Source organism: Micrasema longulum, unplaced genomic scaffold (genome assembly GCF_059751315.1).
Source record: "Micrasema longulum isolate JH-2025_06_02 unplaced genomic scaffold, ASM5975131v1 h1tg003238l, whole genome shotgun sequence".
NCBI classification, from domain to species: domain Eukaryota; kingdom Metazoa; phylum Arthropoda; class Insecta; order Trichoptera; family Brachycentridae; genus Micrasema; species Micrasema longulum.
In genome coordinates, this window is record NW_028280323.1 from 1 (window position 1) to 52,217 (window position 52,217).

A 52,217-nucleotide genomic window follows, 5' to 3' on the forward strand; every position below is an offset into this window, starting at 1 on the left:
TCTGAACATATTATACAGTTTTATAGTGAGAAGATCTTTAAATATAATTATGTATCCCCGTACTGCGGGCCAACTGTTTGTGACACCTGATTTTTATAATCCGAATCATTTCTATTAAACTTATATGTTATTCTTATTTATATATTATGTAGGTGCATATAATATGCATTTGTGTGTTCGTTTTGAATCAACGTTTCTCGTATTGTCAAACCTTATTTTATTGTTGTCATTATTTCGTATTTACTGCATTTTGTGGTTACCTACTGTATTGTATAGGACTCGTCGCACATTATTCATTCGATGTGTATCAGTTAAATTTAAAAAATAAAATGAATTTAACATACTTAAAAAAAAAAACAATTTACATCATTTCGTCATTTGAATTTTAACAAAAAGGTTTCTAACTTTTTACTAAGCTCTTTATTGTACCATTTTCAATACAATTTACAAGTTTTAAGCAAATATATTATTTTCATACTTACGCACCCATACACCCATACCTCTCCCTCTTTCATTCTCACACGCACATGTATCCTCTCCCTCATTCATTCACGCATACACACATTCACATACACATGAATACAAACGTCACACAAATACAATTACTAAACTTCTTTTCTTATATATTATGTGTCATTATATTTACAGTGGATTTTTTTAATTGGCTTTAGTATTGTTAAGATTTTTCTAATTATTTTGTTTATGTAATAGCTGTAAAAATCCCAAATAAAATGAAATAAAATAAAATAAAATAAAATAAAATATCCCAAAATTTATGTACCTTTCAACCTAGTCGAATGAGAAATAATAAGCCATAGTTTTAATGTCTTGTGAAGATGGCGGTATAATTGTTGGTAGTGGATATTGTAGTTGTTTTGTTAATATTTTACATAGTTTAAAGAGACAAAGTGATACAATATATGTCAACGATACCGTAATTGAGCCAAACAAAGCGAGAAGAAAGCAAAAATATAACGAGTGATAAATTACAATGTAAAAAGGAAAAAAAAAAACAAATATACTTCGGGTTAATTTAACTGACAATCATTAATTTCCAACTTTAGCTGAAATACGAGTTTTTAAATATTAGGTTTTTTTAAACTATTTTTTTCTCTAATTTTTCTATCTCTAAATGGATGCGCTTGTAGTAATTTTAGATTGCATGCTTTAAAAAAATGAGTTGATAGGGAGTCAAACATTTTATTTTATGTACGAAGCAAGTACCTAATTGATTGTTTACTGTTAAATCATATAATTTTAGGATTCCGAAAAATCCTGAGTGGATTAAAGAAAATTACAGGAAAGCGTGGGACGAACCCGTTGGACCAAGGCCCGATCTTTATGAAGAGTGGATGAAATGTAAAGATTTAAATCCTGAATCGGAAACTAAAAATATAGATTCAACTGAAAAAGCCGAAATACCAAAGACAACAGACGTGTAATGTAATGTTTCATTTCATATTCCCATTATATGTTATTTATATAATTAATAAAAGATTTGCTTGAACATGTAAGCATTGTTTTCTTATTTTGATTTGTGTTATTTGCCATTTCTAAAGATGATGTTTGTCCACATTAATCACCTAACAGTTTACTAGTTTCGAAGATGTTGGGAAAGCGATGAAACTGGTCACTGGTTATTTCAACTATGTAGATTTATCACTTATCTTTCATTCTATTATAAATTCAGTATTATTTTACTGTTCACTTTAATACGAGCCGTTAGACTGGTCACCTTGCCTTAGTGTACTTAAAATTATTTTATTTGGTTTGATATGGGTAATAAAATAACATTATCGTCTGTTATATTTATTTATTTATTAATTTTATTTTATTTTATTCAGAAAACATACAGTCATACAAAATAAGTATTAAACACAACAATTTTTTTTAACATAAAAAGACCAATTAAGTTTTCATAAATTGAAAAGATATAAACATTAAATGTGACAACAAAATAAAAAATAAATAAGAATTTTAAGTGGAAAAAGAATAATTGTTGACATTTGCGTTTTCCATGGAGGTAATAAATTAAAATAAATAAAAATACCGAATGTACACTCCGAGCCATCCACGCACACACATGAACGCACATATAAAACATGTACATTACATGCGGCACATATACATGGCATAAACCACTCAAGATGCATATTCAGCAACTATCCCAAATAATCGACCCCATGAAGAAATTTTCTGTACAAATGCAACGGGCAGTTAAAAATGTCTACATCAATACTGAGTCCATTATATATGTAGGTAAAGTGGTAAGTTCTGCATTCAAAAATCCAGTACAGGAAGAATAACATATGGCAGTCATCTCAATCAATATTTCAAGTCCACCCTGTCAGAAATCGAACCCAGGACATTAAGAATGGTAGACAGAACATTATACCTAATTATAAAAAATATATCACGAGATATTCATGATATTGTAATCATTCATAATTTGCCAGTTGTATATTTATAATATATGTACTAACCTACGTATTTAAACATACGGGATCTGGTCATAAATTACCTAGATACGCGGAGTATTTATGTAACAGTCAAATTTGTAACAAAAAAATATGACTCCTGCTTTGTACGTCAATCGTTATTGCATTGTGCTCAGTCGATTAATAAACATTAAAATCACTATACTGGCAAACCTTATGACAAAATGTGACACATTTAGCATACTCGTACGAATTATGACAGTAGAAATGGATAAAAGAAAATCATTTTTGCTTTCCGCATAGTGTTTTGAATATAACTTGGTCGCATTGTATCGCATATCTAACCACAAACTAACACTATAGCGCAAAAACGGATGCGATTCTTTTGTATCAAGAGACAAATAAATTAATAAAAGTGTGTATGTGTAATCTCTGACGAATCTGACTCAGTATGACAAGAACGCGTATTACAACATTTATTCGGCGAATGATTTTCTACGAAACAAATTGGCCATTCGCACTTGTTATTCGATTCATTGGGCCGAGTGTAGTCACGGAAACCCTTCTCGATCTTGAGCCAAAGACAATCTGTCTACGAAGTTAAGAGTTGTGTTTATGTCGTTATTATGATATTGGTGTTAAATATACAAAAGTGTCATTTGATGTTGTTGGCAACAAGAAAGCGTCAATAGCGCGAAATCTCTTTTGTTAAAGTGATATTCAGACAATGAGTTTTCGGGTTGTTTTGAGAAGAGTTTGATCGTGAAATAATGCGTTGTTTCTTCGTGTTTTGGATATTTATTATTGATATTTGATCCAGGTGTAAGATGACACCTGATTGGAGGTCGTCTTATGGCTGGGGAACGTATGATGAAGACGGCTGGGATGCGAGATATTATTTCTCATATTACACTACACTTGGAAGCAGAAATAATACCCTTGTAGCCTTGGAAGCTACGTTTTTATTACTTGTGCTATTATTTTCTCTAATAGCAAATGTAGCTATCATTGTTATTATACTGAGGTATGCATTTATTTATTTTACATCTATTTTAGTTTTGATTTATTTTATTAAGGAACAATGACAGCCAACTGGACGTACGTACACTTGTACGTACGATATTAAAATAGGTTATGTGATATTTTATTTTTTTCCGTTCACCATATCATCATACCTCGATGGTGCAGACGGCACTGCAAAAGTAAACTCAATGCAACGTACATCGATCATCTTTTACATGGATGTAGGTGGTCAGTCTTATGATTCAGGTGCCAGTCCAGGAACTATAAATATTCGGGAGTAAAAACACATTTTTAATAAATATTTCATTCCAATTATGCTGGGAGTCGAACCCGAGATCTCTTGCATAGTAGGCATACGCGCTGACAATTAAACCACGAGGCGGACTAATTTATAATGCGCGGTCAAATACCGTAAATTACGGTATTTTACCGCGCCTTTTGGTAAAATTACGTAATTTTACATCTATAGGTAGAAGTTAATAAATAGAAAGTAGATAGCTGCTAAACTGCCGATATGTACAGAAAAATAGGTCCCTATTATCCGCAGAAACCGTATTCAGCAAGCGAATTGCCTGATAAATGGGTGGATTCTGACTTGCATTCGTAAGCAGTGCATAAGATATCGCTCTAGTATAATTATTGGGAACATACAAACTGATGTATAAATACATATAAACATTTTCATTTCAATATATATAAATTTATTTCAACAGAGAGGGAAAAAGTTTTTGAGATGGGAATATGGAAGTCTAGGCATTTACAGGGCTTATGACCTGTCATCGGCTGGTTTAAGTGGCCACTTTACACACTGTGTAACATTCACCATTCTGCTCATGTTTGAACATCCACATTTCCTCAACTCTTCCATCTGTTGACTTTTGTGAAGTAAAAGAGCTGAAACCTGATGTGATAAAGGTTTCAAATAAATTTAAATACGAACAACTCCCTAGGGAGGAAATCCAGCCTGTCTGCAAGCATTTGGACATAATCAAACATTGTTAATATATATACTTCAATCTGTTACATACATCAAGGCACCAGAATATTTTTTTTCTAAAGTTTCTTGACTTGTCAACATGCAATAATTATATTTGTAAATTTTTCCTAAATAGAAAGCTTCTTTCTGTACCAACCAGTTGTTAATTACCAATTATAACAGTGTTGAGTAATAACTTGTCATTATATCGTTACTAATTATGAGTGTAAGTAGGTACATGTCTCAAAATTTATTAGCAATATGTACAAATTTAATATCTCGGCATTTTATAAATTTTGTGAGTTTACGATATGCGAATATAATACAAAGTTTGAACATCGTTAGCGGGTGTGACTACCTTGCTGAGGTCAAGTTCGATTCCGGACAAGGTCGACATGAAACAAGTATTTCAAAAGTGTTTTATCACTTCAATAATTATGTGTTGCCATATATTTTATCATAAATACAAGTAACAAGCTAACGTTATTTGAGCGCCGAATGTTTAAATCAAAAAAATTAATTTTAAAATGCCCATTTTCGAGTGGTACATCACAGTACCTTCATCAAACAATTGGTTAAGCTATGTTGCATTTGATGTATTGATGCCTCATGGACCATTAGATTCAGCTATGGGTGTGAAGATCATTATTTTTATTTTGTTACAGTCCATTCAAGTATTTAATAAACCTCACTCATGTATGCGTAACAAAAAGTTTTATGAAAATTATTAATGTAAGTGCCTACACATACAAAAATTGTATGTTTACTTGATTCACCGACAGGCACTGACACGTTAACATACGTTTATTTATAGTATATTCCCGACACATGCGGACTGAAGGTGTATGGTATGTTGTAATGTTTGAAAATGAAGGCAGTTTGAATAATATTCCGATGTCTGAGTCTGTTTTTATTCTCGCATTTGTTTATATTTTATTTCAATTTAATATATTTGTATTTTATTTTATTGTATTATTTTGTATTTTATCTTTAAACTAGGGATTTTGAGATGTCTGACGATTGTCAATTGTATAAAGTAGTGTCCATCAACCCATGTTTGTTTCTAGATTCTTATGGCGTAATGGTCAGTACGATTGCCTTCCATGCCACAGGTCTCGAGTTCAATTTCCGACATAGTAGATACATAATATTCATTTCGAAATGCGTTTTTACATTTATTTGACAATAAATTGTAGTCTGCGTTGTGCATATTATAAGGTAGAACAATATTTTGAGTTTGTCTAAATATTTGTAGACAAAATACTGGATTTCACCATCTAGGGAGTCATTTGGATTAACAAATTACGACATGAATGGAGAAGATTTATGAAAATTAAATAATAATAATAACAATTATGGATAACTTATATAGCGCCATTTTCGTAATATAATACCTCAAGGGCGCTTTACAAAGTGATTATATAAAGATATTAATTTAATTTTAGCTTTTTAATTTAAGAAATATAATGTACTTTATCACCACATGCTAAGAATTTATTCAAATGATTTGGAGAACAAGTGGGTTTTAAGTTTCTCCTGAAACATCACTTCACTCTCACAGTTTCGGACCTCTGCTGAGAGAGCATTCCATGCCGTAGGGTCTGCGACCGCAAATGCGCGTTCGCCAAATTTAGTGCGCTGTTTGCGTAGAGGTATAATAACTTTTACTTTCGGCGTTGATGTAGCTGATCTAAGCGTAAGAGTGATATGACTTAACTTAGAGATTCCGATAAATATGGAGGTCTAGGCATTTACAGGGCTTATGACCTGTTTTAAGTGGCCATTTTACACACTGCGTCATATTTACCTTTTCAATGACAGGTCGTGAGCTCTGTAAAGACCTAGAATTCCATATTCCCTTTTCTAAAATGTTATCCATCCCCGTTGTAATTTGTTAATTATAAGGTAGAAGTTAATAAATAGAAAGTAGATAGCTGCTGAACTGCCGATATGTACAGAAAAATAGGTAAAGGCAGCAAGCAAATTGCCCCATTAATGGGTGAATTCTGACTTGGATTCGTTGCGTCTAGGTGCGTAAAACAGTGCATGAGATCTCAATATAGTATATTATTGGGAACATACTATCTAATCTCTTTTAGTACATTAGGATTATATATATACTTACTTGAAATGTTATTTGGAAAGTTTTATAGTCCCGCGTCTGGCATCTGAAGCGTAAGACTGATCATATTGAGGGGAATGATGATGATGAATGTATCGATGACGTATATATTTTTTATATAATTCTTTGACTCACAGACAATAATATGCAATATTATTCAGATTCGATTTCTAAGAAAACTATTGATGATGCGCTAAAATCCCACACAGCATTGACACCATTTGGTACAGCTTACCTAAAATGACTGTGTTTTTATACAAGAATCACAAAGCTTTATACTACAGGATGATGTCTATCAACACGCTATAGCCACAAAAAACAAGTGGCTGCAATGATTTCAAAGAAAGTAATACTGTGATACATGTTAATAATTGAGCACATTCAAATAGTGATTCATTAAAATTTGAAAAAAAATAGATTAATATTAAATGTCATAGTTATTGTCTAAATGTGTTATACTCGTATGACACAAAAACACGTTTTTCCCTATTTAAAATGTAGCTTTTACCAGCAGCTTTGCTCGCGAGATATAAGGGAAAATTAACTAGGTAATAATTAGTTATTTTCGTTTAGCTACAAAAAAATACCCCGATGGAATGATATATTTTTTTGGGATACAAATTACCCTGCATCGTTTTCCGGTCCTCCAACTATCGCTATTAAAAAAATACGACTCCTTTATTCTATGGCGACGTAGTATAGTTATTATGTTCACAAATCCAAAATCCTTCTGCAAAATAGATAAAGATAGACACAAAAGCAAATGCTGAGAAGTTGCTGGTTGGCCCACTAAAGAACATCCCTCCCGATCCTAACACTGAAAGAGAAAATTGAAGTTTCCCAAATGCAAAAAATCCACTTAAAGAAAAATAAACCTTTTACATAATAAGCAAGGTAAATTATAAATGCAACACTCGTCCAAAAAATTAACATATTTTAAGAATGTCAATTTTAGATATTTAAAGAATCAATTTTAAATCAATTCCTTTTGACAACCCACCTTACCGCCTACTGATTTTTTAAATAATATTGCTCATTTTTGCTTTGTTTCTTATGTTTTAAGTATTTTTTAAATTTCAAGGTGAAAATTAAGTAGCGTATTTTACTTCTCAGCTCTCTGGCTATCCTTATGCACAAAATTAAGTCGATTGGTCGCTGCGTTACGATGTGAAGGAAACACAGACAAAAAAACAAACAGGCTTTTGCAATTAAACTATTAGTATATAATATGTCCTCAAGTTCATACATCAGCGTGCATTCCAACCAATCTTCTATCATGTAAATTTTTCTGTTTTTTGACATATTTAATTCCGTGACCATAAAGTCGATCATTATTTGTTTACTAATTTGTTTGATCAACTCTAATTGTTAAATTATAGGCATAGTAAATAGTCCCTGGACTGGCATATGAAGCGTAATACTGATCACCTTACCTTCATGTACTAAAAAATGAACGAATACACTTTGCTAAGTGCAATTACAGTGACGTATGTACCGATTAGAAATGATGAGCGACACAGGCATAGTCAATACATAATTTACAATGTGTTGAGTTTGTTCAAACTTTTTCCACAAACAACTGGATTTAACCCCCTAGGGCAGTGGTCGGCAAACCGCGGCTCGCGAGCCGCATGCGGCTCTTTAGCTTCTTGTGCGCGGCTCGCTCAGCACATGTTTCACTTTTCTTTCGATTTATTTCGTCTATGGATCCTAAAGAAGAACTTCTAGAACTATTGATATTCGGATTATTGAGGATATAACACATTTAACTCGATAAAATTGTTTCAATTTCACCATATGGAGCTAGACAATTTTTTTTTTTTTGTAGTTGCAAATTATTTGTACCTTGCTTTTGTTATGTGCAAGGTTTTATCGAATATATTTATCTTTAAATTATTTTCCGTTGACTTCAACATTTTTCACCGTAGACTTATAATAATAAAAATAAAGCAGAATCAGAATAAACAAAATAATTCTAGAAATATTACACTAACAAATAATAAAAAATCGTAAAAGTTGGACACAAAGAAACAAAAGAAGCTAGTTACCACCATCGAATAACTTAGCCTGCTTGATCGTCCCTGTAATGAATCGAACAGTCTCTCTTCGTGTATCATTACAGTTCAGGAGCTCCGCTAGGTTATTAGTCGCAGCAATCCGAGTGTTTATTTTGCATTCAAGCTCCTACCTCGGCCTATCAAACATTGGACAGTATATAAAAAGATGTTCCACAGTCTGCTCAGTGATGCCATCACATGGACAGCAACTATCGTCTCGCAGCCCAAAGAAGCTAGACAATAAGATTTCAAAAATAATGTTTCATTCTCAAGTAGGACTGAGTCAGCTAATTTTCACAAGGTTCAAAATCTCGCAACTCGGCGTACCATGTTGGATATGAGCTTTCTATACAAAATTGTTAATAACGTAATTGATAGCCCAGAAATTGTTAGAGGCATTTCATATCGAGTCCCTGTCCGTAGAACTCGTCAATCTGTACTCTTCGACATTCCTAACTCAATGACTAATTATCTAAAAAATAGCACTCTACGAAGAATACAGATTACCTATAATGACAGGTTTAGTGACATCGACATACTACATTGTAAATACCATACTTTTATCAGATCAGTTAAAGACATTTTAAATTTATCTCCTGCTTGACTTTTAACTTTTAATTTGATTTTTAATTTTATCTTTCAATTTTAACTTTTTAATTTTAATTCTTAATTTTAACTTTTGATTTAAATTTTTAACTTAATTTTAATTTAAACTTTTTATTTTAATTTTAACTTTTACTTTTAATTTTAAACATTTGATTTTAACTCTTAATTTATACTTACTTACATCTACTACCTGCATCGAATAATTTATTGTTGGTTGTGATTTTTTACAATTAAATTTAAATGTTCATGGAAGCAGAGAGAGAAGGAGGAAAGTAGAGTAGCTATACAATTTCTTCTCCTTTTTATGAACTTTTTATGCAATATTTATATTTTTACTTTTTTAGAATTGAATTATTTTTCCCCTCTCCTCCTGCATTCATTAGTGTGAAATCTGTAATTGGTCTTACTTTTTTTAATTGTTTTTTTTGTACCTTGTTTTATATAAAGACTGTATGATTTCATCAATAAATAAATAAATAAATAAATGCATGACTAAAGTGAGAAAGGTTTTATTTATATTTTCAAAGTAAAAATTAATAACGAGATACTTGTTTATATTAATCATAACGCGCTTTGTCCAAAGACATTTCCGGAAGAAATTTTCGATGTTCTAGATTTTGTGATCAAGATTTTCAACACGATTAAAGCCAAAGCTCTTTAATATAATAATAAAAATAATAGAGTTTTTGTCCAATAAAATACTGATATTATTACATAGAACATAAATTTTGTCTCGATAAAATATCAAATAATAGTTTGTCATCGGGTGCTCAGACATTAGTTTTAATTAAGATTAAAATAAAAGGAAAAGAGTACAGTCATAATGTTGTACACGCAAAAAATAATGAACATACATTATTTTTTTAAAGATGCTTTAGTATTAAGAATAGGATTAAGAAGATAGACTAAAAAATAATATATATTTATATAAATGAAATAACAAAATAAATAAAAAATTTCAATTTTATATCTAAAAAACCACAATTTAAAATTAAAAGTACCTGTTTAAATAAAAATCTTAAATTTGTTAATTAAATAAGAAAGAATCAAAAGAAAATATTAAAAATAAAAAATGTTTTTAATGAGGGATAAAAATAGAGTAAAAATGGGGTTTCTTAAAATAATGTTTTACATGAATAATAAATCAGTATAGAAACATTATGTCTACTTATATTGGCAATTTAATGAATTTGTACTTGAAATAGAGAGTAAATATGGAGATCTTTTCTGCATAACAAGATGTGTAAGGTTTCAAGAAAAAACTATTTAAAACGAAAGAAATTTGGCTCTCAAAACGAATCTTAACTGTCGTACTTTTGATCTATGGCTGTTTTGACTAATCAGTTTGCCGACCAATGCCCCAGGGAGTTATTAAGATTAACAAAAGACCTGTCATTGGCTAATAATGGTCATAAATCCTGTAAATGCCTAGACTGCCAAATTTCCTTCTCTTAAGTTTTCTCTATATTTGTTGTTATATATTAAATATACTACTATTTGCAAGATTGCTAAAAGGATTGTATTTATTTGTGAATATAAATCAAGTTGTTAAAATATTGTGGTCACTATTAAGTAAAATGTGTAAACATAAATGCGTAAACTCAGATTGCTGTTTTTCTTGTAAAAATTTCATATTTTATATTTTAATACCCTACCTTTCAATTTATATAAATGTGGGCATCCTGTTTTTTAACTTAATAGGTTAATTTATGTAAACTTTATCTTTCTCACAAAATATATATGTACGGCAAATTTTGCCTCCGTTCAAATTAATATAATATTTCTGGCCTTACTTAAAAACCTGATATAACGTTACGCCTAGGCATAGGGTAATGCCTAAGCGTAGCTTTATACTAAGTTTATGAGTAAGGCCTGATAAGTTTTATAAAATATCTACCTAAACGTCAACATTAAGGTAAAATGGAAACTCTCAGCTTAACATTGTTTTATAAAAATGCAACCTAAAGTGATTACGGCGTTAAATTGCACGCTTCCGTTATAGTATTATATAATAGATAGACCTATGATCCCCGGCATTATGAAATATTTTAATTACTTACAATGATAATTACCTGTTTCCAATTTTACTTGATAAAAGGCACGATTAGGGAGATTTGCTATTTTTAAAACACGACATCAAAACTGTGTGAAATTTATTTCGTTTCATTCGATGACATATAATTAAATAGACAGGTAACAAGCGCGTTATGGATGGCATTTCAATTCATAGGTAGTTCCCTTCCTTGCGTCTCTTTTTTACATAAATATTTTACCAGACTTGCATTCTAGGAGAATGCCTATACTACAAAAACTGGGAGAATACCAATTATCAGCAAATAAAAAAGTTTTTATTTAAATGTTTCGAAACAACATGCGTTTTTTATGGATCCTAATCAGATTATTTCCTTTAATTTCTACCCATTAATTTTTTTTTACCGGATGTTAAGGAATGCACTAAAATGTTAACTCAGATTTATTATATTCTTAAAGCCGTATTCCTACCAGTGTACTCCTGTTAGTAAGAAGAGCTTCGGTTTTGTACCGCTAGGCGTAGTTTGACATTAAAAACAAATAATGTTTATTATATTTGAATATTGATTATTTGAATGTTTGTTAATCACTTATAAACCTTCTCACGCTTTTACGACTCAAGCAGGAATTTTGGTTTCGATTCTAATCGTCAAGCTCACGTCACACTCGGCTGGCGACCAAAACACGACGAAATACGCGTTAAGAATCACTGAGTGTTTGGGCATCAGTCAAGTGTTATCATTTTTGAAGGCTCAGGGCGCATCTATGCGTATTAATGGGTCGATGCTTGTAAGTATATCGTGATTTGCTCTCTTTTTTTGAATGGCCGAGGGCAACAAAATATCTACCAAAACTAAAATGCCTTTAATAAGGAAATAACCTTTTCATCAGGTTTTATAAGCATTTTAAAAGTATTATATAACGAAAATATTATTGCAGTGATATTTTCTTATCGGAAAAATATATGTATAAATAAGATTTCATTTAAAAAATCGTGTTGATCGGTTGTTAAGTAAACCTATTAAATTATAATTAGTGAGCAGCCCATTAAAATCTTTTATGACCATTGCTTATGTGTGCGTAACATAAAGTTTTCATAGGAAAGGACCACACTAAATTTATGCTGAAATTAAAAATATGAATCTATCGACCTCAATTTTTTATTTTAAAAAGTAATTTTCAAATATTTCATTTAATTTTTTTAAAAACTTTTATATTACAATATTATATGTGAAGGTATTTTATTTGGGTTAGCAACTCAAAACGTTATTTTATTTTTACTTAACAGTCTTTTCACTACCTTTTTTTTAATTGTTTTTTTTTATATTTTTTATTTATAACTCATGTAACACAAAGTATTTTACAAGTATAATACGTTGAATTACATTCCCAGGAGTTATAAAAACTCCATTCGGGTCATAAATAATATTAACATTTAGAAAATAACACATATTGAGAACAACAAAGAAACAAAGCAAGTTTAGCACCTTTATAACTAAATACAGCACATATGCATTTATATGCATATTAAACATACATATATGCATTTTTAAATGTTGTATTATGTAACCTTTAATTTGTTAATAACATTTCGATTGTGGTTTATTTAACGTGTAATCCCAATTATTTATTGTGTATGCAGACTGCAGACAATTGGTAGAATTTCATCTTAAATTTGGTAATGTATCCAAAATAAAACACGTTTATTGGATTTTCATTATACTTTTTTTTTATATACATGAGCGTATTAAAGAGCGTATGAGCGTATGCGTTTGAAAATGACCTAACAAGATGAAACGCGTCACAATATACGCTCTTGTATATTAAAAAAAAAAGTTGAATTAAAATCAAATAAACATGTTTTATTTTGGATATATGTAATGTTATCCCACGCCAAGCACAAGAGGATGTCATTTTTTTGGTGTGGTGTTTCGTCACTTTTTTTTTTCATTTAAACTTTTCGCCTTATTGAAAAATGTATCTGTTAATAAAAAAAATAAAATAAAAATAAAACTTGTAAGTGCGCATACTTACACATACAAAAATGGTACGTTTTCTTGGTTCCAACTACTTTAGTTTACTGGGTAAGGCCAAGAAACATTAGAAGGCCCTCGAACAGTAGGTATGGTATTGAAAACGTGGTTTGTACCCGTGGTAAAGTGGCAGACCCTGGGTTAATGATATGAGGTTCGCTTTTAACTATGTTATTCCACAACTACGTTATTTGCTAGTTCGTAGCACAAATTTCCTCCATCTTATTGTTATTATTAAAAATAACTTCAAAAAGTAATTTTCGAAATATTTCTCAAGGGCCCTTCCCACAAGATAATTTTGTGTAGTCACTTATTACGACTACTTATCCATAATGTGATCCATACAGTAGGTATGCTTATATATAGCACCCCCAAATAATAGAAATAAATAACATTTTCTTAATGGATTCATCATTAAAACAGTTATTACTATTCGAATAACGTAGAAAATTATTGCTTTTACTGTACTCTTTTTTTTTCTACATTTATTTAATAAAATAAATTAGATAAATAGATTAAATAAAATAATTAAACAACTTTTTGAGACTTTTTTACGGGTGAATAGAATGTGGAAGTTAATAGTAAATGATCTTTAGTTCGTATTTAGCTAGCTTCGTATTTAGTTGTATTTAGTCGTAAATATCAAAACCCGTTTCTGTTCATCCCACCTGACTGAAAATTGTTCGAAATCGGAAAATCGATACTGAAAATCGAAAAAAAAAACAATTTCACAACACTATTACTATTAACCCTACACTGCCCAATGCAGACGATCTGCTACACACCGATAATCAGAATATAAAAGTGATTTTAAACATTTTCATCACTCGGTGACTAGAGTATTATATTATATACTGGCCTTTCAAAAATAAAAAATCACCACCAAAGTAAAATAATTGTTCCATAAAATTTGAAATATAAAGTCAGTTGCAAGTGTTCTGTCTGAAAAAATTGTGATTTCTTTGTATTTTAAGATTTGAAGCTATAGTTTCCTGGATTTAATAAATATTAATGTACCAATACGTAGAACTAGACAAAATAATATATATTATTGTCACTCTTCTCAAACTAACTATCTTTGTCACTCACAAATACCGCGTATACACAGACTAGGAAACAAATGTACCTCATATCGACATTTTTAACTCGAGTCTCTGTGAATTCAAATCATCTCTTTATAAATATTTTTTGATGTTCTATACTAACGATTAACGAATTATTTGCAAAAGCTACTTATGCTAATGATCTGGTGTTAATTCATTATACATTTTTCATATATTTTGTATGCTGACATATATACATTAGAGTTGGCCGATGATGTACGAAGTTTTTTTTTTTTTTACCGAAATGCAAAAAAAATACTCTCCGCGGAACTGATTCCGTTGAGCGCCTGTCTTAAATTGACGAAAACAATGGCACATTAAAACAATGCTACCCATTTATTACAAAACAAAGTGCAACTCGCGCCCTTGGATGATTATAAAATAAGATTTAATGCAGATTATATAATTTAATTAGACTGATTTTCTTACTTAAATACGAAATGACAGTCGGTTTAGGGCAAAAAATTGACTTTTTCGAAAACTTCAAGCTCTGGTCGAGGGCTAAAAGTAGTATCAAATATTTTTTTATATATTTTTTGCATCCCGAGTAATCCAAAAGGCAACTTTTTAGGCCCCTTTCATTTCAAAATTTGGAAAAAAAATATTGGCCCACCCTAATATACATGTATATATAAATATATATTTATATTTCTTGTTATTTTTATTATTCTTTTTGTACCCATATTTTATTATTGTTTTAAAGTTCTTAATTTTTATGTATCTAACTAACTCATTATATTGTCATATTTTATATTGTAAAAAACACATATGCCAGATAATAAATAAATACATTTATGAATAAATATTTTTTTCCCCAACTTTCAGCATGAGATAAAAATATTATTACAGAAAATGACATTTCTTATTTTCTATGTATACTTGTGTTTTTAAAACTTTTATGCCCGACGAAGCATATTGTATACCTACCTAAAGTATAAAAATAAAACGGTTTTTTTTTAAATCATTATTTTTCACAGTCTATACGTAAGTACATTAAAAAAAACATACGCAATTATATATTTTGAGTTATAATAGTAAAAATTAGGCTGTGAAGGGTTAATTGTAAACTGTCAAAAGTGCCTTTGCAAGCCGTCACTGGTATAGTTGAAAAATACCCGAAAATTGCGATGCAAATTATATATATATTTTTAATGTTTATTGTTGAAATATCAGACGCTTAAGAATGTTTTGTTAGTACGTAATGTACTATTTAAACAAGATATGTACTGTAGTAGCTGTCCATCGCAAATCTCTGTCGTAAATAAATGAGGTGTGATAAGAGTCAAGTCAATATTGAATTAAATAAAGTAAACCTTGAATTACATTCAGTAATTTTGTAATTACTTTTATCAAAAAACGTTTTTAGTTAAACCCAGTCCTGAAAAACGTCTCTTGATAAATTGAGACGGGTTGTGATCCCGTGGGTAGTGTCGCGGACTCCGGATCAGGAGGTTCGAGGTTCGGATCCCTTGCACACAACTTGTTTCTAACGTGTATTTTTACGACTTAAAGGAAATGACTCACAAATTAAGATTTTTATGAAAATCATCTTTATGATGGGTCTTTGCGCAAAAGTTTCTTTCAAATAAATACTTTAAACTAAGATTTTTTCAAATTGTATTCTGGGATATCAAAATGATTATGGGAGCATTGACATATTACTGTACATAGACATGCCCTGAGCCCTAAACAATTATGACACTTGACTCATTCCCAAACGCTCACTTATGCCTAACTCGTATTTAGTAATAACTATTTGACCAGGGCTGGTATTCTGATCGGTCTAGCGCGCTCTGTTAACGTGTATTTAGTACGTAAATACGCGTTGAAAATGTGTTCTCTATGAGCGCTACTGCGTTCAGAATACCACCACAGGCGTGACGTTTAAAATCGAAATCAAAATGCCTGCTTGTGTCATGAAAGCATATAAAAATCTTTTGGATAAACATTGCAAAAAGAATTGTGTAACTTTCCATTGGTAAATATTTGTTCACGAGTGATTAACAAAGCTAAAAACAACAATCTCTCAAATGTAAATAGAATTTTATATAAACGTCAAACTACGCCTAGCGGCGCAATTGCCAAGCTCTTCTTAGTTACAGGGATGCACTGATAGGAATATTTTTTTAAAAATATAATAAAGTGAGCTGATATTATTTTTGCATTCCTGAAAATCCAGTGAAAAGGAATAAATTCGAGGAAATTATAAGGAATTTAAGGAAAGAATCTGATTGGGATCCACCAAAAACTAATGTTGGTTGTTAATATTAAAATACAAACTTTTTATTTAAAATTAGCATCCTCTGATTTTTGGTATAGTCCTTAAAATAAAGCTTTATTAGAATGATAGTTGTTAGCAAAAGTGACGACATAACTTTGTAGTAACGTCTAAGAAGTGATTTACATTGACACACGAAAAATTATTCATATCTGGCATATTCATTATTTTTTAAATACAATGCTTGACATATAAATCAACATAATTATATAAAATCAGCTTTAAAACTAAGATGAACCTAATTATTAACGTAATTTTGCAAAAATGTTAGAGATTGACAAATTGATCAATGTATATCGATAAAAAAACAATTTACTTATAAAAAAGTATGAAATATTTTATTTTTAAGTGAATAATTGTTGTAAACACACTATAAAAGGCTTGTTTTATATCAATGTTCAGAAACAGAGTTTCATGTTTGAATGAAAAAACTTATAAAATCGATTTAATCGGTACATGATCAGTGATCAGTAGGTACTTTCCCATCACTAGTCATATTAGTTTGGCAGCTGTCATTTTAATCAAGGTTCCACTTTAAGGATTATAGTATGTGCATGCTCGTTGAATGCAGCCCTGATCTAAATAAACTTACTCGGTAACTATTACTACGTTTTTGTGTCACTACTTTTAAAAATATTTTACTCTATAGGGCACGTCTATATACGCCAATTTACGGGGGTAAATAATATTATAAATTATTTTTGATCGTCAATATTGATTCCTATCCACAGTAATGAGGGACCATCAAATGAATAATCAAACTAATATAGATTATATATTTTTTATTATCACAGGAGAAAGGAAATTCAAACAGTGACTAACTGCTTCATAGTAAATCTGGCGTTTGCTGATCTTGTGTTTGTATCTGGCATACCTGCAATAATCGCAGCCAGAGTATCTTCTCAGTGGAGTTTAGGAGAGTTTACCTGCAAACTTCTTCCATATTCTCAAGTAAGTTGTTTTCATTGTTTAAGTTGTTATTTGTAAGTAAAAACATACATTTTAATTACGTATTTATCTACACTGTTCCAAAAATGTTTTAAGCATGTCAAAATATTTGCAGACAGGCTGGATTTCCTCCTAAGGAAGGGAAAACATTTTTGAGAAGTTGATATGGAAGTTTATGCATTAACAGGGCTTATGACCTGTCATTGGCTGGTTCAAATTTAGATCTGAATAACTCACCAGAGAGAAAACCCAGCCTATCTGCAAATATTTGGGCATACTCAAAACATTATTGAATCAACTAACTGGTAAAAGAAGAAGTATCCAAATTCAAAAGTAGTTTTAAGGCGTTGCCTAGTAGGTGCATTGTTTCAGCCGAATGAATCTCACCCACATCTGCACAAAAGTCGACAGATGGAAGAGTTGATGAAATATGGATGTTTAGATGTTTAAATGCCTTTGTAGGCAGAATGGTGAATGTTACAAAGTGTGTTCAGTGGCCATTTAAACCAGCCAATGACAGGTCATAAGCCCTGTAAATGGGATAGACTTCCATATTCTCTTCTCAAAAATGTTGCAAGTATCGTCACGTCATATCACATCGTCTTTGACGAGCAAAACAAGTAGTATAGTAAAAAGCGCGGACTTTTTACATCGGTCTACTGTAAGTTATATTCAGTATGTCGCTCCCTTCCGCATACGCGTCACCTTTGTTTATCGTTTCCAATTGGCCGCAGGTTGAGGGAACATATTTTGAACGCTCATGTTTACTCTAGTTATTTACCTCAATGTTAATCGGCGGGAATGTGTTATGGTTTTGGTTTTACCAGTAAAAAAGACAGTTACCTCTCGGTTTGCAAAAAGTTTTTTTTCTAAAATCATTTTCATGGGAACACCCATGGTGTGAAATGGGCCTATCAGTGCGTTTAGTAAAAAATAATTTAACAAATCTAAATGTCTCATCGCCACAGAGCATAAAAAGAACATGGAATGTTGATAACTTTCTTAAGAAAGGCTTATCTAGTAACCTCTTTGAATATATGGTTTCAAGCAGCAAATTCCTCCCGTAAAACCATTTTGATTGAAAATCGTCAAATTTGAAGAAAAGTAAAAAAAATATTACCATTTTAAGCACGCGTCAAAGTTTAATATATATATTATTTCCAGGTATGCTTCAAACAGGTGTCAATAATTTACCTTTGAAATTTAGAACACAAAACATGTGATTAATGGCGCCACTGTCTGCTTTGGTATTTAGTCCACAGATTGAATTAAAATGTGTATCTTTAGAAAAGTGAAAATTTCTATAGAAAAGTGAACACTTTTCAACGAAAACTGTTGGCGCGTTCAGTTTCTGCGTGTACGCATTTTCAGTAAGAACGTTTTGTTTTTAACTAGAGTTTGCACCGCCTAACTTGCATGAAATTATTTTTTGGTTAAAGTTAACCGGGGACTTGACAAATGGCCGCTATGAATACTAAACGCACAAAACGTTCGTTCATTTCAATTCATAATGGCTACTTGCATATATTATTCCGTTTGACACAGGAATGACAATATTTAGGCCGAAATCATTTGAGCTTTTGGCGTTTCGTCTCGAGGAGTTAGCACAAAGGTCACAGTGTTCGTTCGTATGTAGTGGAAACAGGGATGGTATTCCAAACGCTTTCGCGGGCGTATTATCTCGTGTATTTACATAAAAAACACGAGAAAAACTGTTTTCTCGTGCCGTGAGAGTTGTTCAGAATAGCACCCTAGTAGCTCAATCACAAATAACTATCGACATGCTTAAAAACATGTTGAGCATTTGAGTGATCATGATGAATAATAATGAACATGCTTAAGATATCGCAGTCATAAGTCAACGCGTGTTTAACCTTTTCTTCGCTAAGAATCCTAAAATTACGCATGATCCGAACGGGGGGACCAAACGAACCCAGCGGCCTACTCGTATATAGCGTCACGAGAATAAAAATTTGCAAGCGTTTATGACCCTGCAATAATTTATTCATGTTTTCACGTACACATATTTTACTCATTCGTGTATTTTTTTTTTTTTTTGTTAGTTTGCCGAATGCTAATGTACGTAAAGTGAAATCGACCCTTGTATTATTTACGCCTTTTTTTTCTAATATTGAACGATTTAAAAATGAAAACACAAGAACAGGAAACTGTTTCTTTCTGTTATTTTCACGATTACAAAAAATAGAGAGCAAATTGCTTTAATAATACTCAACTTATCGAATTAAAATCGCTCTATGGGGGATTCGGATCCCCCCCTTCGGTCCGGCTAGGTTCAACGCTCGTATTGGTTTGTTTTCCTCGTACATAAATACAGTTCATTGGCGAAAAATCGGCGTTTACATTAAAAAATAATACAAAATATCTAATGCAAAAAAAGTATGGTGACTGCTTTTCTTGACATTTGGCTCGCCAACCGCCGGCTAAATGCAATGAATAGCATTATAAATACTAAATTAAAATAGCGGTTTTGGATTATTTTTCATATTTACACCGGTGAAATTCAAATATGTGATTGGGCAGCAGGATTATACGTCGCGAAACGTAAATATTTTGACATTTAATGGATGTTCCGTTGTGATCGCGAATACGATAAACAACCATGGTGAGAAATTGTTATCACGCCGCTTATTAGCACGTCGATAGTTTTTTTGTGATTGAGCTACTGATAGTGACTGAATAATCTGTGTTACGATTTTTAAAAGCATTTTTGTACCATGGTATATTTAAACATTTTTGGTTTGGTTTTAGTTTGGTTTTTAGTTTAACAACAAACGTGTAATCGACGGTTTCGGCTTGCGCTTGCAATTATCAACGCAAGTACCTACGGCCCGCTGTATTGCTGTAATATGTAGCTCAGTTCGTAGTCAATAATCATATAATGGTTTTTCTCCGTATGGGCGACTTTATTAGGTTATTACTCAAGTTGTAAATCAATACGGGTTACACATATGTATAATACAGTCTTGATAAAGCAAATCGGGTTGTGGTCCTGTGGCTAGTGTCTCGGACTCACGGACCAAAGGTCCGTGGCTCGAATCCTACTCTACCCCAACTTGATTCCCATTTTCTAATAGTGAGTTATTTACAACTCGTTGAAAATGGCCCTCAAAATTAAATATTTGGGTAAATCATAAGAACGCAAATATTTCTTTTAAAAATAAAAAAAATGCAATGATTATTCTTACAATTGTTTTGCACCTAAAGTTTAAGCGTTTCTTTATATTATGTCATATTTATTATGAATATCGTAATGTTGCAAGAAATAAAATTCCCAATTATAATTTATTTAGGTTTCTACCATGAATATTCTTGATTTATTAAAATACTTTAACGATAAGATTATTGAGTGATCGGAATCACGGATCGGTATAGTTTCTAGAACGTACTGAATTCATTATTCAAGCAATGTTTTTCAAAAGTAGGCGACGTTCCACAATGTATACTTATAAGTCGATATTGTCAGGAGTAATACAGTTCTGCGTGTGAAATAAAACCAGAATCTTGAACAAGTGTTAAAAAGTCAGTGGCTTTTTTCGTTTTGCTTATATTTACTGCAAAAGGTAGAGGGGACGTATCAAATATGGCATACGCCCCTAATATGAGATGACGGTGTTTGGCAAAAAAAACCAAGAATACCCTCTATAACCCAGCGTACCCACTTCCCCACCGACCAGCCGATACATGTAAGTACACGTCCGGATGCCAGACGCACCACAAGCGTCAGACGCAGTGTTACATTTTTATGCCTTACGGGCGCAGCGGCTTTATATAACGAGCGTCTTCAGAATGCGGCGTCGGACCCGGCTTGGACGCGTGCTGCCCATACCTCAGCGAGATGCCTGATCTTAAAACCTGCGGGCTCACGCCGTTCTGGAAGGCCATCAATGACGATCTTTCGACTTTATTCGGCGTGACTGACGATGGATTGACGCGGGAGGAGGCGAGAGTGCTGGCTGGTGATAGGCAACTGATGATGCCCACATGCTTCACTTAGAAGCGGATGAGAAAAGAGAAGACATAATTATGTCCTCTGCACCGTCGGGTGCGGACAGGGGTGTAAAGATTTTCATGAAAGAATACGTACCTCAAAGGTAGCGCCGATTTAATCTTTGAAAAAAAAAGTCGTATCATCGGAAACCGCCTACGGGTTTTTGTATCAATTTGTCATAAAAATTGTGTTTCAAACCACATCATACCCACTATCTACTTGCAGTGTGACTCAATTACCATACAAGAAAAAATAATTTATTATAATTTAGATTTTGTACATTTTTGCATTATTTTGCGACATTTAACCTCGAATGCGGCTGTGAATTATAACCGCAAAAATGATAATAATAATTTTGTGGTTAGTTGATCTAGATCTTCTAAGAAACGCGTAATTATCATGCAAATATTAGGTAAGCACTTAGACCTTTAATCTTTACATCACAATTTTAATAAACTTAAGTAAGGTATTATTTGGTCGGCCAACGGCAACGGTTAACTCAAACATGAATTTCCTACTCTTCATTATTTACTTAAAACTTAGTAGAGATACTATTTAACCTGTAATATTCGGAATAATGAGAAAAACACCTAACGCAAACAATCTATCTTTAGATCCTAACAAATTTAAATGTTTGACTAATTACAGTAATTTTGACTAAGCTGTAGTATTCAAAATACATTAGAACTCCGTTTATCCGAACTCCGGTCATCCGGATTGCCAAATATCTTTAAATAAAAAATAAAGAAAAAGTTTTAAATTTATGTAGAATGAGAAAGTTCAGTGGCTTAAAAAATATATATTTGTTAATAGACTATGAACTAAGCCAAAAAAAAAAAATATCTTTCGTATTATCAGCGCTGTGATTTTTTCAAAGTTTTGTATTTCTTAAATTAATTCGCGTGTGATTCGTCTGTTGACTTACTGTAAACTAGAGACCTATCACAACTCTCTTAACATTAGTTGATTTGATAGAAATAGTGACGTTATGCAAAGTAGTTCGTTTTTATTAAAGTAATTTTTATTACCTTCTTCACACATTTTCAAAAAACTTCGCCGTACTATTTAATGCTTTAATTTCTACCGCGCGTAAGAAAACATTGTTTATATCTTCCCCGATGCGCAATTAACTTTGCTGGACATTTTTAAGTTAGTTTTCAATGTGATTCCAATTAGCTGTATCATTTCAAAAACAATAAAATCCGGCACTTGATAATCCGGACAATGAGAAAGTTTAGTGGCTTCTTAAATATTTTTTATTTGTCATTGGACTATCAAACTGAGCCAAATAAAAAAAAAAAACATGTATGAATCGTATTAGCGCCATGATTTTTTTTAAAGTTTTGTTTTTCTGAAATTACTTCGCGCGTAACGTTTCAAGTTCTCTTCCGCTTCTTCTCGTTCAGTTCTGCCGATTGGTCCGTTGACGGTAAGTCAACCGGAATACTTCCACAACTCTTATATCAAGCTGCAAGACTTTTTGTGATGTTAGCTATCATATTATTTTTATCATATTATGTAAATGTTATTAACTTTCAAATATCTAAATTTAGTAAATGGGTCAAAAATTTCAACCGTCCATGTGCTCAGTAGCTGCAAGACTTGTTGTAATCTAACTTCTATTTTTAAAAGTTTGGTTTTTTAAAATATCACTTAAACTCTAAACTTCATTGTCAAATAAAATGTGTAAAATAAAAATGTGAATGCGCTCTGTAGCTGCAAGACGTGGTGGGATATTTATTTATTGTACAGCGCCCTTGAGGTGATTTTCACAAAAATGACGCTATATAAATTTTCCAAATATTATTATTATAGTTATCATTGATTGATTCATGTGAACTAGTGATGTCGTTCAAAGTAGTGCGTTATTATTTTTTTTAAAGCGTACCTTTTTAAGAAGCTTTGCCATCTATAAAATTATTATTCTAAAAACAATTGATTGCGTCATGAACGGGCCCGTTTCACACGCATCGCGCCAATGTCCGATAAAATTAGGATGGGTGGATGTATTATTATTTTTTTTGGTTTTATTTATTTAGTTTTTACCAGCAGGTGAAAGTTTCACTAAAAGAAATCGAGTGAAGATAATTCGTCCTCATGATAGAAATTTGAGCTCTATTCTGTAAGTAAATCGGATTTATTTTCGTATGTAAAAATTCGACGTCTAAAGCTTGGGGTGAAATTATCCGACGCTTAAATCATTCGGTATAACACCGTCTCTTTCAGCTCACAACTTTAATGAAATTAATTTAAATGTCAAAAGTCATGACATTGAAATGTCAAAACATGTTAAAAAAATTACAAAACTTTAATGTTTTTTTGCTCTAATTTGTAACTAAACACCGTTTAAATTTCACATTGTAAAATTTCAACCTTTCAATACAATAACATTAAATAATAAATTTCTATTTAATGAATTACGAAAAGTAATATGTGTCAATTTTGAGATTATAAACATTTAGACCAGGGTACATATTCTAATGGGAAGTTAAAATTTATCTTCAATTTCATCTACAAAGTAAAATTAAGTTTTCTGTATGAAAAATAGAATATGCTTACAATATTTTTTTCTAAACATGTTCAATTACCGGTTACCGGCGAAGATACGTTCAATATACACACTTTTGAACATAAATATCGATATTAGTTTATACCGTCTCAGTATATAACGATGAAGATAGGCGTTCAAAATCGCGACCCAGGGCCTCAATTATGAACGCTATCTTTATCAATACACATCGAGACGGTATACTAAACTTCTGTACCAACTGTATCTTCCTCGGTATGTTCTACCTTCTTGTCATCTTGACACTATATGATCGAAACGAACCAATGAATGACTGCAAAAATTAGTCCGGGTTCCTTACTTCATTAACATTTAAAATAGTTCACATTTATATTTTTAATAGGCTTCTGTGATAGAAAGTGCCCACTTCAAAGCGATTATAAACTATAATAAACCCAATTCAAGCGAAAAATGCTCGCTTGAACATGAAGACTTTTTGACACTTGCCAAGACGATATGCTTAAAGATCGTCTGTATTTATTTTCCGAGCGATTACAAAGCTGACTCCTTTAACGTATCGATACGTACACTCCGGAAGATAGTAAAACAGACGGAAAAATAAAATAACTAATTATTTTTTATAGTCGCAACTTTCATACGCCTAGATACTCTTTTATGTTAATAGGGCAGAATCTAGCGACATTATTTTTTGCATCTAGTCACTCGTTTCGGAAACTAACTTTATTTTAATATATTTTACTTTAAAATCTACTAAAACTACATTTTACTTTAAAATTTCTGGAAAAAAGCAGGTTTTATAAATTGTTTAAATTTGAGATAAATACAATCTATTTCACAGAAGAAAAATTTCACAGATGACGCATCGCGGGTTTGTTCCAGCGCTTTACCACGTTGGACCCAGGTATAAGCGTGGATTAAGTAACAATGGTCACTATCACAGCTCTATACCGAGTATAACTTGATACGAGGCCTAAGAACTTTTATTATACCATCCTTATTCTACCACTATGCCTGGGCATAATTTAATAACTGGTCTATAGGTAAGGCCCTACATGTCATTTATCAATATTATTAATATGGATAGTGTATATAGCGCCATTTTTGTAATGTAATGCCTTTGAAACAAATTCATTAAGGCCCGTAAGGGCTAATTATCTGAGGCCCGATGGGCCGAATTAACTACCATGTCAGCGATAGCTGAATGTTATTATTTTAAATAATAGATTCCTCACGGTTCAATATTAATCGCTTGCCAATTTCCCGTCGAGCTGAAGTTCCTCATTGAAGTCTTACTGTATTTATTTTTATTTAAAACGTTTTTTTATCTAATTAAAACAATATTTTAACGTAGGTGGGGTATTAGGATACATGAATGCATTTTCATACTTTAAACCATCACACCCTAGGCAGATAATATAGAACCCCACATCACTCTGTCTTTCCATGCAGAACTCGCTTCCTCTACATTCATACACCTTCTCACGCACTTGCGCCGATTATTCCGATTTTTTACATGTCTTTCTTGATCTTCCTCGTTTTCTGCATCCATCAACATTCGCATCGTAAACCCTTTTAGCCGTTCTTTCGCCGTCCATTCGCTCTACATGTCCAAACCAACGCAGAATTCCATTCTTGAATTTGTAGTAATGTTTAGGTATCTCTGCTTTACATAATGCACGGATCTCGAAATTTGTGCACCTATCGTACATGGTTTTATCACACATTGGCCTGAGAGATCGCATTTCGACGGCATTCAGACTACTTTCATCCTTGTTTTTTTAATGCCATTTTTGACATTTAAAAAATCCATAATACAATTTTGTATATTTTACGAATTTATACGACAATAATATTTCATTCCAAAAATAGAATTATTACCTACACTCAAATATCAAAAGAGACAATATTTAAAAAAATAAAATAACGCATTTTATTTAACGCAACGTTATTCGTAATTATCGGTTAGTACTGACATCTATCGGAATGTATTGAAACAATGTTGCATTGGTAAAATATAGATGTCAGTACCGTACATTACCTACTTCATGTAATAATTTCATAACATTATTTTATTCAAGCTGCTACAGCAGCTTGAATAAAATATTAATACAATATTATATCCCTTTTAATAATTATTATTTAACGTAAACACTCCTTTAAATCGGTCTCGCCCTTCTGATTCATTTAGAATTTACAAACGGCTAGATATTTGTTTCATGTGAAGTCTCTTTTTGCATTATGAACACTAAATATTTTTTAATAATTTTCTTCCAATTTTGTATCCAAAAGTTTAAAACATTTATTTATTTCTTATTTCTTGATAAAAAATCAGTATCACGTCATTTTAATATAACTTTAATCAATGCTTTTTGTTTTTCAGTTTGTCTGCGGTTCTGTTTTGCTATGGACCCTGACAGGAATAAGTGTTGATCGAGTGTTGTGCTTAACAGTTTCATCATTTTCATCCGGACTTACAAGATGTACTGTCATCATATCCAGCATATTGACTTGGTTCTTTGCACTTGTTCTTCACGTTCCTGTTGCAATATTCTTCAGAGAACAAACAATTCAACAAAATACTTCTGTCAATGTAACAAACGTACCCCAAACTATATCTACTAATATTACAATATGCACATTAGTATTCCCTCCTGCAAAAATTAATTGCGCTTTAATCTTCACAATTCCTACAATAGTTATCAGTTGCCTTGTACCCATAGCGATACTCATTATAAATTATCGCAAAATATTTACTAAGCTCGGAGAAATCCAAAGGAGACTCGAGGAGAAAGCTGGTTGCACGGATGATTTATCAGGAAGTCGGTTAAGGCAAAGCGTTCAAAGTTTAGCAAATAATCTTTTACCCGGCTTGTTATCTCAGAGATCTGTGGTTGAAGCAAATCGGCCATCTTTAATGAGATTACAGTCCGTCGGAGGAGTCCAAAGATTAACAAAGCATAGAAAAGCCATTAAGTTGTTATATTTGAATGTGCTCGCAGTTCTGCTAATGTGGTTGCCAATGCCTATCGTAATGATACTTATTTATGTTGATGGACATAGATGGGATGAAAACTTTTTCTTAAGCGTTTCCGATTTTATAGCTTGCGTAAGTTTAACTTTGTTAAATACAGTTGTCAACCCAATTCTATATGGATTTTTGACGGAAAATTTCAAGAAAAATTTCCCAATCTCAGAATGGTTGGAGAAGAAAATTTGGCAAAGAGTCACTGTTGAAATTGATAATCAAAATGGGAATAGCAGTGTTAAAAGTGCATCGCGGACTCCACAATCAACCCCTCAATTGATGTGAGTAAATACTATAGTGTTATTTTTTTGTGTATATTTATTTTTTACCAAACTATTATGTGTGTTCTCCAAAATGAAGTTTGCTCAATCTTGTTTTCTAGGATTATTATTTTTATATCGAAAAAAAAAAATATATTAAAAATATGTGCCCTAATATTTAAATTTACCCATTTCCCGGGAATACAGAAAATCTTGAAAATTTTCTTCGTTGGACGATTTTACAAATTTTCGAATATCAAGACATTCAGTTTAGCTGTTTTCTAACCCAATAAAAGTGGTGAGTTACAGTACAGAAAACCCAGGCTTGAGAAAGATCATATTTTGATTTTTGTGTTATCACTGAGAATTGAATCCGGAACCTCCCTCCTTGGATATAATTATTATCTACAAATATTTGACACTGGTGGAAAATAAGCATCATTTTACTATCTATTCAAACTGTGACCGCATGATGATACGACTGATTATATTTTTTTTAATTGCATACTGATGGAAATTGTATTATGGTGTATATTGATTTAATGAATCTAATGTTGTTTTGTTTATTATTTTAGATTGTTACATATTTTGTAATAAGGCTGTGATTTACATTTAACTTTTTGTAGCCTAATAAAATGGTGTAAACACATGACTTGATGCATATATTCTGCCCTCATAAGCAAAAAGGTAGCTTTTGACAAAAATCACAAAATGAGTTAAATGTGAGGTAATGTTCTACAAGGAATATCGAACCATAAAGCAAAAAGCAATGAAAAAATTATTTCAGTATGAAAAATGACAAGTTGTTTAAGCAAATACACAGGATCTAGGGATTATTAAGCAAAAACAGTGTATATATGACACTAATTGGTTTTATGTTTAGAAATAATTGATATAACGTGCTTTTACCTATGTTTATTTACAGTTTTTAAAAATTTGAATAAAGTTGATAAATACTCAAAAGTGTCATATCTCGAAATATGATTTTAGCAAATACCTGCCTTTTTGCTTTTGCCCTTATGGGTAGTATCATAGATATAATATAATGCTGTCAGTGCAAGTATAATATTAGGAAACCCTATGGCATTTACTGTTTGCAAGTGAATCCTTTCAATTAATCAAGAGTTTAAGTATTTATTTCAAAGAGTAAAAAACTAAATATTTGGATAGCATACCAAAGTTTTCTCTCCATTCTTGATCATAATATTAAAAAAATGTATTTAGACTTTTTTCTAATAAGCATTTAATTATATACATTGCACTGGAATAAAAAACCAATGTAAAATCGATTTGTCATATTATTATATTCATGATGTTAACGCAAGATAGTTACCTTTTTGACCTGGTGGAAAATGAATACAGAATATTTAAATAAATTATTTTGGATGTTATGAATCAATCCATTAATCTTTAGTTTATATTACTCACATCTTAGCTACTTCATTAACAATGTTACTGCCCGCTGAAAAAAAGCAGCCAATCCTTATTTTATGATTATTGTCACTTGACCTGACAGGTTTGATAACAGGCGTACAAATACTTATCGTCATTACGCCTTGGAAATCGGCTATGTGTTTTACACAAAACTATTCAGGAGAAACAAAAAACATGACAGATGTCAATAGAAATATCAACGATGCGCAATGACGATAGGTATATTTATTATTGAGTCAAAAATATACCTATCTTCATTGCGCATCGTTGATATTTCTATTGACATCTGCCATGTTTTTTGTTTCTCCTGAATAGTTTTGTGTAAAACACATAGCCAATTTGTACAAATTGTATAACATAGTTAAAAAGCAATAAAATATAAGATGCATATTTAGTTTATAAATCTTACACACATATTATTACATACACATAGGCAAATGTGCAAATCATACATAATGATGTATGATGTATTTGATTATTAGATCTATGAAATATTACATGTGGTTATTATTGCTTGCAGTCAAGTAAACAGGACCAAAATTAAATAACATGACACTTGCTTTGATCACCGTTTGCTGACAAATGATAATTTTGTATGTGTAACTGTTGTAATTACTAAAAATCAAGAAATCAAAATCATTTGTTCTTTTATTAAATTGAATCTCATTTTGTTGACAGGTATGTGTACCTGCCTCAGCAGGCAAGTCTGTGTCAAGGCAGGAATTTATTTATGGTAAAAAAAAAATTGAACCAGTATCCTTTCATGTGTGTATTCATCAACACACTATATTCATGTCTTCCGCTACCATTTAGTCTGGTAGACTGGAAAACGTACTTTCTTATACCATGGTTATTATTTTCCCTCACAGAGTTTTTGTGGCAGGTAGTTAAATACCTAAGGGCCTATGGCTGAGTTGACCGTAAACTGTTAAGAATTTAGGAGTTTTAAAAAACTTCCGATTCGATGATCTTGTTGTTCCTAAATATATAAATATATATTTTTTATATATATTTGCTTCTCAAATAAGGTAACATTTAAGAAAACCTTTCTCACAGTCAGTAGATTGTGGACCTTGCAAAATCATCTACTGTTAGCTTACCTGAAATAATTTTTTATCAGATTGTAAGTAATTTCGTTAGTTCATATATAAAATAATAAACAGTTTTTCGTTTTTTAAAATATGTATATATTTATTTTCGATAAAAAAGGACACTTTTATAGTCATTCACAAAAACCCACTTTTAGTTATATAATAATATATAATAATAAAAACATGCCAAAATATGGGCTAGTCGTTAGAATTCACAATAAGAAAAATTATATACGCCATTGTTAATTTCAATAAAAATAAAATATTATATTGATTGGATCAACATTATTTTCAGTCTTTATATATTTTATTTGTTTGTTTTGTAAACATTTTTTGAATAAATAAATAATTTTTAAAAAGCTTTGTCCAAATTAATAAAGTGATAATTTAGATTGATACCTACAGTACTTCCTAGAGCTAAGGCGCTTATGAATATTTATGAGCCTTTGAAAATTCAATAAAAATCACTTCAAAGCAATGACATTTTTACACAATTAAATACACTGTGACAAAGATAAAATTGGATAGTTTTTACTAAAAAATATTTACCAACTAGATATAAATAATGTAACTATAAATATTAACGTTTTAAGATAATTTACAAGTTATTGGATAATACCTAACTAATTTTCAAAGGCTCGCTGATATTACTACAAGGCTTTCAAGGCAAGTTAAGGCTTAAAGTATCGTACAGATTTCTGTCTCTCGTTGAAACATTTTTATTGGTAATTTTATTTAGGATTTCCTGTTGTAATGCTGTCAACACTTTTTTAACATTGGCATTGTTTTGCGGCGTCAAAAGAAGAGCTTTTCTGACATCTTGAAGGCTTTCATTAGGTTTATCGAGTGCCAGGTAAGCTTTAGATCTAGCATAGTAACATTCAAAAGAGTCTTGGCGAAGAGATATTGCTTGCGATGCTAAATCTACAGATTCAGCTAATTCCTGTAAATAAAAAAACAATATTAGGATTGAAAGTATAAATAATATAATATAATATAACAATGACAGTTGCTTCTAATTCATGGGCATGTGATAGCTTGCCTCCCACATACCGAATCTGAGGACTTAAGTTTCCTTGGCGGTGCCCACATACAAGGAAAAAATTGCTTGTTGCCAAACAAGAAAAGCTGCCCTAGGGAGCTCTTTGTAATCTGGCAGTCCTAGCATATTTTTGCTAAAAGAATGTAATCCAGAAGTACTCAATACATACTTCACTCTTCACTAACTGGGATTAAATTGATTGAACATGATCAATTCGACCAAACGATTACAGTTTTTTTTAAAGGCCATGGAATTCCTTTTGGATGCCACTAGATCTGTATATCTGACAGCACCTATAATAGGGCCACGGATAGAAGCGAGAAGGTCCATTCCGTATTCATAGAGAGAGAGAGAAAGGAACAAGACCACAGGATGTGTTCAGAAGATTGATTCTAAATCGTGGGAATATAATATTATCTGTTATTAACTTAAAAATAAATTATATGAAACAAATAGTCGAACAACAAATAAATGTGTAGATTCTTAGAGTAGGTATTATGTACTTACATTTAATTTCCTTTTACATCTGGATTGGTTGAGCAGAAAGTTAGTTTTGAGTTGTGTGAATGTTGAGATGTGTTCAGGTGAAAGAGGTGTCCCTGTTGTTATAGGATCATTGATAATATTTTTAATTTTCTTCAGTGCATATTGGTAGCGATGAGATGCTTCTGTCAGCCGGCCCTTTCTATATAGGACGTTTCCATCCTCCAGGAGTTTATTTAGTAATATTAATCTGTCAAATAAGGAGATTTAATTAGCAAAGAAATTAAATAGGCAAGTATAAAAATTGGCAGCCAATATCAAAACATAACTTGTTGAGAGGTTGTTTCACAATGTTTTCAAAAAAACTTAAAGAATTTCTTCTTCTAAGGTAGGTAATATTATAACTTACAATATTTCAGGTTTTCCTGCAGCCATTGCCCATGTTGCTGGACCTAATTTTGCCCCCCTTTTCAGGAAACATTGAACCACCTAAAAAAAACAAAACATATTATTATATAAAAACACTAGGTCATTTCATTCACTTATGTTACTGTTTATAACAGAGGATTGCTAGAAATCATTTAAAACGACATTTAGAATCATAAAAGTATTTTTAATATAATATGTCTCTATTCATCAAATTGTACGTATTTTGCATGCCAAGAGTATTTATGTGAAACTGTTCATTAAAGATTTATTTGGGTACAGGTTTTGAATTTTAAGAATAACCTTTTCTTTTTGTAATCTAAAGTTTTACAACTCATGTATCTGCAAAGAACGAAGCTTGTTTAGTAATAATCAAAATGGCTGGTTGACACAAAAATCTAAAATCAGAAAACTTGGTGAGATTTGAAAGGATTTTTTTGCATGACAGGACAGCTTTGATTACTGTAGTAGATTACAGCACAGAACAACCAGGATTGAGAAGAATCACAATTGTTCATTGTTGTCTATTTGTACATTGAACCCGGAATCCTCATGAAAAGCAATTGTATTAAGGTAGGATAACATTATTGCGTTGTGTTACGAGCAGTTCTGTCATTTTTAGTGATCATTTCCTAATCCAACTTCGCTAAAGTCGGTCGGTTCAGAATAACTTCTAGTGATTCGGATAGTGAATTTGAAGAAGATTTTAGATTTTGTATTTGATCAACATTATTAGAGTTCTCTGTTGAGAGGAGGAAATAAAACAAACAAAAAATATCTAGATCGCCCAAAATATGTGCTTGCATAGCTGTGAACAGTGACTAAATGCATTAAGGTGAGACATTTTTAGAAACACAGTTTTGTGGTGAGCGCAATAACTTCCCTTCATCACTCTGACGCAGACTTGAATTGTTGGATCAGGAATGTATCGTGCCACACTACGACACTATACGGAAAGAATGTAATTCTGTTTATACAAAATACATGGATAACACACCTCAATACAACACGACACAATACCTAATGTAATTTTACCTTTTTTTTTAAAGGAATAACCTTAGCAGGCTTATCAGCCTCAATTTTGATGCTTATCAGCGGGTGGGATAGAGGGGATATGGAAGGAGGTCATGAAAAATACACCACAACACCCAAAACAATTGAGAAAAAATCTTTCTTGGATTTTTCTCTTGCAACTGGCGGGAATCGAACTCATGACGCCAGTTTCACAGTTGGCTGTGTAATCAACTGCGCCACGGCGCCTGTCATTACACCACTGAGGCTGCCAATATGTTATAAGAAGTTTAATTTGAAACTAATTTTACCTGGATATTCTTCTGTCCTATGGCTCTGTCAAGGGGTCTGATTCCATTGTGGTCCACCCACTCAATCTTTGCACCTCTCTCCAAAAGTGTTTCTACAATGTTGGGATGTCCTCCACAGGCCAAGCAGAGCGGTGTTCTTCCTGCCGAATCAGGCTGGGTGATGGAAGCTCCCCTATCTAGTAAAGAGATCACACAGCCCAGCCTTCCACGGAGACACGCCCAGCCAATCGCTGATACTTCATCAGAGTCACATGAATTAACTGCAAAACCTGTTTTGACAAATAAAACAATTTTTGAGCTAAACACAAGTAAATTTTTAGTTTAAAACTAAAAAAACATTTATTTTATGTTTAAACATTGATTTCTAGTACGAACATGTATGTGAACATGTATGAACATGTATGTGATCATGTATGTGGATACATGCTGATGTTATAGCTCATTTTTGTGGCAACAAATCGAGTATAGGTAATTTCGTTCGTTTGTCATTGCTTTTTGAAACCACCCGTGTTAAAACACTATTATTTATTTATTTTATTTTATTTCTGATTTTTACAGCTATTACATCAAATATATTAACAATACTCGAGCCAATTAAAAAATCCACTGTTTATCTAATGATTATAAAAAAAAAGTTTACATAATTGTAAGTGTGTGACGTTTGGGTGTGAGTGTATGGGTGTGTAAGTAAAAAATAAGTATATAATTAAAACGTGAACAGGGTATAAGGGAGAGATTGTAATAGTTTATGCATACTTTTGTTATAATTGTATTTCTAAAAAGTATGGTAAATTTCAAAACCTAATTCTAAAAAAATCATTTTATTTTAAACTTTAATTGATACATATTGAATAAATAATGTTCAATGAGTCCTATATTATACGGTAAATAGCCACAAAATGCAGTGAATACCATCATATTTCAACAATAAAGAAAGGTAGGTATGACAGTAAAATAATTTATTATTAACAATGCTTTTCAAAGAAGATTACTCCCTTTCCTCTGATGGAAGATTACTCCCGTCACTAATTTTGAGCACCAACTCAAAATTGGTATATTTTTTTGTAATTTAAGAAACTCAGATGCGAACAAAATAATCAGGATTAGGAAACTCACCGTGGTCAAGAAGAATTTCCACAACATTAGGGTGACCCTCCGCTGATGCGATAATTAAAGGATTTTTATTTGGGTTTGTGAATGTGGCTCCAGCTAGCAAAAGCCTCTCCACGATGATGTTGTGTCCGCCTTTAGAAGCCAGACATATCGGATCCATCCCTCTCTGATTGGACTTGTGCAAATCTGCTCCTCGTTGTATGAGAGCATCGACGACAGCTAGACAAAAGCTTCCAGATCCACATGCTGCGGTTAAGGCAGTCTCACCAGTTATACTGCATATTGAGTCAACCTAGAAAAGACAAATAAATTACTTAAGAAAATAATAAATCATTTTACTGCTATTTAAAGGTTAAAGAAAAATTGCAACAAAAAAAAAAAAAAAAGGAAAATCTTTTAGCATTCAATAAAATGCCGACAAACAAACTTTAAATTTCAAAATTGAGGACAGACTGTTGACAAACAATTAGAATACATACCACTATATTTTGCTCTTTCTGCCTCTGCCCCTTGGTGAAATTAGATTAATTTGACAAATAGTGTGTTGCATTATTACCCAATGTTTTCACTTACTTGCTTTTTACATATCTTTATTCATGTGTATAATATTTGATAAAATAATAAACATTTATGTGAACGAACCTCTAATTCTGCAGTATCCAGTAAATACTCCACAATATTCAGATGCCCTGCTAGAGAAGCGCCGACGAGAGCATGTAGAGCACCAAGGTTATCTTCAGCAACTGCTTTCTGTTCACTACAACCCAACAAGTAGGCTACTGTTGTCCCGAAGCCGTTTCTGGCAGCGTGAACCAAAGCTGTTTGGCCAGTTTGATCAATATCTCCTAAACTTGCGCCTAAAATAAAGTATTCATTTTGTAGATTAAACTTTTTAAAATCTCATTGTTTGGTCAAATTGTATGTAAATAGATAATAGTGTTTACCTGCGGCTACAAGTCTTCTGGCTACATCAGTGTAACCTTTCTGACAAGCAAGAATGAGAGCTGTACAACCTTGTGAATTAGTGAGAGCGATGTTTGCGCCAAATTCTATTAACATTCCAACCATGGACAATATCCCTTGATAAGCATAAATGCAAAGCAAAGGTGAATTGCCCATGTAATCAGTAATAAAGTCAGGTGATCCTCCTGCCAGCAACATTAATCTTGACACTTTTACATTAGGATTGTAGATATTCCGTAAAGTTGAAATGGCCTGGCTAACATTGGAAGAGCTTTCTGATACCCATTCAGCCTGTAAATCTCTGGAACAGGTTCCTGGTGTAGCAGGACCCATATTTCTATAAAGATGAGCTTTGAGGATGTGGTGTCCCAGTTCCATAGTTTTTTCAGCATCGAGAGGCGATTGGACTCTGGATAATCTAAATGCGATAGCGGAGTGACCGGATCTCAGGTCGCATAAAAATTTAGTACTTTCTCCTTCATCTCTTCTTATTAACCACTCTCTGAATGAAGGGTGGAAGAACATATAGGTGCTGTCAATACGTTTTACAAGGAATCCCGATAGAGTGGAAAATCTTTGCAAGAACTCATCCCACGGCAAAAAGTTATTAACCAACAATGAATTAACTGAGTAATAAATTTCTCCCAAAGTAAGAGGATATAAAGCTGCTAAGCATACGCTTAGAATGTGTGTTACTTTTTCAAATGACTGCACTGTGGGGAATTTCAAATTAAATTGAAGTAAAAATATTTGTGGTAATGATACTGGAAGAACCTTGTAGTTTGTAGATTTGACAACTAAATTTCCTTTTTCTATTAGGTCGAGAATTAATTTTACGAATAAAAATGATCCTTGCGCCAGTTGCAAAACATACTGAGAAAATTTGAAAAGTGAACTAGTAATTCCATCTTGTTTTCCGAGAACAGATCTAACATTGCTTTGAATAGATGAATTCGATTGTAATCTTAAATTAATGTATTCTAGCATATCTTTTTGAACATTATCATTGCCTTGGAATTCATCTAAGCTTAAACGTGTATAGGGCAGTTGTTTTGTCAGTTCTATGAAAGGCGATCTTATTGTGGCGACAATTTTAAGCCAAGTTGGCATATCAGGAGTGTGCTTTGTAAGAAAAGATGAAATCGTATCTCCATGATCTGGTCTGTGGTATTCAGCCTCGCAAAGTCCATCTATTAAAATAATACTGTTCATTTCATCAATAGTTTGATTTTTCCTCAAGATAATGAGTGGTTCAATAATTCCACGTCGAAAAGCTAAGTCAGGATCAGCTATACATTCTTTGATGGACAGACATCCTAGTAAGTGGGGTTCTCCAAGAAGGTAATCTTTGTAGGCCTGTAGTCGAGGAGCTTGGCACAATTGGGCAGCCAAAGAATGAACAAATTCTCCAACCAAACAAGTGCAGTTGTTGTCAGCCTTTGGAACAAAAAAAATCATTGAAAATTAAGAATATTCATGATTATTGCTATTGATGCATGTACAAATATATTTGTAAAATATTTACCTGGCAAAAATGATAAGCAACAACTTGTGATGCCAAATCTATAAGATTTCTCGCTTCAGAGTCAGGTATAATGTCATTGGAGATATCATGGAGATCTTTAACTTGCTCGTAGATTGAATCTTTTTTTCTCCCAAAGCAAGAATATTCAACAAGTTGAAGGATGACAGCAGTTTTTCCCGTTCCTGGCTCACCGGATATGATAATACCAGGGGAAGATGAGTTGCTGATATCTTGAATGTCATTTATTAACCATTGTCTACCAACAAATAAAGGGTCTTGTTCAGGCAGCGGTACTTCAAAGAAGAGAGGTCTTAGTGTCAAGTGTGGAGTCGGAGGATAATCTGAAAAGTAAAAATATTTCAAATGACTAAATTTCTCAGTAAGCACAGAAAGTCTACAATTAATTATTAAAACACGGATTCCTCTGATTCCTATTTGGTTATTTACAAAAGATTTTCATGGGTATGGAATACTGGTGTTGATATTTTTTTAAAATTTTAATGTGAAGCAGAACATACCACAGAAGATCGGTGAAGCTGTGATATTGAAATATTTCATTAGAAATACATTGAAAATGACATGGCACTTACATTTCCTTGCATCAACAGTTGGGGTTAATCTGGTTCCAGTTCTTGCTGATCTTCTTGCTGAAGTTCGCCTGTTCTTAAAGAAACCCATATCATCAACTTTACTAGGGGTAGCTGAAATTTTAAAATAATAACGTAAATATTGCATTCAAAATTATTAGAAAAATTATAAAATTAAGTTAGAGTTTGATAAATAGGAAGGATTCAAACATATTCACTAAAAATAATATAGTTTTTAGTAAAATTGTTATTTTTTTTAAATATTAAAAAAATAATTTCAGTGTCCAGAAATAAAATAAAAAGAAATTAAAAAATAAAATGAAGTTTTTATTTTGAGACGGTTTACGACCGTTCAAACGAACGCTAAATTTGCGATTTAATTTTTCCCACAATAAATCAAATAATGATGTCGGCTTATTGTTTTCTAATTGCTGGCAATCTACTCTATGGCGTGTATTTTTGTCCGCTAAGTTGCAATCCGTAATGGCATTAACATTTTGACAGTTTGATTCCTTACGTTATTATTTGCATTATTTAAGGTCAAATCCGACTGGCCTGTGACGTAATATTTAAATTTACGTATATTATCATTATAATTGTTATTTTTTATTTCATATGATAAAATGAATCTTAGGATGTATTTGCAACTAATATTTATTTCCCATACAAGCAAAAAATACTTTGAAACCTAACGTATGTTCAAAATATACATAGCAATAACTTCTAAACTGAAGAGAAAAAAAACAGCGAAAATTTTCAAATAATTATCTTTTATATCAAATGTTTTTTTACAACTGCAAGATTAAATTCATATTTTAGAAGGATAATATCAAACCAATGAATTAGTGAAAATATCTTTTTTTTAATGTTGTGATACCTATAGTGAATTATGGAGGCTAGAGCTAATAATCTTTCGTCGCTGTGATCTGTGTAGATCTATTATTACGGGTCCCCCATAAATTAATTATCATCCTCTAAGTCAAGGTTATTAATGACGAAATTCCGCGGTTATGCCAAAATAAAATGTTTGTTATGGACAATGAAAGAAAAAATGTATGGTATTATAAGCGCTATGTTTTTTTTAAAGTTTTGAATATTTAAAATTACTCCGCGTGTGACGTCTCAAGTTCTCTTCCGCTTCTTCTCAGTCAGTTCTGCCGATTGGTCCATTGACGGTGAGTAAACCGGAAAGCTTCCACAACTCTCTAATCATTGGTTGATTCATACGAGCTCGTGACGTCGTTTAAAGTAGTTCGTTTTGTTAAAATATTTTTTATTATTATTTTCATTCATTTTTAGGAAACTTTGCGGTATAATTTAATGCTTTTTTTTTACCGCACGTAAGAAAACATTTTTTGTATCCAATTTCCCGAAGGGATGAAGTTCCTCATTATGGAAGTGATCATATGGAGCAAATAAATGTTGAAATTTTGAATGAAAAAGAGGTGATTATGAATAGGAAAAATAGTTAAACAATCAAATCGAGTAATAAAATAAAAGTGTCTGCACTTACTTGTAACAGAATGCCTTCGACTTATTGGACTAGACGAACAGTTGCTATTTCCGGATAAAGACATTGACATCAGAGATCCTATTGAATCGGATGTTGGTTCCTTACTATGAGTCATAACGCTGACATCAGCTTCCGAGGATCCAGTGAGAGTGGAAACCTGCAAAAAGGAGATTTATTATAAGCCTGCATAATATGTAACTAACATAATTGACATTTGTAAATGATCTGAAAGCATCGTTAACAGGTGTATGCAACAAGCCGATATAAAATTAAGTTTATAGTATTAAAATAAAATAATATAGTTCTGTTAGCAAGCAGCAAGGCTGATTTGCAGCAAATAGTCTCTAGAATGTGGGATGTATGCCTGGAGAGCGAATTGGCGATGAACGAAAGTAAGTCAAAAGTGATGGTATTTGAAAGGGATAGTGAGGTTACTGACTGCATAATAAATGTAAACAACGAATGTCTCGAGCAAGTAGAAGAATTTGTGTATCTGGGAAGCATGTTTTCAAGAGATGGAAGAGTAGAAAAAGATGTTGAAAGAAGAGTGAATGCGGGCAACAAAATGAACGGAGCACTAAGCACAGTAATTTCTAATAAAAATATGTCAATCGAAGCTAAACTGGCAGTGCACAACGGAGTTTTAGTCCCAACATTGATGTATAGAAGTGAAACATGGAACTGGGAGAGGAAGGATGAAAGCCGAGTGAACGCGGTTGAAATGCGATCTCTTAGACGAATGTGTGGGAAATCAATGTATGACAGGGTTACGAAAGATGAAATCAGGCGAGAGTGTAAATCTGAGACAAGTATAATTGACAAGATTAAGAAAGGGTCTCTGAGATGGTTTGGTCACGTAGAACGAATGGACGACGAGAGAATGATAAAACAAGTATATATGGCAAAAATGAACGGCAACGTTAGACGAGGACGACCAAGGAAGACGTGGCATGATCAGATAAACCAAAATCTTAAGTCTGGTCATGTCAAAAACAGACAGAACCGAAGGGCATGTATGACAAGATGTATGAATGTGGAAGAGGCTAGGATTGTATGCCAGGATAGACGTGTGTGGCGGTCCATTCTCTCTGCCTACGCTTACAAGGAAATGGCGTGATGGTAGTAGTAGTAGTAGTAGTAGCAATAAAATAAAATAAAATATCAGTATGAAAAAAAATGGCATAAATGAACGAAAAATTCTGTTTTGAGTAGAGTGACCAATTATATTTTAAATCCTTATTAAATATAGAAAAGTAAAATAATAAAATAAAATAATTTTATTCTAGATAATTTTGATATTGTCATTTTTGTTAAGGGACTTCAACCTTGAGGTGATTTCTCGATTTCGATTGCGATTAAAAGCAGCCATCGAGTCAAAAACACTCGTCCATGGTTCCGATTCTATTTCACAGACATAACTGTATTCTTTATCCACCTGGACATGGAAAAATCGATAATCGAATTACACTGCATTTACTTATACAATGCAGGCCCTACGCACTATCAGGTGCGAATGGGGGTTTAATTATGATGAGAAAGAATGCAAGGCCAACAACTTACTGGACTGGTGTTATTTGAAGCCAAGGTGTGCGCGTCCAAACTGGCCAAGGATGTGCAGCTGTCCCTCGCCGAGGACTTGTGCTTCTGCCGTTTGCTTCTGCTCCCATCTCCCAAAAGAAGTCCTAGCCGCATGTAGAGATCACTTTGGTTCCCTTTCCGATTTTCACTTAGCCCCAAAGGCTTAATATTACCACCCTCGTCATCTAAAAGACCGAAAAAAAAACATTAATGCCAACGCCAAATTAAATCATTAGATCAGTATTTAGGTCAGTGATTGTAATTAAAAACCACTCTTCGTAGGTAGGGACGTAATATTATTAAATAATGATCTCACTATTATTGAGTACCATGAAGAATGTGACCTATCTACTCAACGACACAAATCAACATCTTGAATTACAAATTACAAAGAAGGTAACACACACGGATACTCACATTATCCTAACTTCTAATATCTAACACAGAGGTGAACAAACACGTTATGTTTTACTGCATAAAAAAACACAAATAACAACTTACCTAAGAAGCCTACTTGATTATTTATGTAAAAATGTAAAAATAATAGTAGGAGGCGGCCAAGATAATAAATACAATAATGTTATTTTATTTATCAATGGTGCTTATTAAATCTTTAAGCGCGGGTTTTGTAACAGGTGTTTAGAAAATAAAGGAAATAAATTTGTCAAACAACAAACATTCAAAATTACAAGAAGTCAACTACAAAATCATTAAAACCGTACAGAAGGAACATATAAAACGTAAAGAAAACAATGCAGGTGAGTAGGAAAAAGTTATATGTGTGTTATAAAATTAGGCCAATAAAAACAATACAACAGTCATCAAACAAAAGGCAGGGATGCTTATAATAAAGATTCTCGTGCCTGTAGCCAACTGATTGAGACCTTTGGATACCGATGTGTTGGCTGACCAGAGGGATCTGATCTTACTGAAGACTAGCGCTGGCCAGGTACCGGAGTTGCGTTGGTTCTCCACTTGCGGACCAGCTTGCCCTGTATGATGGCCTTTGGCCGAATTGCAAAAATACTTACACATTAACACTATTATTATTAAATTCACCGATTTGTGAAAGTAGTTGCGAAGGAATTAAATTCATCAGCTTAAGCTTTATTGCCTGTAAAATAGCGACACGTCTCGTTACCGCCTTGGAACACATACATCGACCAAGAATATGTGCATAATATACGAAACATGTTCATATTTTGTGTGTAGGTACTTGTGTTATCCTTTCGTTTATGCACTTCAAGTGCGAATTAATTATTTTAATAATCTTATGCTTATAATGCGATGAATGGCAGAAATTATACGCATTTTATGCGTTAAAATTGAAGTCACTTAAAGCCTGTTGATGGTAATTATTCAAACATTCAAGAACGTCAAGTTAACTGCTAAAGGCGTACTCTTATCTCTGGGTGTTTAAAATAATTATTTATCAATGATCACCGTGAACGGATAAGTTATAGAATAGTAAGTTTTGTGACGAATTATATTTGTCAACACCCGCGTATTACATAGATATTTTATAGACTTCCGAGTTGATCAATAATGGAATGGTATGGTGAAGTATACGCATGTCAACTGTCAGAAAAAAGAAGATAAATATTTAAACTAAAAAGGAAATACTAGAATAATAGAATTGCGATCTTTGGGAGTCCTTCGCGATGAGGTCGGGATAAGAAGTGGGTTTGTTGCAGGTGGTAGACAGACTGACAGAGAGCAGAATGGGGCGCGTGGGAGGAACATTCGCGAGTGTGGGAAGACTGAAATGGCGCGCAATCTACTCTGTGCGTAAGGCGCATGTACGAGTCGAGTGACCGATGCAGGTAGTTGGCAGATAGGGTTTACGCAATTTCCATGCAAATTTATCCCGTCGCGCGTCGGTCGGTTGCGCCAGGAGACCCGTTCATTAATGGATTCCAAATTGAAAAACCTGCATGATTTAAATTAATACATTTAAAAGTTCGAGGCACTCGCAATTTGCGGTACGTGGCCGGACAAAACGCCCGGATGATTAAATTTGGATAATTATGGCGCGAATCATCGGTAGAAGAAAAACTTACAGCCTCTGTCGAATAATGCATTCGCTGTATAACGAGGCGAGATACAATAAAACAATTCAAGTTTGGATTGACCATAGCAGCAGGTTGTGGTTCGTAAATCAAAAAAGTGAAAGGTGTAATCAAAAATAATACGAAGGTACGTGTGATGAGTCATAAAACATTTAGTAAGTAACTATTCCGAAGAATTTGGTACGTTCGTTCATTGGCTAATTCAGACAATACGAACTATATTAAAGCTGGAATAGTCATAAATTAACAGGCGTGGGTAACGCCAAAACGGGACCGATTTGTATTCAGGTTTATCTGTGGAAATCTAAACAGTAATTGCTTACCTGATAAAGGAGGGTGGTTCTCGTTATGTCCGTTGCGAGACGCGCGGTGTCCAAAGGGACTTCTCAGGGCCTTTGGACTTAGAAAGAACCTTCTTCTGCTATGTGGCGGGGTGGGGCAGCTCTGAACCATCGGGGCGGGTTGTTTCGGAGGCTTCGGCAATCTTTAAACAATATTATGGTAATGATTAAAAATTGCCTGCTCAACCATGACCGAAATCGTGACATTTTAACAAATCCAAATAAAAACTCTTTTATATATTTGATACAATGTAAAAATCATAAACCACCGAAAAATCAACGCGGTTAATTTAAGAATAATGATCATTGAAAGGTTACCTGCTGGGAGAGTGGGATTCTCTGTGTGACTGCACGAACACTTCTCTTCTGTACCCCTTGGACGGTTCGTGTATTTCTACTTGGGTCAGGGATCGGTTATCCGGTGTTCCATACGACCTACTGTCGGGGGTCTGGTACCCGATAGATCTGTTTTCTGGTGTCTGGTAGCCGCGAGGAGCGACTATTTTGGATTGACCAGTACCGCACAGTGGACATGCCTCGTTCCTGAACATGCAGGTGAAGCAGCGTTCGTGACCGCAAGTGTCGATAAGTTTCCTCTTTTTGCCTTTGTCAAATGGCATACTGCAACTTGGGCAACTCGCTCCTCCAGTTTCACTCTCCAGAAGTTGTCTTATAGCCGCCAGGTCTGGAAAGAAAGAAAATCACAGATTAGATAACGAATCATTAGCGTCTCAACAGCGTTAAGTCTAAACCAATATACTCGTCATCGTGAGTTTATCGTGATACTCTAACAAATTATCAAGTTCTGATATGTAACTACTGCGCTACGATTCAGTTTAATAGTCCTACCTGGAAACAAGGACTATTAAAATAATGTGTTTTAGAAGATATGGCATTATTATGCAGGAATTAAAGCAGACTAGAAATATTTTAATTATAGTTATTAAGTCTATATCGCGCGTTGATGAAGTCTCAGTTGGTAGTGTAATTGGTCAAACTGTGAAGTCGATAACAGTAACAAACACCATTACTTACAGTTATCCATATTAATTGACTCATTTTAAAGGTCAAGTATAGTTTGAGACATCCGTAATGTTACACATTGTAACATATGATTATTTTAAAGTGTTACACCATCATAAGAATACGCAAAAAACAGAATCAATATAAATATGTAAAGCTTTGTAATACGTTGAATTATTGAAGACTTCTCAAACGATTCAACATAAACCAACCTGTGCGCAACGACTCGTAACAGGTGAATGTTTTTGGTAAAGGAAGCCTTTTAAAGTAGAAATATCCGCATCCGGTTAAAACCGCAAGGGATAGATACATATGATAAAAAAAGCCGCATTTATTTCTGTAGATAATGCATTGTGTATGCATGCATGTAGTTTGGACACAGTCATAAAACGAAACAATAAAAATGCATTCAGAAACCGTTTTTTTCGCTACGTCGACTGTTCCTATATAAACTGATCTTAATGTGAAAGGAAATAAGTACATTCATATGGCCTTACTTATAAACTTGGTATAAAGTTACCCTTAGGCATAATGGTAGAATACGGACGGGAATACCATCCTTATTACAGTGATAGAATAAGGTATACCATTACGCCTGGGCATAACTTTATACCAGGTTTATAAGTAAGGCCCATCGAGTATTAAGCGACTTGCCAAACTACTGTGTGTATGAAAGTACTTGTATGTGTGTATCCATTTATGCAAGTATTAAAAGCTTGTACTTTAGTAGCCTGGGGGCACATATTTAAATTAAGCTCCCGGATTACGCAGACGTTGGTTCGTGCCTGCGAAATATAAATATTATAAATTTAATACTTTGCGTAGGAGTCCTTAGCCACTACGTGAGTGTATAATATCCTGTATTAGAATTTAGTATTCGCCTCTTGTTTTAGAAACTAATAAACTGACAATATCATTCTCCGACGCAGCATTAATGAAAGCGAAATTAAATTAGTTTATTACCTGTTAAGTCGGAGGCTGTTTGATTGACGAATTTTAATTTTCCGCGCCCACCTAGTAAGAGACATGGCGTTTTCAATTTCGTAAACAAACGAATGACTGATGCAAATTACGCTCTTTAACCATGTATGGGAAATCCGCGTTGGATGCCTATTAAGGTCTGTCAAAAACTTGCAATATCCTTCAATGGCACACTTAAATCATTTAGAAAGATGCCGCAACACCGCGATGCGGTATTATCTTGTTTTAAACAATTTACTATTATATGCATAACATCTCCTGGCTAACTAAGATACAAACACGGCACCGTTCCAAGTCATGCGAGGAATTTAAAAATGAATATTTTTTAGATTCAGACTCAAGGGGAAATACGGTCTGACTTTCTTCTCTTCCGAATTTATTGCACTAGAGCAGTAATTTTTCTACACACTATAGATACTTATTTACCAATAGCGTGTCTGTATTTTTGTTTTTTTCCAAAATTGTTTCTCATGGGAGCTAGGACCATCCGAAAACCCATAGAAGCGCGGTTGCGTTGATAAATCCACCTGGGGCTCAATCACAAATGACTATCGACGTGCTAAAAAACGTGCTAAGTATTTGAGCGATCACAACGAACAATTATGAACACGCTGAAGTTGTCGCGGTCGCGTTGCAAAACGCCAAACGCCTTCAACAATTGTTTCGTTAAATAGCTTTCTCAATTTGATTCGAAACAAATAAATAGCATGATAAATTGTGAACAAAAAATAAAACTAAATTATTTTACTTACAGTTTAGGAATATTCTCCATATTTACAAGGGTAAAATTCAAATATGTGATTAATCATGCGTTGCAAAACGTAAATATTTTGAATTTTGACATTTAATATTAGGTGTTGCCAAGCATCAAGTTGAAGTATGACAATATTAAAAAAATATAATAATCCCGATCGACTTCCACGGATGTTTCATTGTGACCGCGCATACGATAAACAACCACGGTGAAAAATTGTTATCACGCCGCTATTAGCACGTCGATAGTCATTTGTGATTGTGCTGCTGGTCCATGAAGAAGTATAGAAATTGAAAAAAATAACATTTTCAGGCGTTGCCTAGTATGTACGTGAAATAATTAAATTAGATGAATCTCACTCGCATAAATAAAGGTTTCAGCTCTTTAACTTCACAGACAACAACAGATGAAATAATTGAAGGAATAAAGTGGCCACTTAAACCAGCCATTGACAGGTCATAAGCCCTGTAGATGCCTAGACTTCTATAATACCTTCTCTTAAATGTTCTTCATTTCTGTTGTAATATGTTAATTATTCTAAAATAAAAAAAAATAAAAAATAGGAAATGGGTCTTCCTGCACTGCGTCTACCTTCAATTCTTCTTTGTAAAATGCTCTATTTTAGCTTCTCATCACACGCCCTAGGAATTTAGTTTTTTAGTAGATTTTCAATATCCTCCTATATTTTATTATTATTTTTAATAAATAATTTTGATTTGGAATTTCGCCAGTTTCATTACCTATACAAAACAGCACGACACGGGCGACCTGCACTGCATATCAATTGGAGTCCAATCTTATAGTAAATTGTTCTGGCAATAATAAAGTCACGATGCAGTGATGTTTAGTAAAACCTCTTTCTGATTATTTTATCAATATCGGGTAGCACTGAAATGCTTTCGAGTGCCATTAAGGTAGATATTCTGTGCAAACAAAGTAGTCCACAGTACACGTCGTAATGCAACTATATTTAATCGAACATAATTTCGTAAATTAAATTCAACAATAATTACCATTATCACGAACTTACAAACTTGTACCTTATTAAAATTATGCATAAATTTTGAGAAATTGTTTACTACCAAAGTAACTCTTTTCAATTTTAATTTATGAATTGACGTAGGACAGTAGAACTTCGTTTATCTGAACTCTAGCCATCCGGATTGCCAATTATCCAGTTATCAGGAAATAAAAAAATAAAGATGTTTTTAATTTAAATTTAATTGTGCAACTAACTTTGCCGGATACGTTAAAAATGATATTTCTTGTTTTTTTTTTACAAAATTATTAAATAATTATTATATAATTGCATTTATTTACTAAATAAATAAACTCACAAAGACTTGAAAGATGAAAGTGAATTTAAAAATTAATAATCTTTCACAAGTTTATTTACTCAAATACCTTATTAGTTTTTAAAAAATCTATAAAAACATTTTTTAAATTAAACATAAAAAAGTTGTATAACTGAACGCTATTTTGAGTAATTCACACTCGAGGATTTTCGACGGAAAAAATAACTATTAAAATCTGTCGAAAAAACGCTATGTGCTGCTTTTGCAGACAAAGAATATACCAGAGAGTTGTTATAAAGTATTTCTAGAGTGTAAAAAACATTTACAGTGTTAAAAAAAAATCCCGAAGTCCACATAATATGTGTAGCACTTTGTGATTAGAGATTCCAATTAGCTGTATTATTTTAAAAGCAAGAAAGTCTGCCACTCATTGATCCGGATGATTTGAGTTTTTATATAAACGTAGAATATAGTATCTGATATATTCTACGTTTTAAAAAAACAAAAAATAACTTCTCCTTCAATACAATAATTTTAATTTCTAATACCTACATGAATATAAATATGGCTACTACATTTTACTATTGAGTACAAATATGTGGTAAAAATAAACGTATTATTGTTTATTGTGTATGCAGATAATCGGCAGAATTCCAGAATAATATTTGTTTATGTTTATTTAATAAATATTAAAACCGAACAATTATATTAACTTTAAAGCTGTACCCCTACAACTATTTTAAATAATGAATGGGCTTTCCCAATATATCCATAATGTACCTACCCAATAAAATGCACTCATTATACGGTAATTGATTTTTAAATACTCTACTTTTTTTGGTCTATATAAAAATCCTTAATACTCGTTCAATATCCCATTAACTATTGGTACTGTTATAAACATATTTCATTAAACAGCCATTATTGTTAGTGTATAAAGATACTTTGTAAATATTGAAGTCAGTTACACTTCAATAAGGATCTGATTCTACAGAGAGGAGTTGATAATTTTTTGGTTCAAAGGCAGCAATATTATATGGGCCCGAGGATATATAACCTTATCCCAGATTCATGGAAATGTGGTGGGATTGCCAGGCTGAGGAAGGTGTTGACTGCATTTTTAATCTGTATTGGTCGGACGGAGTCAGAGAAATTGTTGTCCGATGTAGAAGGGCGTAAGCTGATTTCTTGTTTTACTAGTAATGACTTAGGACTTATGATATATAGATTTTGGTATTATTTACGTTTTCATTGTATATTTATTATTTACTTTTAAGACTGAAAAAGCAGACATAATAATAAACCTGTAATTAATTTTTAATATTATTATAAAAAACATAATTTACTGCCTTAGAAAGGAGAAGCTATCCCTAGTTAGGCAGTTTTGACGAACCACCAGCAAAATTAATATATGTATATGTTTATTTTTACTACTTAATTAATTTGTTGATTAAATAATTCATTGTAAATTGCTATAATAAATATATAAAAAAAATAAATTTAAAAAAAGTTTGATAGTGTCCTAACAAGACGAAACGCGTCACATATTTTTTTTTGAAAAGTGGATTTAAATCCAATAAGTGTCTTATTTGGATACCTTACCAAATACGTAATATTATTTTAAGTCTTCTGTTGTTGTTGTAAATATGGGATTTTTACATAATTTTGATCGAAAGTGATGTATTGACTATTTTTGATACAAATTTAAATGGTGTTTCAATTTGAGAGGATTTAAGGCAACATTATTTGGTACAAATAATTAAAAACAAATTCGTGGAATCGAAAGTTACGTAAACTACTGTTAGGTACATATTAATTTGTATCATAAGCATTTATCAAATTTATTGCAACAGAGAGGGAAAACATTTTTGAGAAGGAAAAACGGAAATTCAAGCATTTACAGGTCTAACAACCTGTCATTGGCTGATTTAAGTGGTCACTTAACACACTGTAATATTCTCTATTCTGCCTTTGTTGAACATCCATACTTCCTGAACTCTTAAATCTTATTTTTATATTGTTTTTATATAGGAATTGTTATATTATTTACCTTGCTTATAATATATAAGGTTTATATTTCAAAAGTGGATTTTTCTACAATTAAATTTCTTTAAATTTATCTAAACTGTTAGGATCAGGAGGGATATACTAATGTGGGCCAATCAGGAATTTCTCAGCATTTGCTTATGTGGAGACAAAACCACTCAAAACTCTTCAGGAGAAGCCGGCCTGTTGGCAGTAGTCAACAGGCCTTCCGTTCCACTAGAAGAGTGTTCGGCATTTTCTTCACAACTTTGGTTTATTTTACCAATTGCCTGCACTATATTGACCATGTATGATACTACCTCTCGTGTAAGTTCTTTATTACTCTTAAATCTTAAAGCTGTTAAGCTTGCCTACAAAATGTGACAAATTAAAAAAATGTAGGTTCATGAATACATGGGTAAATATAAGGTTGGGGAAAAAGAAATTTAGTATTATTACTCAAAGAAAGTATTATTACTCAAAACAACGAATTTTATGAAGTTTATTGCTTTTATCTATACTTTTGTCATACCAATTATATTTCAATAAAACGATGCCTGTCATTTGAGTGAGAGCTGCAGTTAAGTTGTTATTGAAATTATTTAATTAGGTTCGAAATTTCTCTGCAGAGATTGGAATCGACCTAATCAAGCTATAGCCAGGTCGATAGACTCGATAGTCGATACGAGACTTGGGTAATAACGGATATATTTATCGACTTAAGTAGAATCTAATATCATTCGCGAGAAGTTATCATTTAGCGATATCATTTGCCAGCAATACATGGTGACCATAAAAAAATCTGAAGTAAATGAATAAGTTCAATGGTATTTACAATATTTATTTATTTATTAATGGACCATCAAACTAAGCCAAAATTAAAAAAAAAATAGCCATCGTATTATCTGCGCAATGATTTTTTTAAGTTTTTGAAATTAATCCGCCTGCGACGTCACAATTTCTCTTCGGTGAGTCCTGCTGATTGGCGAGTTGGCCTCCTGTAAACCGAAAGTCTATCACAACACTCTAACATCGGTTGATTCGGAAGAACTAGTGACGTCGTTCAAAGTGGTTCGTTTTTATTAAAATCATTTTTATGATTTCTTTCATGTTTACATGAAATTTCGAAATACAATTTCATGCTTTAATTTTTACCGCGCGTAAGAAAACATTTTTTGTATCCAATTTACCGTAGCACTGAACTTCTTCATTGGCAAGGTGTTTAAATGTTATCAACTATCAAATTATCTCATACTTAAATAATTTTGTAAATTGGGTCGAGAATTTTAACCGACCAGGCGCTTTGTAGCTGCAGAACGTGTTATTTTCTGGCTCATATTTTAATAAACGTTTTTTTTTCAAAATAAAAACACTTCATGGTCAATGTAAAAAATAGTGTATATGGAGGCTAGATTTCTTACCGTCCATGCGCTCTGTGGCTGCAAGACGTCCTACAACTCTAGCTCCAAGCTTGACGTGATTTTCACAAAAACAGCGCTTTATAAATTGTCGAACTACGTATATACGAGTATAGATACATATACATAGATCGTCATTGATTGATTAGATCAAGAAAGTGTCACTATGAAGGTTTGGTCATGTAGAACGAATTGAAGACGAAAAAACGGTAAAACAGACACATATTATGAGAATAAACGGTAACGTAGGACGTGGACGACCAAGAAAGACGTGGCATGATCAGATTATTCAAAATCTAGATAGACACAACGGAAGGGCATGTATGAAAATATGTGTGAATGTGGTGTGTGGCGATCCATCCTCTCTGCCTAGCTGGCCCTACGGGGAAAATGCGTGATGATAGTAGTAGTAGTAGGATGGACATGTGTTTCAACAGAGGAGGAGATCCATTTAAAAAGGGGAATATGTTTGAAATCTAGCTTATGACTTGTCTGATTTACGTGATTATTTTACGCACTGAAACATTTACATATCTGCGTAGGTTTGAACACTCATATTTCTTCGGTCCAACGAGCCGACAACTACACTACGGGGGGGACGTTCCTACACACGATTTCCTTTTACGGGATTTTTGCCACCGAGTCAATAACACTCGTCCAGGATTCTAATTATTTTTCGGAAATCTTAATAAAGAGACCTCGCTTTTTCCATTTTCATACATTTTCTCATCCACGCACGCCGATTATTCCGACTTTTGCCATGTCCATATTAAAATATTTGTGGAATTTGGTCAGGCAATGTATTTGTCGCATTTTTCGCGTTCATCAGAATGAGTATTTTTATTTTTTATATGTGCTAGCGTTTTCTGGATGCCTTATAGTATAAGGTGTAAGCTACCTTCGGCGAGTTATTGCAAGGGTTGGCCGAACACGCGATCACAGGTGCTGTAGCCGCCGGCGAACCACGAACTGGGGCGACGGAGAAAGCTCTTAGCCCTAAACCACACCAATACTCCTTACAATACCTACGAGTAACATCTAATGTTGTACTTTGAAGGAGCAACTTGTACATATGTATACGTGACAGGTGAGAATCGCTTAAAGAAAAAGGAAACTTATTTGAACCTATTTACAAAATTCAGTATTTCTCTATCCGTACCAATTGGAGCACAAGAAACAGCATTGTTGCTTCAATAGCAACGTAGGTATCTGATTTTAAAAGCAATAAAAAAATATTTTTTTAAATATAAATATCGACAGTGGAAATACAAAAGTACCTAAGCTACATGTAGCTGCTTTACACATGAGCCAATTTAAAATTAACAAAAAGTATCATGTATACCTATTATTTTAGCGTAAATCCTAAACAACTTAAATAAAAGTTTAAAATATGTGATTTTTTGTTATTAAAAAAAAAAAACTTTATAAGGGAAATACCACTTTTTTTACAATTTTAAATTAATTATGGTCTATGAAATACCGTCCTGTAAAAAGTTGCAGTATAAAAAATATTTTCAAATTTATAATTTTAAATTCCCTTGAATACGGTTCATTACATTGGCCACGCCCCTAATACGTAAAGTTTCTGTTAAATTTTGAACTTCGTTTGTGATCGTTTAAATTTAAATAGAATATAGTCACGAATCGTAACGTCACAATTGTCAAGGCCAAACATGTCGTGTTTTTGTGGAGACTATTTTTAAACAATTTTATTTAAAAAAAATTGTGTATGAAAACAATTCTCCACAATATCCACATTGGTTTTGAAAATACGATTAATTTTTCTAAATCCATTTCA

The 52,217-nt window shown here is 32.6% G+C and overlaps 2 protein-coding genes across 4 annotated transcripts; one reads left to right on the plus strand and one right to left on the minus strand.

Annotated features, from left to right (window-relative positions):
• Positions 1–2,984: 2,984 nt before the first annotated feature.
• On the plus strand, positions 2,985–29,906 carry LOC148270943 (free fatty acid receptor 4-like). Of its 2 annotated transcripts, none has more exons than XM_088242018.1 (4): positions 2,985–3,462; positions 17,462–17,618; positions 26,532–27,457; positions 29,549–29,906. In XM_088242018.1, the coding sequence occupies exons 1-4, from the start codon at positions 3,266–3,268 to the stop codon at positions 29,781–29,783; spliced, it is 1,515 nt and encodes a 504-aa protein (XP_088098144.1). In that variant the 5' UTR covers positions 2,985–3,265; the 3' UTR covers positions 29,784–29,906. The 2 variants fall into 2 exon arrangements, with proteins under 2 accessions (XP_088098144.1, XP_088098145.1); XM_088242019.1 differs by lacking the exon at positions 29,549–29,906 and adding an exon at positions 28,012–28,746.
• Positions 29,907–30,033: 127 nt separating this feature from the next.
• Positions 30,034–43,607, minus strand: rols (zinc-RING finger and ankyrin repeat domain-containing protein rolling pebbles). 2 transcript variants are annotated; one of them, XM_088242016.1, is made up of 14 exons: positions 43,242–43,607; positions 42,906–43,066; positions 41,377–41,517; positions 40,496–40,698; positions 38,936–39,092; positions 37,426–37,536; positions 36,836–37,176; positions 35,292–36,747; positions 34,990–35,204; positions 34,351–34,639; positions 33,235–33,503; positions 31,896–31,975; positions 31,511–31,736; positions 30,034–30,904 (listed from the first exon to the last, which is right to left on the minus strand). In XM_088242016.1, exons 1-14 carry the CDS (start codon positions 43,541–43,543, stop codon positions 30,623–30,625), a joined length of 4,233 nt encoding a protein of 1,410 aa, XP_088098142.1. In that variant the 5' UTR covers positions 43,544–43,607; the 3' UTR covers positions 30,034–30,622. The 2 variants fall into 2 exon arrangements, with proteins under 2 accessions (XP_088098142.1, XP_088098143.1); XM_088242017.1 differs by lacking the exon at positions 41,377–41,517.
• Between the last annotated feature and the right edge of the window lie 8,610 nt (positions 43,608–52,217).

What these genes read in the sequence shown, in the direction of transcription:
- LOC148270943 (XM_088242018.1), top strand. Translation starts at nt 3,266, where the DNA reads ATGACACCTGATTGGAGGTCGTCTTATGGCTGGGGAACGTATGATGAA. An exon ending in AACTTCTTCCATATTCTCAA is followed by an intron (nt 17,619 to 26,531) that starts GTAAGTTGTTTT and finishes TTTGTTTTTCAG; the next exon opens with TTTGTCTGCGGTTCTGTTTT. An exon ending in CAATCAACCCCTCAATTGAT is followed by an intron (nt 27,458 to 29,548) that starts GTGAGTAAATAC and finishes TTTTGTTGACAG; the next exon opens with GTATGTGTACCTGCCTCAGC.
- rols (XM_088242016.1), bottom strand. Translation starts at nt 43,543, where the DNA reads ATGCCATTTGACAAAGGCAAAAAGAGGAAACTTATCGACACTTGCGGT. An exon ending in TCGAAGGCATTCTGTTACAA is followed by an intron (nt 37,537 to 38,935) that starts GTAAGTGCAGAC and finishes TTAAAATTTCAG; the next exon opens with CTACCCCTAGTAAAGTTGAT. An exon ending in CAGAAGACTTGTAGCCGCAG is followed by an intron (nt 35,205 to 35,291) that starts GTAAACACTATT and finishes ACTTTATTTTAG; the next exon opens with GCGCAAGTTTAGGAGATATT.